Source organism: Panthera leo, chromosome D1, assembly GCF_018350215.1.
Source record: "Panthera leo isolate Ple1 chromosome D1, P.leo_Ple1_pat1.1, whole genome shotgun sequence".
Lineage (NCBI taxonomy): Eukaryota > Metazoa > Chordata > Mammalia > Carnivora > Felidae > Panthera > Panthera leo.
The window spans coordinates 101422724-101494812 of NC_056688.1; the positions used below are offsets into that span (position 1 = coordinate 101422724).

Here is a 72089-nt window from a genome sequence, read left to right on the forward strand (position 1 = left end):
ATCAACCCTCTGTCCGGCTCCCTCCAGGAGCCCCACATCCACAACCTTGATCCCATCGGGCTCCTACATCTCCCTACGTCCCTTCAGACCTTTCGGTGGTGATGAGGTGGCACCGTTGTTAGGCTCTAGGTGCCTCACTAATCTTTCCTTATTGACGTCTCTTCATTTGAATTATATGGGTTGGTTCTCAAGATTCTGATCAACAATTCTCTGACTGCATTGCAATCAGGCTCATTTTGTGGTTGTTGTTTTTGAAAACTAAATGCTTTGGGAATTTGTTAGGAAGCAAGATCACGTCTATTTAAGTGAGAGTGGGTACATTCTAAGACCTTTGGAAAAATCAAACACTTCGGCGAGGACTTAAAGAACAGACACGATTACCATTCCTAGAAATAGGGAAATGATCTGTGAGGTGCATGGATCTTTACTATCTGCTTAAGATATGAACTCTTTACATTTTATCCATGTAATCAAAATTATATATCTTAAGTGAGATCTGTGTAGATATGAGGAAGAAGAAACATCTCTTGACAACTGCCAGGTGGGCCCTGATCTGGTACTAAAAGTTAAGCTGTACTATCATATCAATAATATTATTGATAATAACATTGCTAATAAATTAATATCAATAATACCAACAATATCATAGAACACCAACATGAGAAAAGTTTACTTGGTAACAGTAATGATGCAAGACAAAAACAGGGTCACTCATTAATAGTGTCAGAGATCTAGTCAAAATCAAGAACACTGTCTAGACCACAAAAATGGTCCAACATTCTTCTCCTCTGGCTACTGTAAGGGACTGTTGCTTCATTACCGATTAAAGCTTTATCCCTATTCCAATTTGTCCGTGTTCTATATAGGAACCATTAACGTACTAAATCATAAAAACGTGTCACTCCATGACGGTACCCAATCCAGAGTGCCACCATGCTTTCTTGAACCCTACTCTAAATAACCTCATAAGATGCAATCCCACAACAAGCTTGATTCCCGTGGTGTACAACGTCCATTGTTAAAACACACAAAAGTAACACAACTTTGACCAGAGATTGTTCCTGGTGATCTTTGCCTGGAGCACACTGACAGATGAAATGGAGCGAATTCTGGGATTTATTTATTTGGAAATAAAGATTTATTTATTTGGAAATAAAGATGTATTTATTTCCAAATAACTTTGGGGGCTAATGTATGAGGTAAGTAAGAAGTATGGATAACATATACCTGACCATTGGGCACCTGGGTGGCTCAGTCAGTTAAGTGGCTGACTTTGACTCAGGTAATGATCTCATGGTTGGTGAGTTCAAGCCCCATATTGGCCTCGCAAAGCCCACTTCAGATCCTCTGTCCCCTCTCTCTCTGCCCACCCCCACTCTCTCTCTCTCAAAAATAAACATTTCATATATATATATATATATATATATATATATATATATATATATACCTTATCATGAATGGAGACACTGAAGCTGGACAATTGTTATTGGGGTAAGGATTATTGTATCAAATCTTCTAATTTCTAATTCTGTTTATGTTTGAAAATTTCCATAATAAAATAGTTATTAATAATAATTAGTCCATTTACTGAAAGGAGAAAAATGTTTTAAAAATTGTAAGTAGTCATATTAGTTGGGAGGGTTAAAATATCAGTACACATCTATTAAAAATATCATCATAGGGGTGCCTGGGTGGCTCAGTTGGTTAAGCTTCCAACTCTTGATTTCAGCTCAGGTCATGATCTGAAGTTCATGGGCTTGAGCCCCTTATGGGGCTCTGCACTGAGAGCATCTAACCAGCTTGAGATTCTCTCCATCCCTCTGTCTATCCCTCCCCCACTCACACTCTCTCTGTCTCTTTGAAGTATCATCACGGAGGCCAACAAATCTGTATAATGGAAATACAGCAGACATAGATTTTTTTAAAGAAAGAAATAAAAAAAATGTTTCACAAATAATGTGATCAGAAAAACCCAAGGAAATCAGTAAATCAGAATGATAAAATTTCACCAGAAATAGCACCTTTATATACTAGAAATGTGAAAAACACAATGGGAAAAGATCTGTGAACAATATTGTGAGATATATTGTATATGTGTGTATTAGACTAATACATACATTAAAAATATTCAAATAAAAAATCACTAAGGAAATACAATTTTTGCCTTAGAAATAATAATCATCTCCGATGTTGTTTCTTTTCTCTTAGATCATTTTTTCTAATAGTTCCATTATTTACTAAAAATTATTAAAATTATTTATTTTTTTATATTATTTTATTTTCCAAGTAGCTTAGAGTCCAATGAGAGAGACAGACATGGAAAATGTATATTATAATGTAGCATGAAAAATACAATAGTGACATAAAGAAGAAACAGAGTATCCTGCAAAATGATCATTCAACATTCTTCCCCCTTTGGGGAGAATCAGGTAAAGAGAAAATTGTGAATTGCCTGAAAATTTTACCGAGATGTTAGCTGTGACCTTGTACTAAGAAGGTGAGAAGGTATTAGCCATTACAGAGAGGAAAAGCTGTGGGAAAGTATTTCAGTGATGCAGGATATGCAGAGACAAGATGTGCAGCCACAGTCAAAGAAGGAGAGGCATTTTATAGTGGACAGTGAGAGAGAAAAAGCAGGAGAAATTAGAAAAGACAGCCAGGGCCATGAACACAGAACATTGTAGATCATACTAAACAGTTTTGCCTAAACCTCATAATAGAAACGATAGAAATGTCTTCTATACAAGATTGATATATCAGATGCATTTCAAAAGCTCCCTCAAAAAAAAAAAAAAAAAAACATAATGGCTTAACACTATGGAATTACATGTAATGAATTTGAAAGAGACTGGTATGTAGAAACATTAAAGCTTGTGGAATTTGAAATAAATAAAAAAGAAAACTACATGTTGCAGCTGATGTGTACGCCTTGAAAAATGAGAGAATTTAGGAGTGTGATTGATAGTTTACTATTCCCTGGGAGTGATGCAAAATCCATTGTTTGAGTGAGATTCTTGTTTGGCGGAGAATAAGAATTTCTTTTTGATCACTATGTATGTGGACCTTTTTAGTACCTTGCCAGGCACATAATAAGCACCAACAAATTCTCATCACTGTTATTATTATGATCATTATCATGCTACTCATAACCATTGCAACATCACCAACTTGCAGTTTGCAAAGCAATTTAATAGCCATTATGAGTTAACGCCCCAAAGTAGCCCTGTGCGACAAGTTAGTATTTTCATTTCTTAATTTAGGCTCAGAATTTATTTCCTTCCCAAGAGCACACAGGTAGGTAGTAGAAGGGCCTGTGTGCAAACCTAGATCTGGCTTCACATCCCCTTTTCTTCCCCCTACGCTACTCCATCTCCCGGAGGAGGGTGGTTTAAGGCAGAGGAAATGGCCATCCCTGAGGAATCAGACGATTAATTTCACACACTCACACTAAACTGTAGATTCATTCATCCTAAGCTGAAACTTTAAGTTTGCTGAGGTGGGTTTCAGTTAAAACGTCCCCATGAAAAAGCTGAAAACCTAGTCATTTTAATAAGGCCCCTTGAAACTGATTAGCAAGTAGTCTGCTTGAAGCAATGCCCGTAGGGAATTGTTTGCAACGAAGAGTTTTATAACAAGACACAGAGAGACAGTTTCATCATCAACGCTGAAGCAAACTCTGACTTGGTTTTTTTTCTTAATGACCACCAATTATTGAATTAAAATCACCAGATGAACAATGGTGGTGACAGAAGCTGACATTTTTCTTGACTTCTCAGATATGCAGAACCTTTGTAGCCTGAGTAAAAATGGAAATGCTAACTAATCGCTTTCATATTCTGTAGTAGGGAGGGCAATAGGCCCTCTGGAACTTCTCGATCCTGTCAAGATACTGCATAGTCACCAGGAACACATAACTTGGAAACATAATCAGTAATGGAAATCGTTCAAGTTCTGTGTCAAACTATTACTTTTTTCACAATTCCCATTTTGACACGTGCTGTGACCAGACAGTCTCTGCTAGAATGCACTGAAGGAAAATAATGGCTATTAAATCCTTCAGTGAACAAAGAAAGCCAAGAGTCCGCGAGGCAAAAGCCTACTCAAAAGAAGAGAAGATAGAAATATGAAATAGAAAACATGCATACTAGAGGTGAAGTGTGGGATATGAGACACGTGCACACTTGGGATGCAAGTGACCGTCTCTGAGCTGCAATAATTAGGTGAAGCCTTGGTTTCTGCAAACCTTCTGAATGTGCATTATAGGCTGAGCTATGAGAAGATACTCAGGGCTATGTCTGATCATTTTCTAGAAACAGAACAGGACCCAAAAACCTCATCACAATGCAAACATTATATTGAAAGGTATCAAACTGTCACTCCATGAAAAACAAATAAACGTGCTTGGAGGAATAAATCAAATTTGAGCTTTAAAAGTATCAGGCAAGGGGCACCTGACCTGGGTGTTTCAGTTGGTTAAGTATCTGACTCTTGAATTTGGCTCAGGTCATGATCCCAGGGTCATGGGATTGAGCCCGAGGGCGCTGAGGGTGGAGGCTGCTTAAGACCCTCTCTCTCTCTCTCTCTCTCTGCTCCTCTCTCCCCTCTTGCACGCACGCATGCTCTCTCTCTCTAAAAAATAAAAAAAAAAAAATAATAAAAAATACAAGTATCAGGGGAATAACAGCATAAGTGTGTGTATTTAAATAAAAACTGAAAAAAAAAATGAAAGACATGTGGAAGATTATTTATTAAGTGCCAAACTGGGTAAAGAAAAAAAAAAGCCTTATGTAAATTGAGTTAGTGATTAAAAATACAAGGAAAAAAGAACAAAACAGAAGTCTTGTTTTAGCTGTTTTTTCTTTTCTGTAGTTCCTGACAAAAATGGGGACCTAATAAAGTATTATTGAACAATATAAATAAATCTCTTGGAAAATTTTTGGCAACTTGACTCCAGAAGTGGCAAGCTTATAATTTTAAAATGGTGTTTCCTCTTTTATTATGTTTATTTAATCATTAGATTAAATAATGGATCTTATTGGTAAGTAATTGGATTTTACTCTGGTAAGATATAAATTTCTAATATTTAAATATTATTAAATATTTAAAATATTAATGACTAATTTACATTTTACCAATGATTAAATAAATAAATATAGAGTAAAACCTCGATTTGTGAGCACAATTTGTTCCAGAAACACGCTTATAATCCAAAGCACTTGTATATCAAAGAGAATTTCGAGAACCATTGGCTCAGTTGTGATCATGTGACGTTCGGCATCACGTACTACTTGTATCACATGACATCGCTTATTTATCAAATTAAAATTTATTAGAAACGTTTGCTTGTCCTGCAGAATACTTGCAGGTGCAATTCAAGGTTTTAATCCATATTTATTTAATCATAAAAGAGAAAACACCATTTTTAAGCAGTGAATCAGGCAAAGTGATATATATATATATATATAACATATATATATATGTTAGTGCAGAAACAATACAGCAGTGTTGGGAATCAAATTTATTGAGTCTCTAGTTAGTATCAGGAACTACAGATAAAGAGACCCGAATCTGCCCACACAATAAATAACAAAGAGATGACAAACTAACCAAGTAAAAATATTGTACATGATATTGAGAAAAATAAAGTAAATTGAGGAAAGGCAGCAGTAGTCGTGTCAATGTTTATAAAGCACATATGCGAATCCAAACACGATTCTAGGTCTTTTCACACTTTTATTCATTTAACTCTAAAGCAGCAGTTGAGGCAACTACTATTACCATTACATTTATTTATTTGTTTGGGGAGAGAGAGAATCCCAAGCAGGCTCCACACTGTCAGTTCAGAGCCCTACACGGGGCTCGAACTCAGGAACCATAAGACCATGATCCGAGCCAAAATTAAGAGTCAGACGCTTAACCGACTGAATTACCCAGGCATCCCACTATTTTTGTTTCGAAGATGATGAAAACAAGACCCAGGATGTTGTTACATGACCAAGTACTATAAAGGCAGATTGAAGAGTTTAAGACCCAGATAATCTGGTTCCAGTGTTCTCACACTTTACCACTGTGAAGGAGTGGAGGAGTAAGGCATCTAAAAGCACTGGAATACTGGAATAAAAACAAATTCCGAAGGCTGGTGTGACCTAGGGTATTCCAAGCCAGTGTGGACAGAAAGATGGGAAGGGGATACAGGGATTAACATAGCTGAGGTTCAGAAAGCCAGCAACGGCCAGATCATTCCTAGTCTTGCACACCCTTGTAAGAATTTTGGATTTTACTCCAGGTGAAATGGGCAACCATTGCGGGATTATGTGCCAGGGAGTGAAAGCGCGTGGGATACTATTTAGAATAATTACCGTGTTGAAACACCACTGTAGAGGGAAAGGGTGACGGATGAGATGATGGAAGGGCAGAGTAACACAGTGGTTGGTAAAAAGATGCTGGATACAGTGAATGTAACAGCAACCAGAATGCCTATCAGATTGGAGTAGGATAGGAGCAAGAGGAGTCAAGGGTCACTCCCAAGGATTTTTGCCTGGAGCAGCTAGAGAGAGAGAGAGAGAGAGAGAGAGAGAGAGTTGAAATAAGAGCTATAGAGGAGAAGTCTTGTGGTGGAACTCAGTTTTGGACAATAAACCCGAGATGCTTGTACACATCCAAGTAAAGATGTCAAGTAGGCTGCTGAATGTTTGAATCTAGAAATCAGAGGAGTGTACTGGACACTCTTAGATGGAATAAGGCTGAGTGAAATTGGCAAGTAAAGGAAAATGTATAGATACAAACAGACAAAATGGCAAAGAACTGAAATTGTGACTTGCCAACACAGAGAGGTGAAGGTGACAAGGAGGAACCAACCAGCCAGAGAAAGAACATCCAGGAGGAATATCAGAGGATATGGGAAACCAAGTGAAGAAAGCTAATTCAGGAATCATTAATTTGGCAAATATTGTTGATAAAAGTTGTTAACTACATAATATACTCTTGTTAAGGGGATTTTGGAAAGAATAACGGGGTGAAAGTCTACTGGAATGATTTGGAGAGAAGCAGGAGGATATAAATTGCAGGCAACGTGTAAACACAAACAGCTTTCTAAGGAACACTGCCAGAAAAAAGAAAAAAAAAAACAGCAATAAGCAAAAAGTTTTAAACTAGACATATCCTGTTATTCAGCATTTCTATTTTTTATCATTCTACCCTAAAATACTGGATCATTCTAAACAAATTTTGAATAAAAGAATTATTATTTTACTAATTAAAAGTCATAAACTGTATAAATAGGAAGTGTTATATATATAGCAGAAAACATGCTTTGGGAAGAAATTTGAATAGTATGTAAAATCCTGATGCACTGCTGGTAAAAAAGGGTAATTATATGTAGTAAATTGTCATGCACTCTACGACTCCAATTTAGTAAAATACATAAAAATATAAAAAAAGAGTAAAGCAAAAGTCTCCCTAAACTTGAAGAACATTTACCTCTGGTAGATGATATATATTTATATGTGACATTTTCTTGTATTAAAAAACATTTTTAATGTTTATTTATTTTTGAGAGAGAGAGAGAGAGAGAGAGAGAGAGAGAGAGAGAGAGAGCATGAGTGGGGGAGGGGCAGAGAGAGAGGGAGACAGAATCTGAAGCAGGCTCCAGGCTCTGAGCTGTCAGTGCAGAACCCGATGCGGGGCTTGAACCCACGAACCATGAGATCATGACCTGAGCCAAAGTCAGCCCCTTAACCAACTGAGCCACCCAGACACCCTGACATATGTTTATTTTTGTATTTATATGTATATCTTCCTACATATAAAATTTCACAATCAACATATATATGCATGTACTTTATATTATGCAAAAGATTTTCTTTTTTCTTTTTTTTTCAAAGAAAGTATATATGAAATATTTTTGACAGGTTTCTAAAACTCTAAGGTCTTTACTATAATCAGAAGCTGGTTGATTTTATTTCATTGTTTTAGTAAATAAAATGATATTTTCAAATTGTAAATTAATAAGAAAGACATGGATTATTCAATTAAATAACATCAGGGCAATTAGCTATTTGGACAACCTATTAGCTCAGGTTCTTGCCTCGGGTCATCAACTAATTAATGCTACATGACCTTAAAAAATTAAATGTCAACTCCCCAAAATATAAATAAAGAGGGTTTGTTATTATTTCAATGCCTATGCTCAGCAAAGAAAAAATAAACAGAATTGTTTGCTTAAACACTTAAAACATCTCGGTGTAAAACACGTTCAGTTAGATAAGACAAAGGATTAAATCAGAATCCCTCTAAGGTCACAGGGACAGGAAGGGACAATTATAAATAAATGATGAAAACATTTCGGAAATGGTGGTGAGCTTTCAACTGCTTGCCATTTGGTTTTGATTTTCTTTGTTTTGTTTATACAAATTAGATTGGACATAGGTAACCAAAGACTAGTGATTTCATGGTGAGATCATTCTAGTTTGAATATGAATTAATGCTAACTTTGTTTTTATGGACTAATCTTTTTCTAATTAGAACTTTCTAATCGTAGTTGTCCCCTGGAGGGTCAGTGACCTCAGGGCAGTCATGTCTGGGGAAAACTGGGAATTAACTCTCTAGGGAATAAAGACTGTTGTCTAAAGGCCTATATCACACATTCACATACCCTTCCTATCTGAGCATCATTGAAAGGAGGCTTCTGCGAAAACCTTCAGGGGAAGATTTTTTTCTACAACTAGGTAGGTTAAATAGGTACAGTTGGTCATTTGCACAGACTTCCTTTCCCAAGTCATCCAGTTTTCCCCACTAAAAAGAAAGTGGATGACCCTATCTAATTCTGCTCCAACTGGATGAAGCTGGCATTTATACACAAGGATGAGTGAAATAACCCTTCTAACACTCCCAAAATAAATTTATTTATTTATCCCCCTCAATAGCTCCCTGAGACTCAGGCTTCCTTTAAAAGAAAACATGTTTTATCTGCTGATAAAATTTCAGAAGCCAGTGCCTGTAGAAGACAAGCATTTGTGGGTGAGAGTTGCCTTTCTCTTAGGAGAAAAAAAAATGTGTATCAAAAAAACATTCATAAGTGAAGGTAATACATAAAAACGGGAGTGGACCTTTTCAAAATTTGAAATTGATGGAAGTGTGGGTTTTGAAGGTCCCCCCCTTTTTTTTTAATGGATGTACAAGGAAAGAAAATCAGCCTGATTCCAGTATGTGTGTGCAAAGAAAAGTAACCCAATACCAAAACTTACACCTCTCAAACATCAAAGGCATCCCATGTCTCGAAGTGGGGAATGCTGACCATATCTGTCCACATCTGTACTTTCTCTTTTCCTTTTTTTAAAATTTGTTTGTTTGTTTGTTTGTTTGTTTATGGAGGGGGAGGGGATGTGCAAGGAGAAAGGGAGAGAGAGAATCCCAAGCAGGCCCCACAATGCGGGCTCAATCTCATGAGCCATGAGATCATGTCCTGAGCCAAAAATCAAGAGTCGGACGCTAATCGACTGAGCCACCCAGGTGCCCTTTCCACTTTCCCTTTTGTTCCACATCTAGAACAGGGAACTCTAGCACTAACAGCTGTGGTAAGACGCCAGCTCAAAAAGGCAAGCCAGTTCAAAAATTCTATCCAAAAACACCTCTCACAAGGTGAGTTTTGCTTCTATGGAGGAGGAAGTAAATGGATGAGACAGAAAACTGTTTTCATATCAGATTTTATGTATGCAGGCATGTATGTGTTGTGTGTGTTTGTAGGCATACGTATATATGTGTTTATCTACATCTGTACACATTACATATATGTCTGTATGAATGCATATATGTATTTGTGTGTATATATATGCGTGTGTGCATACATATACATTTAATTTGAAGGATGTATTAGGTATCATTTACAGTATTAAGCTGAATTAATAAATGAAGAAGATAAAATTTGAAAGGCTATTTTTCTGACCACTCATACAAAACTGTTAAAAAAAAAAAGCTTCTCTTGGGTTAATGTGTTTGGGGAGGAAAGGAGATTATTCTATTTCCCACACTTTTGTGTGTTTTAGCTTCAGAATGTACCGTTCATTGAGGTGAAATATGAGAAGAAATAAACACATCCCATTTCAAATCTCCTTTCTAGCTATCATAATTTTATGAGAACAAAAATTGAAGGCCCATTAGAATTAAAGAATTAATCTTATTTCTTTGTATGTGACTCTTCTATGGTTATCATAACCTATGTGGTGTGGTTATTGGGAGTTATATGCCTCTTTCCACCTCTGAGACTGTGAATGCTAACTTTAATTTTAGGAGGAAAGTGAAAGATAAAAAATTCTCACCATATTAAATACATACCTACATACATACATACATATAATTTTTTTCTTTGTTATTTTTACTACATAGCCGTCAATTGATTTTTTTTATTGGCCCTCATTCTTTGGCCTCATAAAATTATGATAGCTAGAAAGGAGAGTTTGAAATGGGATGTGTTTACTTGTTCTCATATTCTACCTCAATGAACTATAATTTCTGAAGCTAAAACATAAGAGTTGGCATCTGGTGACAATTCCTTGATTCTGTCAATCAATGATTCTGTCAATCAATGAATTCTGTCATTGATGACAGAATTCATTCTTTTGGGCTTTTCTGTCCATAGAGAGATTGAAATCACTCTCTTTTTTCTCATTTCAGTAGTATATACTCTAACTTTGGTAGGGAACCTTGGGATGATTTCATTAATACGATTGGATTCTCGACTTCACACACCCATGTACTTTTTTCTCAGCAATCTGGCCTTTGTAGACCTCTGTTACTCTTCATCAATAGCCCCCAAGTTCCTGCAGACCCTCCTGACCAAGCACAAGTCTATATCTTTCTATGCATGTGCAACACAGTTGGGCTTTTTCCTGAACTTCTTGATTTCAGAGATGCTCCTTCTTGCAGTGATGGCTTATGACCGCTATGTGGCCATCTGCAATCCTCTTCTCTACATGGTGAGCATGTCCCCAAAAGTGTGTATGCAACTAGTAACAGGCCCCTACTTATACAGCTTTTCTGTTGCTTTGCTCCACACAGCCGTTACTTTCCAACTGATTTATTGTGGCCCAAATATCATCAATCACTTTTATTGTGATGATGTCCCTTTGATGGCCCTTGCCTGCTCAGACACCAGTCTCAAAGAAATCTTGATTTTCATCTTTGCGGGTTTCAACATGATCAGCTCTTTGACCACTGTTCTTATTTCTTACTTATACATCGTGGCTGCCATCTTGAAAATCCAATCTACAGAAGGAAGGTTCAGAGCTTTCTCAACCTGTGCGTCTCATCTGACTGCTGTGACTATATTCTATGGGACTCTGATCTTCATGTATCTGCAGCCAAAATCAAACCATTCCCTTGACACAGACAAAATGGCCTCTGTGTTCTACACAATTGTAATTCCTATGCTGAACCCAATGATCTATAGCTTGAGGAACAAAGAGGTGAAAAATGCCTTGAGGAAATTAATTGACAAATGTTATATCCTGCTTCTAACAAACTTTAAAAAATGACTCGGGGCAGTGTCTGACTTGGGTTACTGCCACATGTAGATAGATATATTGTTTTTATAATATTTTCAGTCTTTTGATGGAGTAAGTTCATTTTTATCATCCTTTATGGGAGTGAAATTATTTTGTACATGAATTCCGTTTTTAATACAGTCTTTACTAAGTTGAAATATTTAAAGGAGTAGAATTTAGACTTCTAATAAATTCCAACTGTTTAGGTGTAGGACACTGAGAGCCCTTCCTGTTCCACTGATAGTAAGAATCAACAGTTTCTTTCAAAAGTGTTTCTGCTTTGTATGCTGGTGGAGGACCGAGAAAGGGGCAAGGAAGGGGGTGAAGTAAATTTTTTGTCCATCCCCATGTCATTTTGTGCAAAAGCCTGTCCCCAACTGTATCTGGTCTGCTAACCATCACTCCTCACTCTGCCTCTGACTACCACTAGTTTTCTACTGGCCATTCCCTGGTATGACACAATTATCATGCCCTTTGTAAAGATGCCATTTTTTGCTATGTAAATCTGTGGATCAAGAGTACCTTTTAGAAAGCTATACTCCCCTTGGCAACCCTATCAAAGCAAAAATGTAGACCTATCCCGAAATTCCCTAAGCAAAGCTGTACTTTCCAAAGTTTCTCTGAAGTTGTGGGGATATGGGGACTTTACAAAGTGCTGGGGGACAGGCAGGGGTAGCTTAAAACAACATGATAATTATGGTTGTTGTCACATTTCAAGAATATAGCTCTATGTTGGGTTAATTATGTATAAAGCAAAATAATCCAAAACCACTTAAACTGTCAACTGTAATGTCATAGATTTGTTTCCTTTTTTTTTCACTCAAAAATTCAAATGTATAATGTCTACTGTCTGCTTCATATTGTGAGCTAAAACAAACACATTCCCTGCCTGATGGGGCTGAACAGTCTGGTAGAGGAGACAAATGTCAATCAAATAACTACAAAAACAAATGTTTACTTTTGATACGAGTTCGGCTCAGAGGGAGTCAAAGGATCAGAAAAAAAAGGTGATTAAGTCCATTAATGTGCAACCAAGGCAAAATTCCAGCAGCATGAGCAACTAGCCATAAGTGCCTTGAGAGGTCTGTTGAGTGTGGGAGCATTGTATTCATGTTCTCCTTGGAAAATAAGGGCACATGTAGGATAAGAAGGTCCCAGTAGGGAAAACAAGTATTCTAAGCCTGTTAAAAAGAAATAAAGGACAAATGATCCGTCCTGATTGTTTTTGGCAAGCCCACCAGACTCCAGTACAAAAATCCCTTCCACTTTGCTAGTCTGCCAGTATGTTATGACATGTTTAGGTCTGGTTCAGACATATAGTTTAGGCTTTCGTTCTGGCATGCTCGATACCCAGGATTTGGTGGGATGAATTTATCTTCTACAATGTATCACTCTCGTCCGATACAATCCCTGTAACTACTCTGAATGGTGGGGGGGGGGGGGGGGGGAGAGAGTGGAGTGAATGAATGTGACCACGGTCTTTGCACTAGTAGACCTACCCCATAAGCACAGTACATGGGAGTGATCACATGACTGAGGATAAGCCAATCAGATGTCTTTCAAGGGACTTTGACATAATTCTGTAATTCCAGTGAGAGTCAACTGATCACTTAATCTTAGGTTAAGTGAATTCTGGAGCTGGGGTTGCCAGTGTGACTTCCCCATGCACCGAGAAACAGAAAACTGGTCTGTAGAGAAAGAAAAATAAGAAATCCAAACGAGAAATCTTTGTTCTTATCTTTCAAGCCCCAAGTACTTGTTTTTTGTGAAACCTGGTTACATTCTCTGCTCTTGAGTTTCATAAAATACCATGGTGATTTTACTTAAAAACAAAACACTCTTCCTTGTTATTTATTTTTATTAAGATACTTTGGGTGGTTTCTGTGGCTTTAAACTGAAACAATTTTTTTTATAAGTGTTAATTCCTAACCTTGGGAGTTTCCTTGGTGAAATCTGAAACTGGCCCCATTACACAAGGGCAAAAAGAGACCAAAGAAAGAGGCAGAGCACCTCAGATTGGTAAGTGTCAGTTTTATACAAGGAAACTTACATGCGAGGCTTGTCTTGGGTGGCCATAAGACAAGTAAATGTCCACGGTCACCTGCCAGAATCTTAAAAGTTTATGTGGAGGCTTTAATGGGTTTCAGTCATGTATATGTTGAGATGGTCTTCAACAACAACTTGCTCTTTCCAGTCTGTACCCTTGAAAATGATTCCTACTGTGGGAGAACATTCCAAGGACAGGAGAAGGAGTGAGAAGCCTCCCAATTGCCCAGGTCCAGCTCAATGATCAACTGGCAGTCGTGTCCTCTCAATGACCTCCCCCATTTATTCTAAATAAATCAGTCTGTTGAATTATAAGACTGTGCCCTTCTGACCTATGTACTGCAGCATGTGTTAGAATGGATCTAATGGCCCAGGCAATATATTTTGTTCATTCAATAATGAAGTTAGAAACAATTAACGGTGAATAAAGTGAACAAACAACAAACAAAATGAAGTTCATTATCAAATGAACAAAATGAAGCCAAGGTAACATATGAGTGCTTACCTTCCATGAGCTGATTCCCCTTTTTATTCTCTGTCATCCCTATTTTCATTTCAAGAGCCTTGCGATTCAAACCAAGGCATGACCAAAAATCAAAATCTGTCAGCCTTCAAGCTACAGAATCTTAGTAAAACAATAGTTACTTCCTGGAATATTATGGGCTTCAAACCTGTTTTACCATTTGTAACTAAGTGACATTGGATAATATCTCTGACCTCTATCAAACGGGCTTCTCAGAACCTTAAGATGAAAAGTTGCTTTAACATTTTTAAGTTCTGACTTCATGGTGCTTATGAAACTCAGAAACTCAGAGCTGGTTTTGTCCTAAGGCAGATGTCCTAAGGCATTGTTCATTGAACAATGTGGGAAGCATACTGGATACCTGAGTTCTTTCCAGTGCTGTTCGAATATTATATGACTAAAATTAAAGAATGGTATAACTACAGATTTACTGAATTTTGTCTTATTTGAACAACTTAAAAAAAAAGAAATCGGTGATAACAAGATTAACTTAAGTTATCCCAAGTTATCTTAGTACAGATTTCATAGTTAAGTTTAGACTTGAGATTTATGTGAAAACATCAATACTGTCGTATTAAGGTACATGTTTTTAAAATTATTTTTATATTTGCCTCATACAACCCAACACCATTATTAAAACGGCCATAATGTGTTCTAAGTGACTGTAAATGGTACAGATTCTGGAGAGAAAGCAATACATTAGAATTATGACTTTCAAACTCTTAAACTTTTGGAGGGAGGATGCGACAGCCGAGAAATTAATCTTGGGAATTATGACTCTCAATTGTCAAGAGCAAGAACTCAACGCAGGGAGATATCTTTGTTGTTGGTTTCATTTTGGTTGTTATAATATTAAATAGCTAAAATCTTGTACAGTGAACTGGAGAGTGGGAGAGAACTCGTAACAATGAAAGAGTCTTTTCTTTTTTTTTTTTTTTTTTCCACAAGCAGTAAGAGCTCAACCTGAGACTGGCAATGTGAGGAGAATTTAAAGGTGAGTGAATCATTGCAAAGAAGCTGCCCCATCCTCTGGGTAACATACCAGATTCGGGTGAGGTTGCTACAAAAACACACAGCTACTGAGGCTAAGTTCAGTGAGTTTGCAGCGCTCCCAAAGCAGAAACGATGATAGCTTACCTTCCCAGGGTAGAGCCTGGGAGACTAAAAAAAGCCTCATAGAAAAACCAGAGTTCCAACACGGCAGCAACAAAACATAGAGTTTTTTCAGTCTGTCTTAACAAAGTACCACAACCTAAGTGGCTTAAAACAATAAAAATTTATTTCTTACCGTTCTGGAGTCTAATGTCTGAAATCAAGGTATCGGCAGGGCCTTGCTCCCAGGAAGTTCTGAGGGAGGATCTGTTCTTGCCTCTTGCTTCTTCTAGTAGCCCCAGTGTTTCTTGACTTGTGGCCGCATCACTCCGATCTCTGCCTCTCTTCATATGGCCATTTTCTGTCTATGCCTGTGTCCGTATTTCCTTCTTACAAGGATACCAGTCATACCGGATTAAGGGTCCACCCTACTCCAAGGCGACCGTATCTTAACTAATTATATATGCAGTGACCCTATCTGCAAATGTTATTCTGAGGTACCTAGGATTAGGACAGCAACATATATTTTGGGGGAACACAATTCAATCCACAGTAAGTAACCGTATGTGTTGGCTAAAATGACTGATGGAAGATCACTCAGTCTATACCTACAAACACAGGGCAGATGAAACAGCTGAGAATTCCTGGGCCCAAGAAAGAAACTTGTATATGAAAATGCCAGGGGAGAAAAGTGGCCGAGAAGCTGGAACAAAATGGATTTATAACCAACTAAAGTGACCATTGGAGGCTGTGACAAGTCCAAGGACTCATCAAGCAGCGAGGGAAAGAGGATACAACCTAATATCTAAGACAGTGGGGTTAAGTTTTTGCTTTTTTCTGGTTAGGATAGAGGACCAGATGCACTTCACCCAATACCAGAATATGCAAGAATCTTAGGAGACTCAATTATCTTCAAAGGAAAAATTTCCCTAGGAAGTAGTAATAGGCAGAGATGAGACACTAAAGATCATGTTTCTGGAAAGTATTATTGGAACACTTGGAGAGAGGCTTAGGATACTAAGTCGTATAACTAGTGACCCCTCAAAATAACAAGAGGATTTTAGTCTTTTCTCTGGCAATTGTGTGAATCAGAGGTTTGAGTAAGGCAATTATTCCCTGAATATAGGGCTTCTATGTCTGGCTGTAGGGCAACCGTTTCAGTGGCAACGTTTTTGAGTGCGAAGGGGGAGGAAAAAATTCAGGTCTGGTGGCTTTGACCTTGAAAAGATGACCCTTAGGTTTTGCACATAAATTTCTACTGACGGCTCATTGGTAAAATTGATAACACGGTTGCATACCTGGCTAATAAGGAAAGATGGAAACTGTGGTCAAGAGTTTTCTAGATGCCAAGAGTTTTATTCCTACAACACAGAATAAAACAGTAGGGATATGTCCGTCATAAAGATCACAGAAAATATGGTCTTAGAATATTGTCAACATCTGTGAAAGTTGTTCCTTGAGCAGCCCTCATTTTTGTACTTGACACAAATTCCTTTTAGAAGCAAAACTGGGTGGTCTAAAATATAAAGCCAAAAACAAAGAAACAAAAACCCTTTAATGACATGGTTTCTGGTGCCAACCAATGGAACTCTTTCCTCCTGTTCAGAATCTAATGTTACCAAAGAGAACTCCACGACCCCTGTCATCTGCCTTTCCTCCAATCCATTCTGAAGGACAGTGGCCCATGGTTGATTAGTAAGTTAGCCCAAGTAATAATACTCTCTTCTGTGCTTGAATTAGTCCATGTTGGTGGTATTACCACAGCTATATGTTATTTCTCATTCTGTGAGTCTACCTGTGCACGCTCAATTGTGCACACCTTTTAATTGGATTAGCATTTACACAAGAATAATCTCACTCACCAGGAATCATTTATATTTCCCATTTTCCTCTACGCTGGTAAGTCAGCAAAGTTGTCAAAGGTAGACAGAATCTATTCTACCTGCAGCCAGAATGGAATATAGACTAAGTAGGTTATAGGTACATCAATCAAGATAAATTGAATAGTGAGTTTTTGAGGATGTTTAACCAGGTCCAATGGGGTACCATTTTAAATGCTATTGATCAAGTTTGAATGCACGCTTCGTGCAATAGCATTTGGTTAAACAGTGCTTTGGCATGACTGATCCATCTAGGCACTGAAACCTTGACTTAAGCTGCTAAATACAGAGCCAAAGAATGTAATATTAGTGGCAAGAAACTAGGATCCAGCAATAATTCCAAATCATAGCAACCAAAGATTTAATAAGACAAAGTCTGGAGGCCAAAAGTCAGATTGTATATGTCAGAATATTCACACTGTCTCTTTTTTCCATTGTAATTAGGACACAAAACTCCTTTGTTGTAAGTATTCACCCTTTTCACATCAGGATATTTATATCAGATCCCAAACTAAGGAGTAGAGTTAGAGTAATTGAAACAGCTTATGGAAGCAGGAACATTGTTAGCTATCAAACAACCCATACCTGAGGACAGACCTTATGATTGTACTGAGACACGGGTTGAAGATTGTGAACGCAATTCCATTTGCAAAAGTCCATGTATGGGGCTCCTGGGTGGCTCAGTCGGTTAAGCGGCTGACTTTGGCTCAGGTCATGATCTCACGGTCTGTGAGTTCGAGCCCCACGTTGGGCTCTGCGCTGACCGCTCAGAGCCTGGAGCCTGTTTCAGATTCTGTGTCTCCCTCTCTCTGACCCTCCCCTGTTCATGCTCTGTCTCTCTCTGTCTCAAAAAAAAAAAAAAAAAAAAAAAAAAAAAAAAAAAAGTCCATGTATCCATAAACATTATAGAACACTTTTTTTTTTTTTTTTTTGGTAAATCAGGGACCACTAACATCCTGAAGGTCATGAAAAAGACATGAATTCTTACTCTTTTTCTTATGAAATTATAAATTTCATATGAAACGTAGGTAGAGAAGCATGTGTATGGAGAAAAAACCCTAGGAAATCATGTTTGACTCTAATAAGGGCACATACAAATTAACTTATAATTAATTAACTTATCAACTTATTTACGAGTTCCTCCAATGACTACACTTATCCCAATTTTATATACACTGTGAATGAATTACACCAATATGTCAGTTTGTCAGATGGTTGTAAACACAAAATAAAGCAGGTTTAGCAGTTAGAGTCCATTCATGGAGTAAAACATCACCGTGTTAGATTGGACCTTTTCTTGTATATAAGCGTCACCTTTAGATAATCCTTGTTGCATTGGGACTTTTATGCCTGGACATTTATAACAGGTAGCAACATACCACAACAAATATTTTTTGGCAGTTTCACTGCCCCACATTTGCCTTGGCAATTGCTTTGTTGACTGCCTCTCTCACATCCTTGTTCCTCAGGCTATAGATCATGGGATTCAGCATGGGGATCACTGTGGTATAGAACACGGCCACCATTTTCCCCTGCTCCACGGACTCTTCAGTGGGCCGCCTGAGGTACATGAATATGAGAGTCCCATAAAACAGGGTCACAGCTGTCAAGTGGGACCCACATGTGGAGAACGCCTTCTTCCTGCCCTCAGCAGAGCGCATCCGTAGCACGGTGACTACAATGAGGGCGTAGGACGTGAAGACCACAGAGAGAGAATATGTGAAGTTAATTCCAGCAATAACAATCATCGTGTATTCTTTGATGTGGACCCCCCCACAGGCAATCTTGATGAGAGGAGGGTCTGCACAATAGAAGTGGTTGATTTCAAAGTTTCCACAGAAGTACAATCCATGTGTCCAGAGGGTACATATTAGGCTAACAGAGAATCCATAGACATAAGGCGCAGAGATAAGTCGAACACAGACAATCCTGGACATTCTACTGCCATAAAGCAAAGGCTTGCAGATGGCCATGTAGCGATCAAAGGCCATCACTGCCAAGATATAGACCTCCACGTGGACAAGGGCGATGAAAAAGTAGCACTGCACCAAACACCCCACATAGGAAATAGTTTTTGTCTCTGATAATAAATTTTCCAGCATTTTGGGGGTGACATTGGAAGACAACCACACATCGACAAAAGACAAATGGCTCAAGAAAAAGTACATAGGGCTCTGAAGCTGAGGACTGATGCTGATCAGAATGATCATACCAACGTTCCCTAAAAGAGTGATCATGTAAACTACTAGGAATATCGCAAAAAAGAGAACTTGAAATTCCTGACGACTGGTCAAGCCCAGAAGAACAAATTCTGTCACATCCGTGAAATTTGGCATTGCCTTAACACAGAGCCAGTCTGTAGTGCCTATGGAGAGGAAAAAAAAATGAATGGATCTGTTTTTTTCTTGAAACTTTTGAGTCATATATATCTTTATTCTAATTCAAATCATTTAAAAATCAATGCAAATATCGTGTCATGTGCAAGATAAGAATATGAAGGCATCATCAGTTCCTGTAGTAGGTCTTATAGGTAATGGCCATCAATATTTGTTAGTTCTTTATCAGTAAAATAGACCACTACCTACATTGGTATCATATATTATTAAAAATGGACATTTATATTTTGCTCGAGCAGTATAATAATGTTAAAATCACAAGGCACACATATGATTCAAGTCAGACGGAAGGTTGTCAGGGAATGGCTGAAGCCTATTCAACTTACGAACTTACACATTGGTGTTACAATCTAGTTACTGACATATTTGCCCTACCTTATGTCAGCATATGATTTATGCCTGCAACACATGAAATTCCTGGTTATATTTTATTTTGTTTGGCTAAACACTGTGCTTGTCTGAGTGCAGCACCCCCTATTAAAATTCTGTCAACAGATAAATATCATGAAGTGAAGTTTAGGTGACATGTTATTTCGGATTCCACTGGTTTTCAGAACAAAGCAATTCTACACCTTCTTATTCATTTTTCACAGTTAATGTTATCACAAGGGAAAGTTTCCCCAAATATTTTTCCCATTTACTACACTTGCCCAGCTTACTTCTCTCAACAAGTAAAAACTTGCCATAAGTTCTCAAGGATGTATCTGTAGGCTTAGCACCATCTTGGGAGTTTAAGCTCCCCATAGTAATAATGGTTTGAAGGGCATATTACTAGTTTACCAATGGACCTTTGCTTATAATTGCTTATCCTAATTTATTCGCAAACATCAAAGCCAATTATATGGCTGATATATTTGTCATATCTAGAAGAATTCTAAATTCTGGAAATCTGAGGGTGAACGAGACGTACAAGATTCTGGCTTGCCTCGTACTTTATTCTCATTGAAAAGGAGTAAGCAATACACAAAGATACCAGCAAGAAACTCCAGGGAGTGGACATGCTGTGACAAAAGTGCCACATGCTAGGGAGATAAGAAATAAGAGGAGGCAGGGCACAGACATACAGAGTGAGCAGAGATTTCTCTGAGGAGGTGACTTCTGAGTTGGTGAAGAACAGTGTAGAAATATGAAATGAAGGGCATGAAGTGCAAAAGCTCAGAAGGAGAAGTATGTGCTTGGCATGTTGAAAAAGGGTGTTGCTAGAGACATCCTTTTATATATTGAAAAAATGTACAAGCTCTGTGATCACATTATGGCCCCTGCTATTAGTAACAGGATAAATTTAACTGTGTTACTCTCTAAGAACTATTTCTTGCTCTTAAAATGTTTAATACTGGAATTAAAGATGCTATGGATTGGGCACATAACATAATAAGCATCGAAGGGTTTCTAATTATTAATTTTATGTTTTATTTAATTTAATTTCCTTTGACAGAGAGAGCGTCCATGAGAGGGAGGGATGGGCAGAAGGAGAGAGAGAGAGAGAGAGAGAGAATTTTAAGCAGACTCCACACTCAGTGCAGAGTGGTGCTCGATCTCATGACGCTGAGATCATGACCTGAGCAAAAATCAAGACGCAGACACTTAACCAACTGAGCCACCCAAGCACCTTGATAAGCACCAAAGTTTTAATTCTAAGTCTCCCCTTACTATGTATTCCATGATTGTAACTCATCTTTTGCACCTTTTGAGTGTGAAAATACTGAGTCAGATGACAGCTGCAGACTGGTTGGGGACTAGAGTTAAGGGCAGGGATTTCCCTATGTAAAAACTCCTGACCCTACTTGATGAACCTATGATTCTCTAATTAACAGAGTCAACTTGTGTTAATGGTCCTACTATCTTTCTTGAAGTATAAAACACAGGGGTGCCTAGATGGCTCAGTCAGTTAAGTGTCCATCTCTTGATTTGGGCTCAGTTCATGACCTCACAGTTGGTGGGTTCAAGCCCCACATCGGGCTGGACTCTGTGCTGACAGCATGGAGCCTGCTTGGGATTCTCTCTGTCCCTCTCTCTCTCTCTCTACTTCTCCCCTGCTCTCTCTCTCTCTGTCTCAAAAATAAATACAAAGTAAACATTAAAAGTAAATAAAGTATAAAACATGTAAAAAAGCATCAAGGTATCTAAGATATATAAATTAATACTACTTCTCCAATTTTTAGTCCCTGCCTGTGTGTGCATTTCTTCTCCTCTGTACAAAATCATCAGCTCTGTGGTTGTAATTGCCCAGCTTGCATGTTACATATAACTAATACTCAGGAATGTTCACCCTTACCATTTTTTTTTTACGGTGCCGTGATCTCCAAGTCAGCTTTATAGAATACATTACAGTATTCTAATATTATAAAAACTCTTCAAGACAGATTCTTCTAGAGACAACAGTCTCAGCTTTATAACATCAGTAAGAATAGCAGACTTGTTACCGAGTGCTTACCGAACCTTTTGCATGCAAAGGTCCTATGAGACAGGTTCTATCAGCAACATCACTTTGCAATGAGGAAACCAAAGCACCGAGACTGAGTACATCTCCCTGGTCAGACAACCACTAAACTGACCAGATTAGGATGCAAACCAATGAATTTAACTACAGTGTTGTCCCCTCAATGACCTTATATTGCTGCCTCTTTGATGACCTATTCTATTATCTTATTTCTTTACATTTAAAAGTTAGCTTGATTATCCTTCAAGACATAACCAAGTTATCCTTTTAACGGCCCATCCTCGATAAACTAGAAGAACTTTGTATGACCCTGGAGCGGGCTGAACCACAAAGATAGCAGACCATGGACTGCTTCTTTCTCCTCCTCAAAGTTTGAGCGATCCCACAGATCTGGGATGAGATGATCAAATGACTTCTGGGAAAAAGCCAGTTGATTGCACAAGTGCATCATCTGTCAGAACAATTGAGAAGATAAAATGTGTAGTTTACCAAAAAAAAAAAATGTATTAACCTTTTAGGAATTTCCCATGAAGAAAGACAATAGAGGTATAGTTACGAGTCGAATCATTCCCACTGACATGATATTCTCACCTCCATTCAAATATTTTTTAAAACAACAGTGTGAAGGAGGCACCTGCGTGGCAACTAAGCATCCGACTCTTGATTTCAGCTCAGGACATGATCTCATGGTTCCTGAGATCGAGCTCTGTGTTCAGCTCTCTGCTATTGTAGAGACTGCTTGAGAGTCTCTCTCTTTCTCTGTCTGCCTTCCCCCCACCAAAATATCAATCAATCAATCAATCAATCAATAAATAAATGCACAAGCAAGCAAGTGAACAAACTTTAAAAATTAAAAATAAATACAACAACAATGGGAAAATTAATGGTACTTGTAGAGAAGAGTGAATGGGTAAAAAATGAGAATAAGATGTTATAAATCCCCATTGTAATGAGCTCCCTATGATGTTTTGAATGGATAGAGATAAGAATATTTCCCCATAATATAATTTCATAAAATAAAGTACCGTGATAACAAATAAGTCTGCAAAGAAAGTCTCAGTGGTATGTTCAAGACAGAGACAAAAATGAGATTTGACTGCATTAATCTGTGTTGCAAAAATACACAATCTGCAGACCTACCTTCAGCAGAGAACATCAAAGGACAGTTTCCCAGTGTTTATAATAGAATTTTGAACACTGAGAGCATTGAGAGCATTTCCCCAAGGAGCTGCCCAGGTAATCATAAAAGGAATAATGATTAAAAGTCTGGAAGTATCTCAGGAGGGAGAAGTTAAGGACCGTTAATGAGAAGGGTAGTCTTTGTAGTAAAATTAAGAAATCAAAATTCTTGATAACATGATGTAACTTTTCCACCATCACATGGGTTCTGCCTTCTTTCACTCAAATTTGGCAGTTATGCATCTCAGGAAAATATTCTTCTTTTTTCTTTAATCTTTTAATGATTTATTCTTGAGACAGGGAGAGAGACAGAGCATGAGAGGGAGAAGGCGGAGAGAGGGAGACACAGAATCTTTAGCAGGCTCCAGGCTCTGAGCTGTCAGCACAGAGCCCAACGTGGGGCTCAAACCCATGAACCGTGAGATCATGACCTAAGCTAAAGTTGGACACTTACCTAACTGAGCCACCCACACACCCCTCGGAAAATATTCTTGGTTTGCATCATGACAAAGAGAGATAAATACACTTTATGTTAGAGCTGCTTAAATATAATGAGGCTGACAGATACAGAAATAAATGTAATACTAAGATTTATTTTTAAAGTATTTTACAAAGATATCTTGAATTCTCAGCAAATGGCAAAATTGCTTTAAGTTCTGTTAACGAAACTAGAATCATAGATATTATGGGCCCAACAAGACCTTTGAGGTTAATGACTATCACCTAAAATTAACGGGCGAATCATAAAAATGATTTATCCAAGGTGACTAACAAACTGCTTTGAAATTTGCAAACTCAAGCAGGAGCATCATTTGACCTTTGACCTCGATGTCCTCACTCTTTGTATAACACTAAACTAACTCTCCAAAAAAGTAAACAGGGAAATCTTTTCATTTTTGAAAAAAAACACAAAAAAACATAAAACGGGTAACAAAGATCCAGACGCACCTGCTCACAGACTACAAAGTATCAAAGTACTTTAAAACCACACTTTGAAATTTATTAGTAATCAACAAGTAATTTGGCACATCAAGAGCTCTCTAAATGTGGAAAATAAATGGTTGTACTGACAAAGTTCCTTTTAACTAACCCCAAAAGTAACATTGTGCTAAATCTTACAGTCTTTAGGGTGTTTTAAGTTTTGCAACCATAGACACAGTGATACAGTATTATAATTTAATCCAAATTAGTAATTTGTATAAGTGGGAGTATTTTTTTTTCCTAATGTTTATTTATTTTTGAGAAGAGAGAGAGACAGAGCATGAGTGGGGGAGGGAATGTTTATTCTCATACACATCAATCTCATTTTATATTTATATCTTTGAAGGTAAATTTATAATTACTTACATGTATAATTTAAGTGTGTATTAAATTGTTATAGTTATGTATTTTCTACATCAAAACAGCAGTTTGTTTGTTTGTTTATTCATTTACCAAGAGACTTTAAGAAAGTCCAAGGTTTGGGTTTTTTGGGGGGGTTTGTTTGTTATCTGTTTTTAATGTTTATCTATTTTGAGAGAGCGGGAGAGAAAGAGAGCATGAGCCAAGGAGGGACAGAGAGGGAGAGAGATAATCTCAACCAGGCTCAGAACCCAACTCGAGGCTCTATCCCATGAACCATGAAATCATGACCTGAGCCAAAATCAAGGGTCAGACGCTCAACTGACTAAGCCACCCAGGTGCCCCAACAAAGTCCAAGTGTTAACGTCATTGTCTCATGCTTGTGTTTTGTGAAATGAAATATGAGAAATACCAAATTATGTTAACACTGTCATGGTGGGACATGTTACCATTAGCAACAAATAGACTACCTAAATACTTTATGTATTTCAGATACAAAAATTATTTCAAACTACTTAGCTACCTTATCTTAGTCACAGATGTACCAAGTATTCCCCAGGAATATCAATTTAATTTTTTAAGTGAACTCTAGAGAGCTGTGCTTTCAAAAATACACATCCATTCACCGATTCTACCCAGTCTTTAGTCAGATTGAAGACACTGTCAGGGGCATGTGAGAAGTACAGTCTGGTCACTGACCACCTTGGCATTGAAATACGGCAGTTATTGGAACCTGTAAAAGAGAGACACTTACCATGTTGTATCTCTCTTAAACACCAAAAAAAAAAAATCTAAAAGGGATTAAATACAATAGGATAGCTATTTTCAATGGGGTAGTCTCGGAAAAGACCCACCCTTCATCTTGAAAAAAGCATTTGTTCTCACACGGTCTCACCACTGTAAGCCAGACCACCATTTTGATGTCATCATACTAGAAAACTAAGTGAAATATACTATTTTTTTGGCCCCAATTTACTCTCTAAGTAGGCAAACTGATAAGTATATCCCAAACTCATCCCTTGCATTTTTTTAAGTAAGAAAAACAAAATCTTTTCATTGTAGCTAAGTATTTGAACAATTGCAATTAGTGTACCAGTGGACTTTGGCTCAAATAACCTTTTCAATGAATTAATCTATTGAATTTGAATTAATCCTCACTACTTACATCAACAGGGATAGATCTATCTCCTTTTTTTTCTGAATTCAAGACTTTCTCTTTAATTTTTAATTTTTTTTTTACTTTTTAAAAGTTTATTTATTTAAGAGAGTGCATGTGCACCTGTGAGTGAGTGGGGGAGGGGAAGAGAGAGTGAGAGTGAGAGAGATAGAGAGAGAGAGAGAATCCCAAGCAAGCCCCACACTCAGCACAGTGCCCCACATGTGTCTGGGTCCCCATGACCCTGGGATCAAGACCTGAGCCAAAATCAAGAGTTGGACGCTTAACCAACTGAGCCACAAGGCACTTCCTCTTTTTTTTTTTTTTTTTAATTTTTAATGAACAAAATCGTTAGCTTTTGTGAAAAGTCTTTAAGCGATGCGCTGAACAGCAACCTGTTGACGAATGCTTATGAAAACACAGGAGATACCATTAACTGAATTTTATTTTATTTTGTTAAGCATGTTCTGCTGGCCACTTTGCTCATGGCTTCTTTCACATCCTTGTTCCTCAAACTGTAGATCATGGGATTCAGCATGGGGATCACTGTGGTATAAAACACAGCCACCATTTTCCCCTGCTCCACGGACTCTTCTGTGGGACGCCGGAGATACATGAATATGAGAGTCCCATAAAATATGACGACAGCGGTCAAGTGGGACCCACAGGTGGAAAAGGCCTTCCGCCTCCCTTCGGCTGAGTGCATCCGTAGAATGGCAATGAGAATGAACAGATAAGAAATGGTGACGACAGTCAGAGAATATGTGAAGTTAATGCCTGCAAGTATGATCATTGTATATTCTTTTACGAAGGTCCCAGCACACGCCATTTTGATGAGAGGTGGGTCTGCACAGTAGAAGTGGTTGATCTCAATTCTCCCACAAAAGTACAAGCCATATGTCCAGAGGGTTGCTGCCAGACTAGTCAGAAAACCATATATGTAAGGGAAAGAAATCAGTCGAAGACAGACAGCTCTAGACATTTTGCTGCCATAGAGCAGAGGGTTCCCAATTGCCATATACCTATCAAAGGCCATCACAGCAAGAATAAAAATTTCTACATGGACAAGGGCAATGAAAAAGAAACATTGCACCAAACAACCAGCATAGGAAATAGTTTTTGTCTCTGATAACAGATTTTCCAGCATTTTAGGGGTGACATTGGAGGAAAACCACACATCAACAAATGACAAATGACTGAGAAAAAAGTACATGGGGCTGTTAAGCTGTGGACTGATCTTAATTAACATAATCATGCCAATGTTGCCCACCACGGTGACAATATAGACCGCAAGAAAAATGACGAAGAAGAGAACTTGCCATTCCTGATGACTGGTTAATCCCAAAAGAATAAACTCTGTCACATCGGTGAAATTGAGCATTTTCTGAATTCTAATCAATATTGTTATAAATCTCAGCGATAACTAGAAGGAAATAAATTTAAAAATCAGGTATGGTTTGTTTAGTAATTTGTTATCTTTATGCAATATCTATGACTACACTTTGCCATTCTTTACAGCAAATTTTTCTTCTGGGCACTTGGTATGTAACAGGATTTGAAAGTTACTGAGGTGAATAAATAAACAGGACCTGACAGTTATACCAAAATATTGTGATTGAAACGTACTAGTACTAAATATTGTGCTTAGCCAAATTTCTAAGACTACTTCTTAAACATCTCTTATTTCCAATACTGCTGTATTTTGTAGTTTCGTAGTTTAACATATTTATGAAGGGCTATAGTTCTCCTTTTAACCCAACTCCAAAATAGTTTTTTACCTTATCACTTTTTCACCATAAGCATAAAACATGTTCTCCATGATTAGGTATGGAAGCCACTTAATCAAATAATTCGCCAGCCCTAAGTGTCAGATAAAAAAATTATTTTTAAGCTAACCTCATACTTGCACTCATTTATGTTCTTGAGGGGCAAACTTACGCACATGCATACATTTATACATATTCCCTGGGTGTGGACTCTTTTCCATATCTAATATGTAATTACAATCTACTAAATATTATTGACTATAATGTTCTGGAGATAAAAAATATGTAAAACAAAGATGTTAACATCACAATTTACAATGGTATTTATGCAAATAAGCTTTCTAAAACTATGATATATTTTTACAGAGTTAAAGTAGAGTCAGAAATTGGGGATTGTTTCACTCTACTTTGGAAATCCAGTGGAGCTCTGGAAAAGCATCTTGGATATTTTGAAACTTATTTTCAATTTATTCATTTTCAATTTTTTTTTTTGAGAGAGAGAGCAAGAGATCAAGCAAGGGAAGGGCAGAGGGAAACAGAGAGGGAATCTTAAGCAGGTTCCTCAATGAGCGCAGAACCCAAGAAGGGGCTGGTTCTCATGAGAGTGAGATCATGACCTTAGCTGAAATCAAGAGTTGGTTGCTTAACTGATGGAGCCACCCATGCTCTCCTCAATTTATTTATTTTCAAATTTTTATTTTACAAATGAATAGGTTGTTTCATATAAACCTTTTCCCAGAACAATATCACCCAAATTATTTTCCTGAGAAAACACTACCATGATGTTAATAGGTATTATGGAGAAAAATCTACAAGTGCTCATTTAACAAATAATAATGAGAAATCTTTATATCCTATCCAATCTCTTAGCGATACACAATCTCCCTACTAAAGGTAGACTGTGAGAAGTCCTGTGGGAAAGAATTCTGTTATACTTACCATAGCCAGCATTTACTTAGCTTGAAGATGATAAAGATAAAGAGAGAGAGATTCCACCAGCATCAATGAACATTCATGTTCTGTAGGACACAAAGTACACTTCTATTTAATAAGAATCCTAAGATAGCTTTTCAACAGGACACTGAATTTGTTGGAGATGGTATTGTATCATGCCCTCTGAAGGCTAAATGTCATTTTTAGGGCAAATGATGTTTCCAAGACCTTTGTTTTAATTCCAGCAATACACTTTGTTCCACTACAGTTTGACGGACCCTAGCCATTGTTATCACCAGAAAAGATAAGGGCAGGCAAGAAGATACATTTCTGGCCATGATGGAATAAACAGACTCTTATCCACAAAGGTAGCTTCCACCCACCCCTCTTGGAAAGAAAAATTTTGTTGGGAGAAAAGAGAAAGCTACCAGCCAAAGTCGATGAGATTGGGACTATATAACTCCAGAGTCTCAGGTGAACTAATGAAAACTTGAGGTGTTTACTAATGGCTTAAAGATTTTAAGGAATAGTAACAGTTAAAGTTGTCTAAAATTGGATGAACTGTTTTGAAATACATCTGTCACAGATTTAATAATTTTATCTCTAAAATTCTTTGTTTTATTATATATAGAGTGTCACCCTTTCTATATAACTTCTGTGTCTTCTCCCCATCTACCCCCCAGCCCCAAGGCTTCATGCTCCCTTTATGGGGCTCATTCTCCCCTAGAATAGGTTTCCAGTGGCCAATTTGACATGATCATTTAGATTTAAGCATGCGTAGATACACAGAGATAAACTACAGCTTTGAGAATGAATGTGATTGCATTGAATTAGACTTGAGCATCAGACTACTATGCATAATGCAGTTTCCTTTAACTTACATTAAAGAATAACCAGCTACACTTGCTGTGTTATTGGTCAGCTCACTAGTCACAGCATGTGTGCTAATACATTGGTCAAAATTATTTATCTACCAATTTATCATTCTTGTCACAAAAGTTAAATTACCATGTTAAAGGAATATATTTGCGATGTAATAAGTAAAAGATGACATCATATCAGGGTAGAAAGTAGCAATATGAAAATATATTTTGTTTGGGGTTTTTTATCACAATTTTTTTCCAATTTGCACAGTAACGGTGCATAGCACTTAATGCGACTTCCATAAAGCTAAACGACACAAATAAAATGATAAATCATCTGCATTACGACTAGCAATTAAGTGAATATGATGGATGGTGTTGCTTTTCTCTGGACAGGGCGATATAAATGTGTTGCAAACTGTTACTATCTATTACCTACGATGGCTGAGTTCTTCCTGCCATTACTTTTCCTCTTTTGAATTTCCGTGCAGTTGTTCCCACATAAACATAAACTTCATTTTAAACTAATCTTAAACATTGAAATCCACTAACATTATAAACTGTTTTTTTTTTTTTTTTTTTTAGCCTTGTCTTCCAGCCTTAAAAAAAAAAGCTGTTTTCCTTTTGGGGAGAAAAGGTTATTATCAGGCAGGAAGAAAACATAACAAAATATTTCCCCCCATTTATTGGATGCACTTTTCATTGCGTTGCTATGTTCTCAGGTTTGGAGATACTCTTTGAAGGTCTGGGAGGGGGAGAAAATGTGTGTTGGGAGATACTCTTTGAAGGTCTGGGTGGGGGAGAAAATGTGTGTTGAGTATTTATCTCAAATGTGCTGCAGCATTATTGTGAGCTCCTGTCATCACGTGCAGTCCACGGAAACAGAAGCAAAAGAGTCCCTCAACAAGAAGAAATTGGCTTTTGAAAGTTTTACAGGCTCACATCCTAGAGAAATTATTGAAAATATATTTTAGACACCATTGTAGATGACAGGGAAAGTACAAAGATGAAGAGAGCTTCTGGAACTGAAAAGAGTTAACAAACACTTCAACAGATGTACTGGTGTCCGAATCAACAGAATATGCCTGTGGCTACCTTTACACCCTTATGTGTTTTCCAAAGGTTAGTAATGGAGGAATTCTTCCTCGGAAAGTCAGAGCCGAGGGCCTGGTGTTAAGGATGAAACGGCACAACAAAATGCTTTAAAAGATGGTGGTGACCGTACTTCTCAAAAGCTGAGTACGTGAAAACCTGACAGGTGGTTAGCCAGGTAATAGATAGCAGTGGTGAAGTCATGGGAAAGTAGAGTAACAGTTAGGCTCGATTTTAAAAAGAATGAGGTCTGAAAAAAAGTAGGGGGGCTTAGGGACCTCATTAGCACTTCGAGGATTGTCCTCACCATCTAAAGGCAAAAACGCATGCACAGACTTCCCATATTGTGTCACTCTGTATTTCAAATTAAATTACCAATAAATATGCATTTTTTCCCCAAACACCAGGTATGAGGAAACACTAAGTATTCCAGTTAAAGAATTCTGTTTCTGGTGTCAAACTTTGGTTGAATTCTGGTGCCATGACTTATTAACTTGGACTGGTTTCATACTTGTTTTGTTTGGTCTTTAATTTCTCTATGCCTTAATATGATGTAACAGTAATAATGATAATACTCGTTTCGTTGTTTTATTATGAGTATGAAAAGAGATATTACATATTAACACATAATAAATATACAAGACGCAATTATTATTAAATGCACTCTGAGAAATTATAGCTTCCATTAATAGTTTGTAGTAATCAAATAATCAACTCTCTATGGGAAATTCTCTCTCTCTCTCTTTCTGTCACTTTCCTTCCTCCCACCCTCCCATTTCTCTGTCTCTTCCACATGCACAGATAAACATCAACACACACACATAACGTGCATGGGATAATTCATGGTGATTACAAGCAGTAAAGGAGATAAAATATGAGATGAAAATTTAACCTGACGATTCCAGATACATTTTTATACCAACCTGAAAACAAAGAGAAATATTCCCGGTAAGAATACAGAAGTGAAAAGCGAATGCTGCATGAGAGATGATGAACAATGTACACCAGGCAAAAGATAAACTGGAACCCCACAAGAGAAACCTCCCTTAAATGTTTGCCTTAGGGGGAAAAAAAAAGAACCAATTAAGTTTTGTCTACAAACAACCCTGGGGGAAGTACGTCTCTAGAGGAAGAGTCCACTGTTAAGGTTTGTTGTTTTAAGAGATTTGCACAATTGTATTTTTCCCCAAACTCAAGTTATTTTGAATGTGTCCTGGGATCAGATTAAGAAAAATTTGCTTTGGGTTTGCATCACGCTAAACTTAGTGATGGTGTCACTCAATCTGCACAAGGCAGTCTTGCGTTCTGCACTCCATACTCTGTGCCATTTGGCTTTTCCAGTGAAAGAAGAAGCAAGTATCATTATTCTCTACGACTAAACCTGTAGTACATCAAAGCAGGAAAAATGTATGTGTGTCAAATCCTTTCTTTTATAAATAAGGAAAGTGAGAGATTTAATAATAGCAACAATACGGCGTATATTGAAGTTAGCACATGCCAATTTAACTTAATTCTCCTAATTACCTCTTGAGGTCATTATTATTATTTCCATTTTGTAGACAAGAAACTCAGAGCTTAGGGAGTTCCAACGACTTGGTTAAAGTCACACTTAAAATACGTCAGGGACTATATTCTTGATTCCAGACTTTGATTCCAGAATTTGTACTGCTATTCATCTCATCCTATAGCCCCAAAGTAACTATTAATTGGACAGATCAAAAGTCCCAACTTCTGATTCCAAATAACTTTCATTTCCACGACACGATTGGTGTATACCATATATTCTGTATAATATATTCTATCACAGTCTTAATGAACTTGAAGGAACAAAAATATGTTCTTTGTATAGCAAAAAAATGTGGATAATTTCAGCGGTATATGCATTTGATCACACGAATTGAGTCCTCTGGCAATTTATGCCCTCAAACTTGTTCCCTCTTCTGGCCTGACCACTGTACTCATATGGCCTCACATCAGTTCATGCAACAAGAGTCTATTTCTGCTTACTGAGACCACTGAAGGAAATTGATAGTGTCCTCAAAAGTCTATTCTTCTCCCATTGCAAATAAGATTTTCAGTAGAGCAATTGCCTTTTTCACAGCCCTACCCAGGACCTATAATACTAATGGGCACACGGTAGATGTTCAAGAAATCTTTGTTGACTAAAGAAAATGGCTAACTGATTATATTTTCAATAGGTGAACTATACAGGCAAGAGAGGCACAAATCTATTACTTAGATGTGTCTCAGAATAAGTTTGAGAATCTCCAGGTTTACCATGAAGCCACACTTTGGAAGTGAGGAGTGTTGATTAAGCATATGTAAGTTACAGCTCTGTGTGGATCTTGAGAGAATAATTGCTACCTTGAGAGCATAATTGTGTTACTTAGAACTAAGTGTTTACCAGCAACAAAGGTCTTAGTCCTTGCATCATAAACAGGAACTTACCACGGACCCAGAATTTCTTTTAATGACAAGTTAATTATTTTTCATTCCCTCAAATACTGTGCTGGATTTAATTTTTAAGGCCAGCCGCTACAAGACACTAAATAGCCTCATGTAATTCCTCTGGATTTTATGTTGAAAGGTGGTTCTCAGTGCAAGGAGTCATAAGAACGACTCATTTAGCACAGAGAAATCCAGATAAGACAACGTTCGCAGAGCAAGAAGGTGAATTTTTATTATTCTAGTTAGAGTTCTCTCCAGACCACAAAGTTTGTTTAATCCAATTATCTACCTATAGGGGCCACGAAAAAATTACTTTCCCTTTAAACACTTCCTTGGGGGTCCCAGTATAAAATTATAATTTCCTCCTCCGTATTTTCACAGCACTCAGTTGGTATTGTTTATGCAGTAATTATCATTTTGTATCTTGTATAGTCTTAAGTGCATGTTTCATAATGCTTGATGATGAAGAGCTTGAAACAAGACACTATCTTACTCATCATTGCACCCTTAATAATTGTGCAATACCAAGTATTTTGCTAGGTGCACATGCCATGCGCAGTGAAATACTCACAGGTTCAGGGATTGGGATGCAGACATCTTTGGGAGCCATGTTTCTGCCAACCACAGAGTATTGGCTTTTTTTCCTCTTCCACCTTCCAAACTTCTCATGAGATCCTCTTTTTGTCAATCTAATTTGGATTCAAAGGAGGAAGGGATTCTGCAATCCATAGTTATCTGCCTTAATCAAGGTGACACATGCAGTCTAAGGCAAATTCTTTTTTTCCCTCATGATAGGAAGTTATTACAGAACAATAAAGCTTCATGGGACTTTGTCATTGAGGCACGTGGAATGTTTCCTTTTAAAGTGTGAAAGAAAGAACAAGTGAATAAACGAAAGAAAATGATGAAGAATAAGAACACACTACTATCTTCAACCTAATGATGTTTTTCTTCACAAGCCCAAGCGTCAAAATAGCAAAAATGAAGGAGTTAACAGAATGAAGATTTACCCAAAGCTACATTTAAACGTGATGTGTGTAGGACAAATAAGTTGGTTACAGCCTCACTTCAATGCATGTTCAAGAGGGCATCATGAAACAAACTGAAGACAATCACTGGGGGCTCTTTAGCTGTGAGAAAATTGTATGGATGTTTCCTCAATATTTGACCCCAAAATAAATAGAGACATTGTTGGATAATAACCAAAGCGTAACAAAACGTGGGATATGCTTGCGCTTCTCCCTGAAAACTCATTGCCCCAAATGATGACAACTGCCATGTAAATTAATTGATTGAAGTGTTTCAATTGTGTACAGTGGGAGATAACAGAATAAAACTTTTTGTCTACTGTTGATGTACCTAAAATTCAGCAAGATTAAAAGTCACAGGGCAAGCGAACTCAAATACAAAGAAAGTAGAGACGATAGTGCCTTGGACTGCAAGTAACTTGTTCTGTGAGTGTTCTGCAAGATAAGCAAACATTTCTAATAAATCTTAACTTTATAGAAGACTGATGTCTTGCAATATGAGTAGTACATGACATCAAATGTCACATAATCACAACTCAGTCAATGGTGCTTCTCTCTCTCTCTCTCTCTCTCTCTCTCTCTCTTTATGAGGGATTGTGGGTGATCATCTCCCATACTCAGATGCTTAGTCTCAGGCCATGGTGTTTGGCAGAAATCAGTGACTTTTCAGAACGTTTGAAAGTTACCACAACTGACACTAGTGTATTTTCTGTCCCTTCAAAGCACCTATGGGCAGTCCTTTGCTTTTCCATACAAGAGTCAAGTTAGGAATGCTTTGCTTCATTCTAGGTCAGGCTGCCTGCAGATATAGACCCTTTCCTCTGCTGTCTTATTGCCAGTTACATTAAATACAGTATATGACAAAAGTTTATTAATACTGTACTGTGTCAACATCCGTGCAAGCATATACAATGGCTTCCATGCCGAAAAAGATTCCATTGAGCCAATAGATAGCAGTAATTCCATTAGTGATAGTGAAAGTCAGTCTACACAATAACCCTACTCTCCCTTGGCTCCCTCACACCAGCCATGAAGATTTTCAAAGGTAAGTATAAGCTGATTTGTTTATTTTTCTTTATATTTTCTATTTTCCTCATTATTTTGTATTTTATTACAGTATTGTAATCATTTTTTATATGAATACTTTGGGTTGTAGAGCAAATCATCTGAATTTCCATTATTTCTTATGGGTAAATTCACTTTGGATTGAAAACATGTTTCTGAAATGAACTATGTTCCCAAACCAAGGTTTATGAAGCAATGTAGAATTAACATGAAGCAAAGTAGAATTAAAGTGTATTTAATTATAAATCATTAAACAAGAGGGAAAATATCCCTTAACTGGTGAAAGGTATCATTATCATCCATAGTGAAGATGTAATAATATATGTAACAGATGAATTATATAGTATAAATAATTTAGAAAGATAATACTGGAAATTAAAATTAAATTTGCATCTTTAAAATATTTTAAGCTTTTACCAAAGCAAACAAAAATAAGAATGAATATATAGAAGGTATGAATAATAATTATATACATTTTTAATGCAGAAATCTAGACTAATCAAGAGGCATATAAAAAACAACTTTTGAATATTTGTGAAAATTCCTAGTGGAAAAGCACAATAATAATATAATAACATCTAAAACATATGAAAGAGTACAAGGTTTTTAAAAAAAATAACAAAGAATACATCTTTGATTTTTTTTACATATTTTTATTTATTTTTGAGACAGAGAAAGACAGAGTATGAGCAGGGGAGGGGCAGAGAGAGAGGGAGACACAGAATCTGAAGCAGGCTCCAGGCTCTGAGCTGTCAGCACAGAGCCTGACGTGGGTCTCGAACTCACAGACTGTGAGATCATGACCTGAGCTGAAGTCAGACGCTTAACCGACTGAGCCACCCAGGCGCCCCAAAGAATACATCTTTAAAATAACATTAATTTATTAAAACAATTTATAAACTAAAATATATACTTATATAATTCTTAGCTTTAAGGAGAAATCAAAGCCAGAATTAAATTTAAAGCATAACATAATAGGAATGATGCATTTCAAAATATATGATATGGTCCAAATCTGAAAAACTTAAATAGTTATCATCACTTAATAAGAAAAACATGTAAATTGATCAGTTAAGCATTTGATTCCAAATGTTCGAAAAATTGAATAGTAAATATAAAGATAGTTAACCATGAGATTCATAAACATAAAGGCAAACATTGATAAAGGAAACAGGATCGATTTTTTAAAAACTCAGCTAATTCTTGAGAATCTGGGGTTGGTCTTTTGCACATAGGGACAAATTACTAGCTAGTATCAGCAAAACAAAGAGAAAGTATGAAACATATAATATTAGGAATATAACGTTGGCAAACAGGTGTTCCAGATCATAGCTGAGGGTTCTGTTTCATGCTGTCATTCAGGATCTCCAGCTGACAGGTCCTCTGCCCTCAACAAAGTCACTTTGAGCATCTATCCTCAGCTACCAGATGTTGGAGGAATGATGGGGAAGCCATCCATACTTCTAAAACACCTCGGTCTGGAGCTTTCATGTATAAATTATAGTTGCACTTGAATGGTGACAGCCAGTCACCAGAGTTTGCGGTGGCCTCGCACTTCCAAGCAACAACCCCGGCAAGAGATCTATACGGAACATATTTCCAGAATCTGAGGGCCTCTCACCACCTTTACTGCTCTGCCATCATCCTAGCAATCAGCTCTCTTGACCGAATTATGGAACGTCCCCCTGCCCGAGTGCCTCCACGCTCCCGAGTTCAAAAACTGAAGGGGGCCTTTTAAAACACAAGTCACTTTATATTGCACCTTAGCTTGGAGCCCTCCCACGTCTTCCAATTTTTCTCAAAGTAAAAACCTTTCAACAGTTCACCCATCTTAAATAATTGGCCACTAAGGCCCTATTATGCTCTGATTTCATAGTCCATTAATTTTCTCATTGTCCTGGGCTCCAGTGCAATGGTTTCCAATCTGTCTCTGAAACATTCTTTTTTCCTTTTTTTTTTAAGTTTTATTTTATTTAGACAGAGAAAGAGAGAGAGGGCATGCACACATGGGGGAGGGGCAGAGATGGAGAGAGAGAGAGAGAGAGAGAGAGAGAGAACCCCAAGTAGGCTCTGCACTGTCAGCACAGAGCCCGATACAGGGCTCAAACCCATGAACTGTGAGATGATGACCTGAGCTGAAATCAAGAGTCAGACGCTTAACCAACTGAGCCACCCAGACACCCCTGAAACATTCCTTGAATGCTTGCATTATAAGCCCTTTACACTAGCTATTCCCATACCTAGGGCACTGCCCCCCGTAACTGCGTGGCTAATGTCTAGACCACTTTCATAAGGTTTTTGCTTACTATCACCTTCTCAATTAAATTTACCCTCATTCTCATGCCTCTCAAGCCAGAGACACTCCTGTGCTCCTTTATACTACAATAATTTTTTTCTGAGTTTGTCATACAATAACTAATATATTATATGATTCACTTGTGTATTATGATAATTGTTTATGTATGTCTCACACCACCGGAATACAAGCCTCATGAAAACAAGGATTTCTTTTCCTGTTTGGTTCGTTGATAACAAATAACAAAAACAGTGCCTAATACATAATAGACACTCAGCTAATACTTCTTACATGAATGGGCGAACTGATCAACTAAACAGCAATTTAGAATGCTAAGAAATAGACTAAAAGAAATATAAACAAGTTTATTTATAATATTATTGGCATTTTACAATTTGTGGAGAGAGGTTTTCTTTTAATATTTATTTAGAGAGAGAGAACACAGAGAATGGGCAGACAGAGAGGGAGACAGAAAATCCCAAGCAGGTTCTGCACTGTCAGCGCAGAAGCCAATGTGGGGTTTGAACTCACGAACTGTGAGATCACGACCTGAGCCGACAGTAGGACACTTAACCAACTGAGCCATGCAGGCACCCAAGAATCAGTCTGCTGTTGGAGATAACACCTATAACGTCCTAACTCCATTTCTTAGTTTTAACCATGAATAAACTACATAGAGCTAAATTTCTGGGACTCCTGAGGAGCTCAGTAAGTTAAGCATCTGACTCTTGATTTTGGCTCGGGTCACGATGACACGGTTCATGAGATCGAGACCTACGTTGCGACCTGTACTGACAGCATGGAGACTGCTTGGGATTCTCTCTCTGTCTCTTTCTCTCTGTCTCTCTCTCAAACAAATAAATAAACTTAAAAAAAAAAAAAACTACCTAGAGCTAAATTTCCAATTTGTCTTTTTTTGTGTGGAAATTTGGGACAGTGGACCACCAAGGCAAATGGAGAACACAAAAGAATATTATTTGAGATCAATTATAGTGAAACATCTGCTGGGGATCCATATAATGGAATTCTACCAGCATGACTCAAAGACACTGGTAATATGATAAAAAGAGCAAGACAGAGTTCAGTGAGAGTCCTATAGATTTTCTGTCATGGAAAATGTATTTTCTGTGCCAGTTTCCTCTAAAACTACCTATTTCAACACATCGGTATCTAAAAAGTATGCAATTTAATGAGGAGAACACATAAATTAATAGATATTGGAAATGAATATGCAACACAGTTCCTCTCCTACCTATGAAAATTAGAGCTTCTTAACGACCCCACAGGTCAAATTCTGGCCAGTGCTATGGGATTTATATTTTACCCAAGTTACTGACATCAGCATTTATCTCAGAAGAATCCCCAAATGTTTCAAGAAGAATCAATTAGAAGTGTAATCCCAGTGGAGAACATCCTCAGAGGGAGAAAAACTAACGGGTAGTACTATACTCTCTCAAAATAAGTCTTTTTTGATCCGCATTTGATATTTCCCTGATTCAAACCAGTTATCTGCAATGAATACCAGGGCAATACTTTAGGCAATGCTAAAGGCCAAATCTAAAATGCTCCGGGAACAAAACTTCTCATGAGCCGGAATTCAAGTATTCATTTTCAGAATTTCAAGATCTCTAAAATATTTTCTACATTCTTCTTTAAAAAACTCGCACAAAATAAACACTAAGTGCAAAACTCAGGCTGTTTAATTTTCAGAATATGAATATGAAAACCGTGTCTTTCCCCTACAGAAGTTTGCACACCGATGGGATGCTGAAGATCTGGAAATAAATAATACTAGGTCTAAGTGACAAATTTCCAGAAGAAAAACGCCTGGAACATGAGATGCAGAAGACATTGACAAAAACAGTACCTGATATACGCAATAATCAATAAATATATGTCAAACATCCAAATGACTAAATAACATATTTAATTTATTGTTTCTATCATGTGTCTCGTGTTCAGAAAAGTTTCCTAGCAGTGAGTCTAAAATCGAACTCGGAGCACTCTTGCCTCAAATGTAATTGAGGAAAAGGCACCTGACAGATAATATTTGATAGTCCATGAGATGGGCGTCCTTAATCATATTTTGCAGTAGAATAAGCTGATCCCTTAAGCATACCCACCTGAAAAATAAATACTAAAACTGGGATCTACGCTCGGGTCTCAATAACTTCCAAATAAACCTTTTCCCACTACGATATTCTGTCACAACGTGAGAGACATTTTTTCAGGCAAGAAGTTGAAGACAATATTTTCTTGGGATAGTTGGTGATGAGAAAGCAGCACAGAATTGTCGTTCCCCTTACCTTAAGGAGCGCCTGAACTTCTGCCCTGAGTCAATAATCAGGGCTTTCTTGGTGAGCTCAAGGGATAAGGAGCGTGAAGAGAGTATATTCTTTCCCAGGTTTGGAACTTTTCTGGTCTCAGCAAATGCCTGTTGTGATTTTCACCCAACATGCTCCTCGCCTGAGCAGCTGTGAAGGCTTTTCTGTCTATAAGCTGTTCCACAAATGTGTAATTATGGATGGATCGCAAGGAAGAGGCATTGTTACCAAGATTGCTCAGAATTAGTTCCCTTAAGTCCTTTCACTGTGATGTAACATTCACTTTTATCTGTCTCTAGTGAATGACAATGCACATGTAATGTGCCATCATTCCTACCTGGTGCCAATAAATTTACAATCTTAGTTTCTTCTCGGAAAGAATTCCTCTCAATGGGCTTGTAGCAGGGCATTTATGATAAAAACTTGAATACGACTTTACTAAACCAAAGTAACCATCTATTATTAAAGGGTAGGATGGGAGGAGAAGAAAGTATCACAGACCACAATCTATAATTAACCAGGGAGACAGGGAAAGGCAGAAAGATCTTACTCTTTCAAAAAACATGACTTGGGCCTCATGTCTTTATCAGACACTTTGCTAAGGTCTAAAGGTACAAAGATGAAAAGACATGGTCTCTTCCTTTAAGAACGTCCTAGAATAGGGGTGCCTGGGTGGCTCAGTCGGTGAAGCCGCCGACTTCGGCTCAGGTCAGGATCTCATAGTTCGTGGGTTCGAGCCCCGCGTCGGGCTCTGTGCTGACGGCTCGGAGCCTGGAGCCTGCTTCGGACTCTGTGTCTCCCTCTCTCTCTGTTCCTCCCCTGCTCATGCTCTGTCTCTCTCACTCCTTCAAAAAATAAAATAAAATAAAATAAAATAAAATAAAATAAAATAAAATAAAATAAAATAAAAACATTAATAAGAACTTTCTAGAATAGTGGGAAAAATAGGTGTACACTATGCATATGATCAAGGTACCATGCCGTAATGGTGCTGATAGAATTGTAAACTCATGGCTGAACTATAATGTCGTACCTACACAGCCTGAATGTATTAGGGAAGAATGGCCAGAAGAGGTAATTCTTCAGCTAAGTCTTAAATTATAAGGGTAGAGGAAATGTGGAGGAAATCCGGGGCTGGAAGAAGAAAAGTCGATTACGTGTTCCATAAGATGATCTTTGCTAACTCAAAACAACAATAACTGAAAACCTAACCCAACAAAAACTTGATGAATCAACTACTACTTCTCATTCTGTCTAACCTGCGAGATTATTGCCACATATCACATGGCAACAACCCAAACGTGGACACAAAAGCAAAGTGTTTCAGTCTGTTTGCCTCTCAACTCTGGGAGTCCACAGTGCCATCCAGTAAATAGGGGGGCCACTTTTCCGGGATCAACGTTTCCTATTGTTTCTCCCATTTATTAAGCTTCAGCCACATGGCTTTTCCTTCTGTGGTTTTAACATGCCAGGCTTTATTCTGAAACTCTCTACTTGCTAGTGACTCTCCCGGGTGTAGTTCCCAAAGATTTGTCTGGGTTTGCCTTCTTCTGACCAATGAGGTTCGATTCAAAGTGTCACCTTCTCCAAGAGTCCTTTCCCCTCCGCTGAAATTGACACATCAGCACCACCCTCACTTGCGATGATCCCGAGCCATTGTCTTTCCGATTGCCTCACTTTACCTTCTCCATAACACTAATACTTGAAATATTTGATTATCAGTTTGTGTGGATACTTTGCCATCAAAATAGCCCACCTGGAAAACATAATAAAGGACCTTTTCTGCCTTGTGTATTGTTGCATCTCTCAATTGTAGCATATGGTCCAGTAATCAACACAGAATCCAACAGAGGTTTAAAATGAATGCAACATTTTAAACCAAGAGTAGCAACCACAGTCTCCAGATAACAGTTCTGCAACATGTGTGGAGAGAAACCAGTACAGAAGCCAATAAGGGGAGACAGAAAGCTTCCAGGGAGAAAATGTGTCAAGTATAGGTCAGCTATCCATTTGTCCCTGTAAGAGGTGCTTTATAGTTCTGTGGAAGTTTGGGGAAAAATAAATACACACACACACACACACACACACACACACACACACACACACACATACACACACAAGCAGGTAGCAAGTATAGTGACTCTGAAAATCAACTAATTGTGCAAGAAGAGAATGATATTCATAGCATTACTCATAGTGTTGGTAATTAGTGTTCGTAATGTTCACAGTATTACTCATCTTATGATTCAGGTATTACTAATAACATATTTGTAGTATTTTATATTTTTTAATGTTTATTTGTTTTTGAGAGAGAGACAGAGCACGAGCATGGGAAGGGCAGAGAGGGAGACACAGAATCCGAAGCAGGTGCCAGGCTCTGAGCTGTCAGCACAGAGTCCCATATGGGGCTCAGACTCACAAACCCTGAGATCATGATCTGAGCCAAAGTCGGACACTTAACCGACTGAGCCACCCAGACACTCCGTATTTGTAGTATTTTAACAATAAAATATCAATTTAAGAAAAATTCAGATGTGACCCTGTTATAAATATGAGGAGAAAGAACTGATAGGGATGCAGGGTTTGGTGGAAGAATTTTAATACTTTATCTTTAGTAAAAAGATGCCAGTGAATTGTATGTTCAAAAATCAATAAAAATAGCCATATAAACATAATTTAAAATAAGTTACCATATAAAATAACAAGATGATGTTGTCTCTGGGGAGATGGGGTGAGGAAGAAGTAACACGGGAATTCCATATAACCCTATAATATTATTTGACTTTTTAAAAAGCATATATGCTTTATATCAGTAATTTTAAACAATAATTACAATAAGTAATTTCAACTACAAACATGCGTATATGTAAAAACAGAAAATCCTAGCAAAATAAAATCTCGAAGGTGATTTTTTTTAGAGTTGTGGTATTTAACTTCTGTTACATGCATTCAGAAGTTTGAATGTTGTGTAATTAATATCGTATCTGTAAGAAGAGGCTACTTGTTGACATGGTAACAAGCAATTCAACATAATATAGTAGCTTATAACAAAGGGAACTCCACACCCATTCTATATTTCTGTTGTGAGTTGGTGGAGGGCACTTTCCGTGTTTCCTCGCTCAAGAACCCATGTTTAAAACTTACATTGTAAATATTGCTGGTCCCCCTGGCAAACAAAACAAAACAAAACAAAACAAGAACGCTGAAAGATTCTCTCACAATTGAATGCTCAACTGAGAAGGGACACATATGAATTCTAATAAATTCTGATAAAACTCATGGTCCAGAAATAGTCACACCCTTCTACCTAAATGCAAAACCGAGAAATGTAATGCTACCATGTGTACAATAAAGCAAAGAAATTGAAAGAACTAGTAAGAAAAATGAATGGCAAGTGCAAACACACAAACTTTTGTAATGGAAATTGTACTATTTGTGCTTGGATTTTTAAAAAAATTATTAAAACCTTTGAAAATGTAATGTTCCCCCTTTGCTGTACCCTATTTCTCATTGCATCATCAATTCCATCCTGTAACTTCGGGAAAAAAAGATTGAGAAAAAATTGGGACCCAAAAGAATAGTGATAGCTTTTAGGAAAATCTTCTTTTTCTTATCAACTCTTTGGTTAATGCTTCTTTCACCTCTTTATTCCTAAGGCTATAAATCATGGGGTTCAACATGGGAATTACCGTTGTATAAAATACAGCAACCATTTTTCCCTGTTCCACAGATTCCTTTGAAGGGGGTCTAAGATACATGAAGAAAAGAGTTGCGTAGAATATGGTGACAGCTATCAGATGGGAGCCACAGGTGGAAAAAGCTTTGTGCCTGCCTTCTGTGGCACGAATCCTCAGGATAGCGGGAAAAATATAAAGGTAGGAAATCAGGATGATGAGGAGAGAAAAGGAGAGGTTACATCCAGCCACAACAAACATGGACAGCTCTTTGTTGGAAGTGTCAGAACAAGCCAGCTTAATCAGTGGTGGGTCAGCACAGTAGAAGTGGTTAATTTCATTGGGGCCACAGAAGGCTAGGTTGTAAGTCCACATGGTTTCCATGAGGCCAGTGATCGCTCCATACACATAAGGCCCGGTGATGAGGGATGTGCACACACTCTTGGACATCTTGCTGCCATAAAGCAGAGGGTTGCAGATGGCCATGTACCGATCAAAGGCCATCACAGCCAGGATGTAGATCTCCACGTGGACCAAGGCAATAAAAAAGTAACACTGCACCAGACATGCAGGGTAAGAAATAGTTTTCTTCTCCGACAAGAAAATCTCCAGCATCTTTGGAGTCACATTGGAAGAGAAACACAGATCCACAAAGGATAAGTGGCTCAGAAAAAAGTACATGGGTTTGTGCAGCTGGGCATTGACCTGGATGAGTACAATCATGCCAAGATTCCCTGCGACTGTGGCCGTGTAAATGGCCAGAAACAGCAGGAAGAGGACAATCTGTAATTCCAGGTGACTGGTCAGTCCAAGAAGAATGAACTCATTCACTGAGGTGAGATTTCTTCTCATAATTTCCTTCAACGGGACATGAGAACTTTGGATCAGTACAGAATGTTTTTTAAAGGTAAAAAAAAAAAATAATATTTTCTTAGAATGACATTTTGGATTTTTTTACCTGCTTTTTCTCTCCCTTTCTATGACTTTTGGCCCCAGGAGACACTAGAAATAGTGGTTTAATTGAAACAGTATCCAATTAAACGTTAGCAAACACACTTAAACCTCGGGGTCCCAGTCACTAGCGGGCTTTAAGTCTTTTTCTTTGGTAAATATCCCTCTTATTTCTCTTTGTCCATTTACCTTTTTGGTTTCTGTCAAGACATTTCTTACCCATCTGCATTTCTACTTTATCTGTTTTCAATATTTTACTTCACTTCACATCAATTTTTTTCATCCCAGATTTTGCTAACCAATGCCAATAAACAAGCATCTACCACTTATCTAAATGAATATACCCAATAATATAATTAGTGGTTGAGAACTTCGTAGGAGCAGTTCTTTTCCTGATACCAATTATTTTTCCTGACGATGCCGTCTCAACTCCTTAGGTTCTTTGTAAAAGAGAACTAAGGACTAAATTTAAATATGCATCTTCATTCATTCTTTGTAAGGTAGAAGAAATCGACACTTCCCATTTTAGAGTGACTAGATTCTAGTTGGAGGGAAAGATGGAAGAAAAGAGAAACCTTTGAAAAGCTGAGTGATGATAAAATGTTTTACCACGTGTGGTTACTGACAGCGCGCAGGCAAGCTTTCAAAAAGTCTTTTAGCATTTTTACAGGCAATCCGATAGGTTTGCAGAGGCTAATTTTTCAGTCCATCAGATCTGAACTGGACCAGAGAATGACTTGGTCCGGTATGTTCCTCTACGTTTGAGAAAACAGACGGGAGAGCAAAACGAGACCCCCCCAGCCACAGACGGATTTGACAAAGCCTGGACGGCAGCAGTACCTGCCCCACACCCATGTCAGTTACTCCTAGGAGCCATAGTTGATCTTTATGCAACCGTGCGAAGACAAAACAAGCAAAACAACCGCAAAACTTCCCTTCTCGTTGTTTATTCTCAGACTACATTTTCTATGGTCAAAGAGCAGATCGTAGGCAAGAGAATGTGATGAAAGAGAAGTGTGCAATTGTTCGCCATCCCTTTCCACCATAGGCTAGCCCTTCCCTCCCTCCTTTCTGCCTCCCTCTGGCAGCTCCTGTGGACACAGTGCACAGCTACCTTGGATCCTATGGATGAGCTGGCGGAAAAGTGAGTAAGTCACAATGGCTAAATCGTTGACGGAGCTGAACCGACATACCAGCTCAGAACTTTATATGAAACAGAAGTAAACTTCTAACTTAACTATTGTTTGGTTTCGCCCTTGCGGGAAGGGAAATCATTATCCAACTAATCTAAATTTCCAGGATGACTGTAAGTCTCTGTAGAACTCATCCTGATCTTCAGATTTGCCTTTACCATGGCTTCTTTCCTATAGGTTTTCAAGATACAGGCAATCTAGAATCAATACTCTTGGTGGGCCAAACAGTTAAAATCTGCGACAAACACATGGGGCACCTGGGTGGCTCAGTCAGTTAAGCGGCCGACTTCGGCCCAGGTCATGATCTCACAGTGTGTGGGTTTGAGCCCCACTCAGGCTCTGTGCTGGCAGCTCAGAGCCTGGAGCCTGCTTCTGATTCTGTGTCTCCCTCTCTCTCTGTCCCTCCCCCACTCATGCTCGCTCGTTCTCTCTCTCTCTCAAAATTAAATAAACACTAATTTTTTTTTAATCTGTGACAAACACAAACCCCTCAGGAGATGGAATCTCAATCATTGCTAGTTTGATCCTAATTCATTAAAAAAATTCTCCCTTCCACCTTAAAAAAAAAAAATCTAGTGATTAAGCTATAACTAGAAGAGAAATATAGATCCCCAGACAAAGATATATGTAATCTTGGATTTTATTTCCCATTCAGTCAACAAGGTTCCTCTTGAAAAGAAGAAAGTTTTATCTATGTCAGATAAAACTCTGCAGTGATAATTATTAGTTAGAATTTAATTGATTCCTCGGAGATTATGCCCAAAGACAAAGTTATGACTTAAAAATTGTGATGACAGTGTTTAAATAATCGCAGCGTAATCCTCTTGAGACCTTTTCAACATGCCGTAAACCTTTTTCCATCCATTCTATGTTCACACACACACACACACACACACACACTGCAACTCTCTGTAATGCAGGGGAAAGATAATACAAAAATGGTTTAAAAATAAAATTTAACCATTAGTCATATTTATTCTTGAAATTCTCCTCCTCTACCCTAACCACAGAGGATTTTTCCAGGAGCTATTTTATAGCACTTAATCCCCAGCTTCATAACATATCTCTGTTTTTTTTGTTTGTTTGTTTGTGTTTTGTTTTTGTTTTTGTTTTCTTACCCACTAGTATTTCTCAGCTTTATCTCTTCTTTCCTGGAATGACCTCAAGAACTCCATATTATCCTGAGCAGTTCACCTTTTGCTGGCTCTTATCCTCTAGCTCAGCTCTAGACCAACTGTTGCCTAGTGAACAAACTAAGATGTTTTGAAAAACTAAAAAGCTTTCTGTATAATAGGAACCATCATCTGTCCAAAAATGGTTATTTAGTAGATGGATGGGGTGTCTCAAGATCTTTTTCTTATCTCCTACTAGAGAGCACTGAAGCATCATGTTGCACCCTTCTATGTGCTCATGCCCTTTTCTTTCCTTCTGCCTTCCTTAAAAATAACCTAAGGTATATTTATGCTTTGCAAACCTTTAAAAATTATTTTGCGCTAAAATGTTTCCAGTATCCTTAATACTTATGTTCATCTCACAGGTTTTGCAACTGGCAGATTCGATATGAAAAAGCACAACTGTGCTGGCCCATTAGCTCGGTGATTACAGCTATCTTGACCTTCATAAGCCTCAGTTTTCTCACTTTAAAATGTTGCTGCAGGATTTTTCTCTGACGAGTTTAAAACTTAGAGTGTATGTAAATATCTGACCATGTGTGAGGCATATAAGACTATCACAAGCATCTACCTTCCCTTTGTTTAATATTTAGAAGAATGAAAAATACCCAGATTATGAGCATTGGTGTTGGTCATATGACTGGCTCTGATTTTTGTCTAGGTAGCCATGTACCCATTTCCAACCACACATCAATTCCTACCAAATAAGAAATTGGATTCCACGTATATGTAGTAACACCTTGGCTCATTCCTAACACACAAAATAGACAGCCCTACCTATAAGGAAGTAGGAAAACCAATGCGCCTTCAAAAATCAGTGAAGGAAACTGTTGCTTGTGTTTATAAGGGTGATTATTTTTCCCTATGGTATTAAATCAAGATGAAGCAATCAATTCCGTCAATTAAAAATTTCCTGAAGACACAGCTCAAGGACTGTTAACATGGGAATTAGGGATGGCTTAAACTTCTCTCTTGTGTCTTCTTCATCTCTGTCAGTAATGGTCTTACTGACTGCTTGCCATGCCTTGCTGGGCCCATCCCCCTCACTGCCTCCATCACTCAGCAGAAAGAGCTGCATTCTAAAGAATTTCTTTCTTTAAAAAAAAAAAACATTTATTTATTATTGAGAGACATAGACAGACAGAGCATGAGCATGGGAGGGGCTGAGAGAGGGGAAGCCACAGAATCTGAGGCAAGCTCTAGGCTCTAAGCTGTCAGCACAGAGCCCGACGCAGGACTCGAACTCACAAACCGCGAGATCATGACCTGAGCCGAAGTCGGACGCTTTACCAACTGAGCCACCCACGCACCCCCTTAAAGAATTTCTATTTCACTAGTCCACCAATGTGACACAAGCAAATTCTACCATATAGTATTATTGCAGTGATCATACATTGACTTGATAAAAAGGGATAGTATTTTACGAGTGACTGGGTGGTTAAGTCGGTTAAGTGTCCGACTTCAGCTCAGGTCATGGTCTCACGGTTCATGGGTTCAAGCCCCACGTTTGCCTTTTTGCTGACAGCTCAGAGCTTGGAGCTCCTTCGGAGTCTATGTGTCCCTCTCTCTCTGTCCCACCCCTGCTTGTGCTCTCTCAAAAATAAATAAACGTTAAAAAAAAATAAAAACTTTTTTTTAAAAAGGGGAGTATTTTAGTCCTTTATTTTACTTGTTTTCTATTGTTTTGTGTTTAGAAAAGGCCAAGAAGAAATGAAAGCAATTGGAGACCCCTATATTATCCACATGATTGACAGTGTTTCTAACTCCTTATTTTTCTAAGCCATGGTGTACTTTGTACAGCTGTTGAATTTCTTAGTGGTTAAGGGTTTTTAATATATTTGATTAATAAAGTACCTAACCTTCATTAAATTTGACATACTGAACTCCTTTTTTCATATAAGATTTTGTCAAAAACTCACTTAAAAATCTCAGGTTAATATTATTTTAAAATTTTTTTTTCATGTTTATTTATTTTTGAGAGAGAGACAGAGTGCAAGCAGGGGAGGGGCAGAGAGAGGGAGAGACACAGAATCTGAAGCAGGCTCCAAGCTGTCAGCATAGAGCCCCACATGGGGCTCGAACTCACAAACCTTGAGATCATGACTTGAGCCCAAAGTCAGATGCTCAACCAACTGAGCCACCCAGGTGCCCCTCGAGTTAATATTATTAAACCCATTTTACAGTTGAAGGAACTGAGCCTTAGAAAAGACAATCACTTTTCTAAAAATCAGTTAAATGAACATGTGGCCACAAACATACAAAGATATCTCTGTCAGTTAAGCAAGAGACAACTTGTCCTCAACATAGTCTTGCTTCTGTGAAACCGGCTGTCATTAAGGTCATTAAATAGAGCAAGTCTTCTAGGAAAAAAAAAATCATTTTATTATAATAGATCTCCCAACTCAAGATCATCAGAACAAGCAAAGATTTTAAATGTATTACAATCCCCAATTCAATGGATACTTTTACATGCGTTCTGAGTTCTTAAGCTCATTCATCAGAGCATCACATTATTTCTTAAGTGTTCCTTAACATTCATGAAAATTAATTCAACAATGAAATTGCCACTGGACACATACTTGTAGGCTGTGAGGCAGATAAGACTTATAAAGAGAGGAATCAGTCTTCAAAGCCAAAGATTTGGAGTAAGTCACTTACCTAGCTACCATTCTTGACTCTTGGTTGGACATTATTGGGACACTTACTCTACAAAATTTTTATTCTGTATGTATGTATGTATTTAAAAATTTTTAATGTTTATTTATTTTGAGAGAGAGAGAGAGAGAGAGAAAGAGACAGGGGACAAGGACACAGAGTGAGAGCAGGGGAGGGGCAGAGAGAGAGGGAGACACAGAATCTGAAGCAGGCGCCAGGCTCTGAGCTGTCAGCATAAAGCCTGATGTAGGACTTGAACCCACAAACTGTGAGATCATGACCTGAGCTGAAGTCGGACGCTTAACCGACTGAGCCACCCAGGCGCCCCAATTATGTTATTCATATAAGGAACCACTTTCTCTCAAGAAAGGCAAACCAAAAAAAAAAAAGCATGTTTTTTCTTAATTTTTTAAAGAAAACATGGCTTTTACATTACATAATAACATAATCAATATAAGTCTTTCAAATTATTCATCTGGTGATTTTTCAAGCTATGAATAACAGATTTATGTAGTAATTTCATCATATTTTCAAATATATTCTTTCTCTTGCTCTTTCTTATTTGGTGGTTCAAAAGAAGAGTCATAACATATAAGAGAGACACTGTTTTAATTTTGCTACTCATTTTTTCGAGGAGGTGTCATTACCCAGCTACATTTGTAGGATTAGATTCAAAAACAGAGAGGTTTATGTGGTTGACAATGACTGGAAAGATTGAAAATTTGTTGGTAAAAGTGAAAACTTGACACTCCCATATACTCCTAAGCATGTTCTGGAGTCTCCATATGGTTTATGGTAAAATCTAATTTTTACTGTTACAATAGCTACAGAGTGGCAGGATGTGATGATAATGTTCCATGTGGCCAGCTCTTGAGAAAACAAGTCTGATGCGACACAACTCTGTATGAAATCTAATATACAGGCAATGGCCGCCATGTAACAGTAGAACACTTTGGACCCAATATCGTAACTACATGAAAAGCAAATGGTCGGGTCATATGGGTGGGATTGTCACAGACAGCATCAGGGACAAAACATTGAGTTAACACCAAGGTGATCATGTGACCAAGGTGACACTGTTCAAAATAAATTGATCAACGACAAGACTTTTTCAATAAAAAAAATTAACCAAAATGTGTGGCATTGGCAGATCGGTGAAAAATGGTATGAGCAGGTGATCCACAGAGTTAGGCTCAAGTTTTCCACAAGAAAGAGATACAAATAACTGTAGACAAGACAAAGAACAGTTGGCAAAGAACAGTTGGCAACACTGGACAACTGGTCAACCTCAGGAAGCTAAATTTATTCCTTTTCGTCTGATTTACCCTGAACATTTCAAAAGAAATTCTGTTTAAGAAAATAAAAATAGACCAATTATGCATGAATAAATTATACACAATTAAGATTCCATCAGTGCGTCTCATATGTGTTCCAATTCCCATCACCTTATACAACTAATGTTATAGTTTCCAATTTGTAAACAGTCGCTAATATCTATCTATCTATCTATCATCTGTTTATTACCTATTTGGCTCTTAAGGGAGCATAGACTATGTACCAGGCTAAGCATTAGAAAAATAACTGCTTTCAAATTTTATATCTGACTTTGTGGCATTTACAAGATTATGGAGAACACAGACATTAATTAATTAACCAAAACTATAAGGGTAGTATATATAAAGAATGATAAATGTAATAACAGAAAAATACAGAAAGCTATGAGAGGAAACAAAGTCTCGAATAGGTAAAGTAACTTTATAGTTAATAATAAAAATCAGGGGCTCCTGAGTGGCTCAGTCGGTTAAGCGTCTGACTTCAGCTCAGGCCATGACCTCGCGGTCGGTGAGTTTCAGCCCCGCGTCGGCTCTGGGCTGATGGCTCAGAGCCTGGAGCCTGCTTCGGATTTTGTGTCTCCCTCTCTCTCTGCCCCTCCCCCGTTCATGCTCTGTCTCTCTCTGTCTCAAAAATAAATAAACGTTAAAAAAAATTAAAAAAAATAATAATAAAAATCAGTTCACTTTTATTGAGTGAATATTATGTATGATGCATTGTACTAAGTACTTTATAGGTATTTTTAAAATGTTTTTATCTGAGTATAGTTGACACACAATGTTACCTTAGTTTCAAGTGTACAACAAATATATTAATCCATTTTTTACGGAGGTTCTTTATGAGAAAATACTATATGTATTTATCTTACAGATGAGAAAATGAGGCAGAGAGGCTAAGTAACTCGCTCACTAAGTCTGATTCCAAAGTTTATGTTCTTAACTATTAATTTAGCTGATAAACGATGGAAACAGGGTCTGTCTACAAAGCTCACTTTATTGAACAGATTGAATTTGTCTATACCTTATAAAATAGGATATCTTTTCATAGTAGATTATATTATTCAGTGTGCATTCAGCTGTCAATTACCTGATCAACAATATTTTGGGGATACAGAAAATGATAGTTTTGCTTCTTACATGACTTTCCCCTTCAAAAACTTGTAGTGAGAAAAGACAGCATCCAACTGGAGTTCTGCTCAGGTCATGATCCCAGGGTCATGAGATTGAGCCCTGAATAGTTCCCCATGCTGGGTGTGGAGCATGCTTAAGATTCTTTCTCTCCCTCTGCCTTCCTCCCAACTCCTGTCTAAGCAACCTCTCTCTCTCTCTCTCTCTCTCTCTCTCTCTCTCTTCTCAAAAAAAAAAAGTATTGAGAAAAAAGCAGGGGTGGGAGTGTTCCAGGCTGGCTCAGTTTACCGGTAGAGCATGCAACTCTTGATCTCAGGGTTGTAATTTCAAGCCCACATTGGGTGTAGAGATTACTTATTTTTTTTAAAAAATGTATGTCATAGAAGGAAAAGGAAATGATAAATGTGGAAGCCAGACACATTTGGGCTTCTCAGCTATGTGATTTTCGGTAAGCAATTAATCTGTGGGTCTCTATTCATCTTTAAAATGGGGATAACAGCGCCTGGGTGGCTCAGTCGGTTAAAAGTCCGACTTTGACTCAGGTAATGATCTCAAGGTTCCGCATCGGGCTCTGTGCTGAAAGCTCGGAGCCTGTTTTGGATTGTGTCTCCCTCTCTCTCTACCCCTCCCCGACTCACACTCCATCTCTCTTTCTCTCCCTCTGTCTCTCTCTCTCTCAAAACTAAATAAACACTTAGAAATTTAAAAATAAATAACATGGGAATAGCAATTCTGTAATCATAATATTAGTGGGCAGATTAAGTGAGACAACATACATTAAAACAGTACTTGAACTTTGGTGAGCATTGTTATTTCCTTCTCTCCCTCGTGTGTGTGTATGTGTGAGTGTGAAAATCTAAACTTTCTTCAGATGTCAGGAAATATATGATATGTGAAGAAAAATGTTAGACTTAAAGCAATATCTTTCCCGGGACCATTTGTTTATTTTTTTTAAGTACACATGGATCAGACTTCCTTTAACACAGTACCAGTTGGATTCGTGATCTCTTAGATAGGTAGGAAGCAAAGTGTAAAATACCCTGTAATTATTGTTCCTCAAGGAAGTGTGGTAAATATTCTCTATTTTCACATAGGTTCCTCCATCACTGTGTTGCTTAAATCTGTTCAATAAATTAAAAGAAAGTTCAGAATTAACTTGCAAAGATGTAGAGTGAGAATTTAGGAGCCATTGCATCTTCATTTAGTGCCAACCTAGGCTATAAAAATAGAGACAAGGACCCTGAAATCGGAAAATTGGAATAAAGGAGGTGGTTTTAAATAATTGCATATGTGTGTCTGCTTAAACAACAATAGCGCTCTAGGTATCTGTTTAAGTAGAATCCAACACACTATTAACTAGATGTTAAAATTTACAAAAGTAGCGATTTGTTTAGATGTGTGTTTTACCAGCATCCACAATTTGAATTTCAAGATAAAGATACTTAAAGAACATCTAGTAATAGAAAATTTGAAACAATTAAATGGGATAATACAGAATTAGTAAATATGAAAATGTTACTTTGTAGAAAATATTGAGGAGAAATAAGCTCTCAGGTAGAAAAGCAGCTTTGAAATACGACTGAGAAAAACATGTCCATTGAGGGAGTGACTGATTACGGTTCCGTGGCTTTTCCTTTTTCATTGAAAGTAACATGTACATATGTGATCACGAATATTTTCTAATGCCTATTTTGTTCAGATCCTGCCTGCTCTGACATAACATTGTACTAGGAGCTATAAGTATGCTGGAGCAGGTGCACAAAGAATGAACAAGTCCCCATCTTCTGCAATTACATAAGACCAACTTCGATTTACTCACAGTACATTCTTTTTTTTCTCTGCTGCATTAGCACTCCCCGTTTTCTTATACTATGTGCACTTAACAAATTGCATTGATTTTTCTCTTTACAGAATTCTACAAAACCATGCAATCCTAGAGCTCCTTGGGGGTTCTTGCTTCGTATTGGAGCGGTACTTGGCTTATTATACGTACTCAGTAAACATTCCTCAGCTCTGCTTATGCTTTGTAGCTGCAAAGTCACCTGAAAGCTTAACCTCTTTAAAAATCAGCTTGTCTTTTGCATTCTTTAGCATTAAAATATTGACAAACAGGTTGGCAGATTTAATAATAAAGTTAGGTATATAATAACTAACTGTGGTAAAATACAATTGTGGATAAAATTTGAGCTATGATACAAATGAAAAATATCTGTCCCATCCTGAAAAAATCGATTAATAGGCAAAAATGAAGGAAGGTACGAAAACCCCAGATCCCAGCAGGCTGGGATATCACTGATAAACTCTACCGAAGTTACAATTTCTTTTGAGGCAAGCTATGTATTTCTGTAAAAGATATTCATTGCCTACTTCAGGAGTTAATATCTAGAAGTTAATTGGAAGATTTTGTATACTGTTATGGCAGAAGGAGGAAAGTGTCTTACTGAGAGTGGGGAGGAATAAATGGACATCAGGCATGGTCCTGGAGCTGTTATCATGACTTTTCTGTCCGAGAGGTGACAGCAAGTCTCAATCAGCAGTTCTGATCACATTCCTTTAGATAATGGAATTAAACCCCTGCATAGCAATTAGTATAGTATTAAAAACGACTAAAAGTTAGCTCATGATAGTCAACTATGTGTGTATGTACATATATAGCCATACATTGGTTTGCAGATATAGAGAAATTTTCCAAAAACGTAAGAAACCAGTAATAGTGATAACTTTGAAAAGAGACAATGGAAGATCATGGTGGGGGGGAAAAGGGAGGAAAATCTTTTATTTTGTACTCTTCTGTAGAAATTGAATGTTTCACTGTAAGAAGGAATAATTTTTACAGTGTGAAAGGAACATATGATGCTACAAATGTAAAAGTGTAAACGTATATAAGAGAAATTATCCACCCTACCTACATATCTAACCTCCAACCCTTTACACACTCAATGCACACTCACACATCTCCTATACAACTGTAAATCTCCTGTACCTCTGTCTTTCATGCTTTGTCATTAGATTGCAGATTTTCTTTGTAGATTAAAAGTTGACTTTACTGTAAATGCAGTTAAAGTTGGATCCAGTTCTCATAAGTACATCTTTTCTATAATTTTTTTTTTTTGAGACAGAGAGAGACAGAATGAACGGGGGAGGGTCAGAGAGAGAGGGAGACACAGAATCTGAAACAGGCTCCAGGCTCTGAGTGGTCAGCACAGAGCCCGACGCAGGGCTCAAACTCACAGACCGTGAGATCATGACCTGAGCCGAAGTCGGACGCTTAACCGACTGAGCCACCCAGGCGTCCCTCTATAATTTATAAAGAAGGATACATTATAACTTTATTTCAAAAGTACATTTCTTCTCGTCAATTTCCAAAAAGCTTGCTTCACATTCTTGTTCCTCAGGCTATAAATGATGGGGTTCAACATAGGGCTTACAAAAGTGTAGAAAACAGCAATAATTTTAGACTGCTCCACTGACTTGTCCGTGGGAGGTCTAACATACATGCAGAAGAGTGTCCCATAAAATACAGTCACTGCCACCAGATGGGAACCACACGTGGAAAAAGCTTTGTGCCTGCCTTCAGCAGAATGCATCCTCAGGATGGCAGTGAGAATGAAGATGTAAGAGATGACAATTATGAGGAGGGAGTTGGAGAGGTTAAATCCTGCTACCACAAACATGGACGTCTCTTTAATGAAAGTGTCAGAGCAGGACAGCTGGATGAGGGGGGGGTCAGCGCAGTAGAAGTGATTAATAATATTGGAGTCACAGAAGGTCAAGCGGTACGTCCACATGGTTTCCATCAGGCCACTAAGGAAGCCGTAGACATAGGGACCAGCAATCAGGCGAATACAGACCCCTCTGGACATCTTGCTGCTGTAAAGCAAAGGGTTACAGATGGCCATGTACCTGTCATAAGCCATTACAGCTAGCATGTATAACTCAGTAATCACCATGGCAATGAAAAAATAACACTGGGTTAAACAAGCAGCATAGGAAATGGTTTTCTTCTCTGATAAGAAGTTCGCCAACATCTTGGGAGTCACAGTCGTGGAATAACACAAATCCAAGCCGGACAAACTGGCAAGAAAGAAGTACATGGGGGTGTGGAGGCGTGAATCTATCCTGATCAATACCAACATCCCAAGGTTCCCCCCCACGGTGATCAGGTAGATCACCAGGAACAGCACAAAGAGGATGGGCTGAAGCTCTGGACGATCTGTTAATCCCAGGAGAACAAATTCGGTCACTAAGGTGGAATTCCCTCTGACCATTTTCTTAGCTGCCAGCATTGTTCACGTAGATGAATTAAAATAAAGTAAGAAGTGAATGAGAAGTCCATCATATATTTCTTCTCTCTCTTTCTCCCCTTCTCCTCCGTCTCACACTCTCAATCACTCTCACGCAGGACTATGATCAGCATCTGAGATTGCAGGAGCTGAGACTTTCAAGAAGGTGGTGGCCCCTAGAAGCTAGGTGTGTAATGTGCAGATGGTCCCCAAGAGAATGGCTCATGCGACACCAGCTTGCTTCAGAATGGGGGCCTTATGACCCAAAGTCTGCCGAAAAATGGACTGAACCACCAACAGTCACTTACCGTTCTCTATAAAATCATAGGCTTCACCATGGAGCCTGGGAATGGTTCCAGATGCAACGGTGACATGTGTTTGGAAACACTTCTGCAAGTCAACAGCGCATGCACATGTAGAAGTTCAACTTTTGAGAATTACACTCCCTATGGGTTATAGGTGAAAACCCCAAATTACAGTGATTTAAAGGAAAGAGATCCTGTTTCACTGTGATATCAATAAAGTACAGGAAATTATGGTGTTCATATGTGAATAGGCCAAAGATAATGACCCCAAATGTGAAAATAACAAAGCCCTGCATCAATCACTAATGAAGGAATTTTCATTCAGAAGCATTTGTATGACTAGAGAAAGGGAGACCTAGGTTGGGGGAAAAAAAGAAGTGGTCAAAAAGTGGATTGTGCTTGTGGATAAAATTATCAATTCAGATAATATCAATTATAATGAAAGAATAAAATGAGAAACTTTTTCCGGGAGTCGGGAGAATATATTTTCATCATGGATTCTCAATGTTGTCGTGTTATTGTACGTGATAGACTGAATAAGATAAGGGATCAGAACTCAAATACCTCTCAGAGCCAGTTAGATAATAAGGATGAGTGAAGTGGGCTAAGTATAAGGATGAACAGAAATGAAGTAGAGAGTGACTCCCAGGTTAAAAAGCCAGCAGCCACTCAGGCCAGTGGAATTTTTACTACACAATAACGTAAGCCCTATGTTCCAAGATCTTAAGAGTTTCCAAATGTAAACGGGTATGAGGATTCATTATTTAATGTGAAACCTACCATACACAGTGTTGGCGAATAATTTCATTGTTAAGCCTGTCTTTAACCAGAGCATAGAAAAAGAAGTCTGTATGCCTAATTCACTGAAAAGGCAATGTCACCAGCTATATTTGCTGTACGTAAGCTGTTCCCGGGTATTGAACCAAGTACCCTCAAAAGTCAGCTACTTCGACTCAGTGATGTTTCCAGAATGTTGTATGATTTAGTCATTATAATAAGATAATCTTTGAGTACAAACAGCATTGGACACTGCATGTCTGTGAGTCACTTTCCTAGGGAAACAAAGGTGACTGGTAATAGTGTTTGTCTTGAGAGAGCTGGTTGGTATCTTCATAGTAAAAGGGGCATAGGAAGAGAAAATTAAGATTATATGTGATAAGTTCAATAATAAAGATTTGAACAGTTACTAATTAATTGTGTCCAGAGAGGCAGGATAGCCTCAAAGAATGGTACCCTTTAACTGGGACTTACAGGATAACTAAGAATTTTCTAGAAAGATGAGGGTAGGGAGGACTTTCAGACAGTGTAAACAGTACACACAGAGACAGGAGGCTTTCGAGAGAAATCAAAGATAATCCACGTAGATGCAGGGATAAATTTTCTATGGATTAATTCTACAACTTTGGTCTTTGAGAGCAAACTACAATAATTTGAGAATCAGGATATGTGTAAATAGCAAAAATGTTTTTTCCTCACTTGCCAGAAAAGGTGAGTCTATTTGGAGAATAGTCACCTTAACGATACATGTAAACCTCCCATTTCAATGGCATTAAGACATTCATCTCATCTTTAGATTTGGACAACTATGCCCTAAATACTAGCACCTGGTTGCTCATCATATTACATTTGACAACTAATAAAAGCAATAAAAATATAAAAGAGAAATAGGAATTTATTTTGCCTGTTTCCTACCATCTCCTTTAAATAGGTTCAGCAAGCATGCTCTAAGATTTAAGAAGAGACTACATTTTGATTATAGTTCTTCTTTCCATGCACACAGCCACATCAGTTTTACAAAGCAATGATGCTGTTCTGTTTTATTTTACCTCTAGAAGAACCTGCAACTAATACAGAGCGAGTACAATTAGGAAAGGGGGGGGGGAATGGGGCACACATAAACCTTCAACATGCTGTCATCAGAGTTCTTAGATTAGTACTTTCAAAACTGTATGCACCAGATCTACCGGATATCAGGCAACAAAATAAGTCTATGGTAAAACTAAATTTGAAAACTGCTGAGTTTTTTTTAAATGTTTATTTATTTTTGAGATAGAGAGAGAGAGAGAGAGAGAGAATACAAGGTGGGGAGGAGCAGAGAGGGAGGGAGAAACAGAATCCGAAGCAGGCTCCAGGCTCTGAGCTGTCAGCACAGAGTCTGATGCAGGGCTCGAACTCATGAACCGCGAGATCATAACTTGAGCTAAAGTCGGATGCTTAACCGACTGAGCCACCCAGGCACCCCAAAGAATGCTGTGTTTTGAAAAAGAGAAGGGAAAATGGGTTTCTCTGTTGCAGGAAGTCTCAGAGCCTTCTATATGCCCGCATGTATTGTGAAGCTATATAAGGTGGGCAAGAATATGCAGCTTTTCCTAAGCTCAGTCGTTCAAAGAGCCGGAGGCATCTCTACTCTCCTTAGACTTAGAAACCCTAATTCCACACGAGCACCAGAGATTGCTAGAACCCTTGCATCTCAATAGCAAAACCAAACACAGGAACGTAAGATCTATCCTGCGCTACTTGGAAAATCACCTTCTTTCAGTAGGGCCACTGGTATTATACTAAAGCACTTTTGAATTTATCATTGATACATGCTCTCAAAAAAAATTGTTTGGGAGAAATATAGAGCTTGGAAGAGGACCCCTGTGAATGGGAAGGAATGGAAGCAAGCAGAAAATAGCAAAGAACTCCTAGGGAAATAGCGATATGACATCAGACCTCTGTTTACCAATCAGAGGTGGACACAAGTCTTTTCTGCTCCCAAGCACATGATCTGTACAGCTGGACCCTAAACACTAGCCCCTGTTTGCACATATCATATCAAGCAAATAATTATGGTTGCTTATTAAGTGTCTATTTGAGTTAAGGTATGTGCTAAATTACCATGTATGTGGATATAACATAGGTTCCACATATTGTAAATATTCTCATATAATTTGCACATACTTTAACTTATCTGTGTTGAAATTATTACATATTCTTTTTAAAATCATGCTTCCCTAGTTGCTTCTCCTCTGTCTTTTTACAGACCTATCTTGCAATCCATGACCCTGTTTCTAAAACCAATGTAATTGAGGGGCATGTGGGTGGCTCAGGCAGTTAAGCATCTGACTTCAGCTCAGGTCATGATCTCGCTATTTGTGAGTTCAAGCCCTGTGTCAGGCTCTGTGCTGACAGCTCAAAGCCTGAAGCCTGCTTCGGATTCTTTGTCTCCATCTCTCTCTGCCCCTCACCTGCCTACACTCTGTCTCTCTTTCTCTCAAAGATAAATAAACATAAAAATGTTTAAAAATAAAATAAAACAAAACCATCTAATTTGAGTTTCTTGCCCGATTCAAATTTTAAAGGCCAAAAGTGTTTGGAAATATGATTCCCAATATCTTTAAAAAAAAAAGATATTTGAGATCTGAAATGGGCATATGACAAATATTGTTGGTAAATGTTAAATATTTTTGGTAGCTCTCTATGATAATTCCAAACCAAACCTGCTGCATTAGAAGTAAAGCCTTTTATTCCACTGGAAATAAGTAGCTGAATAATTTTGGAATACTTAATATATTATTTTTATTTCTATAAGCAAAAGCTTGTAGAGTTTTCTTGCGCTTCTGGGCTCATGTTTAATGGCTGTGGGAACTGCTCTTGAAAGCTCCCTATTTAAATTACTGTACCCAGCACTCCTTGTAGTTGGAAAGATTGCTCACTTATTTGATATTTATTTAAGGAATAGCAAAATTTATCCTCCGTTATTCTTATTTTCTAGCTTCTATATCAATATAGAATGCCAAGTAATTCGTACTGAATTATTGGAGAGATTGCTGAACTAGTTTTATAATAGCCATGCACATTTTTCTCTCCATATGAGAAATGCCACACAGAAAGATAATTAAATTTCAGTGAGGTGGGGAACCGGATATCTTCCTAAAGATTTCCCTCTGGCTTTGGTGTCCAATTTGAAATTTCTGGGTAATAATAAGTCAGTGAAAGTAGCAATGAGTTGTGTTTTTTTATCTATGTCCCTTATTTCAAGAAACATAAGAAAAGTAAAATTCTCAACATAAGGTTTCACTGGTTCAATAATGTCAAATTGCTTTTCTCCGGATTGGAATGATCATAGATAGACCACATAACAGAGACTACATAGATTTTTCATGCAAATGAACTTGACTCACAAGGATATTGATATGCATATACATTTGTTTCCTATTATGTAACAACGCAAGAAAACAAAACATTACTTTGTAATTTAGTAGGGATTATTGAGCAAAAAATAGGTGTCACATATGGGAAACCGGTACACGTGGTAAATATTTGGAGAAAATTTGGAGTTCCAAGATTTTACTTTCCCACTGAAAATCAGTCATTCAAAGCGTGTAGCTCACTTCCAAAAGTGTCATTGATATCTCACACCCTGGTGGCTGAAGTGTTCATTTGGGGAATAGTTTGCCCTCTTCAGGGTCCAGTTTAAAGGCACATGTTCAAGGTAACAGGATAACACTGACCTGCTTTCATTTTTGCTAACTATTCCATGTGTTAGGTTGCCATTTCATACTCCTGTAAGATGGATTGAGTGGGAGACTCGGAGATATTGAAGCGAAGGATAGGGACACACAAAATAGGAGGAAGGGTTATTGAAGTTTAGAGTCGGTAATCCGATAAGCATGCAAGCTCAACTGTTCATAAAGACGTAGATAAGCCTGCAAGAATAGCTAGAAAAAGAATGGTACTTTAAGGTAGGAAATGGCAAAACAAGTAAATAATAGGTCATGTAGTTGGTGGAGCCATGCATCTCGTGTGAATATTAATTTCCCAGAAGGAGCACCTTCCTTGTCTACTCTGCCAAATAAACTCCAGTGTCTTCCCCGTCTTAGTTTTCCATTACATCGTCTCACAAATTTAAGAGCAGGGTGCATTACCTGGTTACAATGAATGAACCTGTTATAGATCTTGTTACACATTATGGCTTTGTACCAGCCAATGGTATCATAAAACCCCTTTTGAATCTTCGTTTAGAAAGCGATCTTTGGGGCACCTGGGTGGCTCAGTCTGTGAAGTGTCCAACTTCAGCTCAGGTCATGATCTCACAGCTAGTGAGTTTGAGCCCCGCATTGAGCTGTGTGCTGACAGCTCAGAGCCTGGATCCTATTCTGTGTCTCCCTGTCAGCCCCTCCTCTGTTCACACTCTGTCTCTCGATCTCTCTCAAAAATAAATGAAAATTTTTAAATAAATAAATAAATAAATAAACATATAAACACTAATTTTTTTAATTTTTTTTAATTTAGGAAGCAATCATTTAACCTTGATATAGCGACTTTCTTTCTGTGAACTTGAGTCCTCATCTATTCAATATCATACTTTGGCTACATAAGTTCTAAAATGCCCATCATTTATAACATTCTGATTCAGGATTTATGTAGTTACAAATCCTATACCCATTATTAGCCATGTGTCTCAGTTTAATTAAATTTACCCCAAACATTTCTCTCCCAAATAATTGAAAAAGAGATTTATTGAGTTCTATAAGAGTTTTATTTTTGCCAGAATGAATATAATAATTCTTTCTTGAATTTTTTCTCTTTTCAATTATTTGATTTTTTTGGAGGGGGAACTGTTCTTCCAACAGATACTATTCTTTTTTTTAAATGTGTATTTATTTTTGAGGAAGAGAGAGAGAGAGAGAGAGCATGGAGGGGCAGAGAGAAAGGGAGACAGAGGATCCCAAGCAGGCTCAGCACCATCAGCACAGAACCAGACATGGGCTCAAATCCACCAACCATGAGATCATGACCTGAGCCGAAACCAAGAGTCAGGTGCTCAACCAACTGGGCCACCTAGATGACCCAACAGATATTATTATTTTAAAAATTATGAGAATATCAGGTGCTCCCTCTCATATGGTTATTCAATATGTGTTAAACTATTGAATGGATGAAGAGAATGTTATTTTCAAAGTAAATTGATTAGTGTAAACGCATTAATTCCCACGAGAGTTTGATATTTTCTAGTGACCAATCTAAATAAAAATACATACAAACTCATTGTAGCTGGCCAAGAAATTAAGCTAACATTGAAAGCTCCTTTCGTGGCCACCTAACTCTTATGGTGAAGATCCAAAAATAAAACAGGAAGAGAAACTTCAAGTGTAGAAGTCAGAATTGTCACTCTTACCTGATCCCAGGAAAGATTCTTTCGGAGACACGAGTGGTCCAAATGATGAGGTGCCGGGAGTGATTTATACCCAAATTGTAATTTGAAGCTCCTATTCCTAAGATATTTTTCAATATATACTGAAAAAACAATGACAATATTACTGAAAGAGAAAACTCCCAGGAAATAGTAACTTAGGCAGACTTATACTAATTAGAGTCTTGGGATTTCCCCCTTGTGACTGAATCAGTTTGTAATAATTTTGAGCTGATTCCTTTCAGTGGTTAGGAGTTTATTCTCATGGAATTTTTGCATTATGGACGACAATTTATTCTCATCAGATAAACAGAACAATGAATAACATCATAAAATAATGATTCAATTCATGGTCTTTGATGTTTTTATGATTTTTCCTGTTCTAAATTGTGTTTTATCCATACAATTGCTATTGAATGAATGTTTGCTGAAAGGACTTTCATATCCAGAATTAAGTGATTAAATTATAACACCCAGTGAGTAAAATCATGTGGGCAGGATAGCATAATGAGTTGTGTAGAGTTCATTCAAGATGTTAAGTTCATTTCTTAACTGGGTTATTTGTTTTTTGGGTGTTAAATTTGATGATGTTTTTATAGATTCTGGATAATAATCCTGTAGCGGCCAGTTACATATAAAGAGTCGGGACACAGAGGCTTTTCTTTCCAGGAAGCAGCTTTTTTATTCGTGCTGGCATGAGCTTAGTGGGCTAAGACCCAAAAGGCTGAGCTCCGAGCACAGCGAGGGGTTGCCTTTTGTACAATTTTTGCTCCTTTGTCTCCCGTATATGGTATCATACGGTCTGAATGGGCAGTCTATGTTACAGAGTCATGAAGAATGCCATGTACCTATACATAGCCAGGTTGCCTTCCCTTGTCTTGAGATTTTCACCACATTCCTTAAGGAGGCGTTGTACCACAACCCTTTATCAAATATGTCTTTTGCAAATATCTCCTCCCATTTTGCAGGCTGCTTTTTAGTTTTGTCAATTGTTTCCTTCACTGCGCAGAAGCTTTTTATGTTGATGAAGTCCCAATAGTTCATGTTTGCTTTTGTTTCCATTGCATTCTGTGATGCATCTAGAAAGAAGTTGCTCTGACCAGTGTCAAAGAGGTTGCTGCCTGTATTCCCTAGGATTTTGATGGTTTCCTGGCTCCCATTTAGGTCTTTCATCCATTTCGAATTTATTTTTGTGTATGGTGTAAGAAAGTGGTCCAGTTTCATTCTTCTGCATGTCACCGTCCAGTTTTCCCAACACCCTTTGTTGAAGAGACTGTCTTTTTTCCACTGGCTATTCTTTCCTGCTTTGTCAAAGATGAGTTGACCATGTAGTTATGAGTCTATTTCGGGGTTCTCTTTTCTGTTCCATTGATCTATGTGTCTGTTTTTCTGCCAGTACCATATTGTCTTGATGACTACAACTTTACAATATAGCTTGAAATCCAGGATCATGATGCCTCCAGTTTTGATTTTTTTTTTTTCAGGACTGTCTTGGCAGTTTCAGGTCCTTTGTGGTTCCATACTAATTTTAGAATTGTTTGATCTATGTGTACAATGAATACTGTTTCCTTAAGATTCGTCTTCCCTTCCAGACTATTAATTCCAAGAGAATAAGAAACTAAAATTTTAATTCAGTATATACACAACACTCCGCACAGTGACTAGAACATGCTAGTCATAAATACATATTGAGTGACTTTATTGAAAAAAAATAGAGTAGGATTTCACCCACAAATATCTTTTAGTTGACATGGTGTTTTCAAATTGACACACTTTGCACTACTTGCAAGATCATGAAATTCTTCTAAAGATCAATATAATTTGAATTCACATGGCTTGCATTCTAGTATGGAAGCAAATGATAAGACCTGAGTAGCAGCTTCATCCATTAAAGGGCAAATGCTCTATGGTTTTAGAAGACGTCTAAACTTATTATCTTCTAACCCATCATCCTAACTTCACAACCTGATTTCATTTGTTGGCCTTATGATTGAATATAGTGTGAAAGGCACACAAATGTCAGTTACAAAGTAGAATAGGAACGTAATACAGAAAATGTTCACTTCTACCTCCAAAAAAGTCTAGCAAGATAACCTATATGTGATGACTTTATATCCATGGTGACTAGATCAAGGGAGGAAGAAATAAAAAAGAGGTCTTTCAAGGTAAAAGTCATGATTTTTAATTGTAATCACATCTGTCCTGTGTGAGTTTGTAACAGGTTGGTAGAAGAATTTTCTTTTGCCCTGGACATTACACTTTCATTAAGCCTGATACTGAAGACAGTCCGACACTTAATGAAACAACCCAAGTTCTGATAACACATAGATGTATAAATAGTGGTACATTTTTAAAACGTAAAGCTACTCAGTAACAGAAAATATATCAAATTATGGATCTATACATCAACTGGATGATTTTCCAAAATATTTTGGCAACTCAGAGAATGTACACACAAAAGACTATATATGGTTTGATTCCATTTATATGAATATAGCAAGAAAAAGGCATATCTGTGATTAGCAAAGGCGGGGTATTCAGGGAAGTAATTGTCATAAAAGGGATAAAAAGGAAATTTGGGAAGTGATGAAATCCCGTATATGTCAATCAATAGTGGTGACAGTCCTATGGATACACATTTGTCAAAACACCCAAATTGTACTTAAAATGGACACATTTGTACCCATTACCTCTTATAGTTCACTGTCTCCACAGGGATCAGTTGTTTGTGAAAAAAAATACATGCATCTATTAATAGAATAAAAGGTTAAAATTATATGGTCATCTCAATAGATGCAGAAAAACATTTGACAAAATTCAATGCCCTATCATGAAAACTCTCAACAAATTGGGTATAAAAAGAGCATACATCAATATAATAAAGGCTATATATGACAAGCCCACAGCTAACATCATACTCAATGGTGGAAAGGTGAAACCTTTCCTTTATGGTTAAAAACAAGACATAGGTGTCCACAATCACCACTCCCAGTGAACAAAATACTGGAAGTCCAAGCTAGAACAATTAGGCAAAAAAAAAAGTATCCAATATCTGAAAGAAATAAGTAAAATTATATTTGCAGACGATAGATCTTCTACATAGGAAAACCTAAAGACACTACCAAATAACTGTTAGAGCTAATAAATAAATTCAGTAAGTTTATGCAGAATGCAAAATCAACAAGTAAAAAATAAGTTGCATTTTCACATACTAATAATGTACTATTTGGGAAAGAAATAAAGAAAAAAATCCAATAGCACCAAGATCAATAAAATACTTAGGAATGATTTTAACCAAAGCATGAAAAGATCTGTCCACTGGGGTGCCTGAGTAGATCAGTAGATTGAGCTCTTGGTTTCAGCTCTTGTCATGATCTCACAGCTCCTGAGTTCGAGTCCCACATCAGGCTCCTTGCTGACTGTGCAGAGCTGCTTAGAATTGTCTCTCTCCCTCTCCACTTACCCCACTTGTATGCTCAGTTCTTCCTCCCTTTCTCTCTCTCTCTCAAAGTAAATAAATGAAGTAAAAAGAAATCTGTGCAAATCTAAAAACAAAAAGTCTTTGATGAAAGAAATTGAAGAAGACATAAACAAAAAGATACCCACCCAGTGTTTATGGATTGAAAGAGAGTTAGAATTGTTAAAATGTGCATACTACCCAAAGCCATCTGTAGATTTAATGCAATTCCAATAAAAAATCCAATGACATTTTTCACTGTAACAAGGTAAATAATCCTAAAATTCATATGGAACAACAACAACAACAAAAAGACCTTAAATAGCCAAAGCAATCATGAGAAAGGACAAAGCCAGAGGCATCACACTTCCTGATTTTAAATTATTTTACAAAGTTATAATAGTACAAACAAGATGGTATTGGTACCAAAAACAGACATATAGACCAAAGAAACAGAATTGAGAGCCAAGAAATAAACCCGTGCGTATACGGTCAACTAATATTGACAAGGGAGTTAAAAAATACTCCATGTGGAAAGGAGAGTTTCTTCGGTGAGTGGTGCTGGGAAGAGGATGACCACATGCAGAACAATTAAATTGGAGCTCTATTTTATACCACACATAAAAAATTAACTTGCAATAAATTAATAACTTAAGCATAAAACCTGCCATAGGAAAAATGTTCCTTGGTATTCGTCTTGGCAATGGCTTTTTGTATGTGAAATCAAAAGTACAAGCAAGAAAAGAAAAATTAGACTGCATCAAACTTAAAGCTTCTGCACAGCAAAAAAAAAACAAAACAAAAAACTATCAACAAAATGAAAAGACAACCTATGGGTTGGGAGAGAATATTTGCAAACAATATATCAGAGAAGACACTAATATCCAAAATATATAAAAAAAAATACAGCTTAATACAAAAACAAATAAGCCTGTTTAGAAGTGGGCGAATGGCCTGAATAGAAATTTTTCCAAAGAAGACATACAAATGGCCAATAGGTAATGAAAAGCTGCTTATCGCAAAACATCATGGAAATGCAAAGGAAAACCACAGCGCGATACAACTTCACAGCTATTAGGTGGCTATTATCAAAAAGACAAGAGATAGTAAGTGCTGGAGAGGATGTGGAGAAAAAGGAACCCATGTGCGTTGCTGATGGGAACATAAATCTATATAGACAATATGGAAACAGTATGGAGCTTCTTCAAAAAATCAAAAATAAAACTATCATATGACCCAGTTAGCCCCCTTCTGGGGATATGTACAGCCGGTGGAAATGAAATCATAATCTTGAAGAGATCGGTGCACCTTCACGTTCATTGCAGCAAAACTCACAAGATTCAAGACACGGAAACAATGTTAGTGTCCATTTGCAGATGAACGGTTAAGACGATGTGGTATTTACATACAACGGAATATTACTCCATCATTTAAAAAGTGGAAATTGCCATTTGTAACATTGGATGAGGGCACTATACTAAGTGAAATAAGTGAGATAGACTAAGACCATATGATCTAAATTCTTTTTGAATGTGTTTGTTTATTTTGAGAGAGAGAGAGAGAGAGAGCAGGAGCCAGGGGCAGAGGGAGAGAAAGAGAAAATATCAAGCAGGATCTGCACTCAACATGGAGCCTGACACAGGGTTCAATCCCATGACCGAGGGATCATGACTTGAGCTGAAATTAAAAGTTGAATGGTCAACTAACTGAACCACCCGGGTGCCCAGTATGATTTAACTTTTATGTGGAATCTAAGAAAGTCAGATTCACATAAACAGAGGGTACAGGGCTGGTTGTCAGGTGGGGGGGATGTGGGAAATGGGGAAATGTTGGTCAAAGGCTACAAGCCTTCAGTTATAAGATGAATAACCTCAAGGGAATCTAACGTACAACACGGTGACTGTAGTTAACAATACTGTACTGTATACTTGAAAATGCTAAGAGAGTAGATCTTAAATGTTTCACTGTGACCACCACAGGAAAAAAAATGTGTTTATACGACATGAAAGATGTGTTAACAGTCTTGTGATAATCATTTCATAACATATACATGTATCAAATCATTACAATGTACACCGTAAGCATACACAATGTTATATGTCAATTATCTCTCATTTTATAAATAAAATTTATAAATTTATCTCATTTTATAAATAAAACACTAAACTTTGTAAATTTCCAAGATTAAAATCATAAGGCATATGTTCTCTGACAACAGAACGAAATGACAAATATGTAACAATGAAATATCTTTTAAACTCTCAAATAGACAATAATTAAGCACTATCTTCTATAATAGCTCAAAGGTTAAAGAAGAGGTGCTGGAAAAAAAAGAAAATATTGCAAAATGAATGTAAAAATTACCAAAAATTAGCAGTTTTTGGCTAAAGTGGTGTTTAGGTAAAGGGTATAAATGTTTATATGAGAAAAAAGCAACACTCAAATCAATAATCCAAATTTTCACTTATAAACTAGAAATGAAGAAAAAGGACATTGCCCGGTATTTCTAAACTTTTCACATCCAAGTGATACTGAAAGCATTCTTTCTTTTCCTAGACCTGGGTGCGTAGATTCAGGCTTGCAGATCAGAGGGAAAAAGTAGGTCCCTATAGTTCAGAGGTCATAGACTGGATCCACAAACTCAGAGCTAGGGAAAAAAAAAAGATCACCCTATTCCTCTCTTCTCCATTCCCATACTGACCATTATATGAGCACATTCACAAGGAACGGGAAGACTATCATGATCCATGCTTTTTGGGTTTACTTAGTAACTCAGAGAAGAAGGACAGAAGGATGTGTTTCACAAACACTCCTAGCCCCAAAAGATAGATAATAATAAGAATAGAACAAACGTAAGGAGTGGAACTGAGAACATCTTTATCTCGTCATCATTGTAAACAATAAGAACACGGGAATGTTCCATGCCATACTAAGTGGGAGTTTTCAATTAGAACAGTGCTCCTCAAATTTAATGTGTTTACAAATCACCTATGATTTGATTAAAACGCAAGCTTGGATATAGTGCATCTAAGGTGCAGAATGTGGCGATCCTACATTTCTAACAAAGTCCAAGGTGATGCTGTTGCTGCTGGTGTATGGACCACATGTTGAGGTGCAAGACGGCAGATTTATAAGTGAAGCTCATCTTTTCCCCAGACTTAAAATTTTTAGCTGAGATATTTGAGACTTATTCATAGAGAATATAAAAATACATCATTAGAATACAAAGATATTGAGCCCAAGTTTTAGTGACGATTCATTGGAAATCAGGGTCAGTCCCATCTTAGCGACCTATTTCCTCTGAGGACATTTTTCAAGGCTTGCTTTACATCCTTGTTCCGCAGACTGTATATCAATGGATTAAGCACCGGACTTACAAAAGTGTAGAAGACAGCTATTATTTTGGATTCCTCTACAGTCTTATCTGTTGGTGGTCTTACATACATGCAGAAGAGCGTCCCATAAAAGAGGGTCACAGCCATCATGTGGGAGCCACAGGTGGAGAATGCCTTGCGCCTGCCCTCTGCCGATTTGATCCGGAGGATGGCACCAATAATGAAGGCATAGGACACCAGGATGATGCAGAGGGAGTTGGAGAGATTGAAGCCAGCTGATATGAGCATGGCATGCTCTTTGACATACGTATCAGAGCAAGAAAGCTTAATCAGCGGTGGATCAGCACAGTAGAAGTGGTTGATGACGTTGGATCTACAGAAGTTCAAACGGAAGGTCAGGATGGCCTGGAACAGCCCATCTGAGAAGCCATAGACATAAGGCAGTGTGGCCAAACAGAGGCAGATACGCCTGGACATTTTCATACTATAGCGCAGAGGGTTACATATGGCCACGTAGCGGTCATAGGCCATTGCCGCCAGCATGTAAAACTCAGTGAGGAGAAGCGCAATGAAAATGTAACATTGCGTAAAGCAGCCAACAAAGGTGATGGTCTTCTTCTCCGATAAGAAATTAGTCAACATCTGCGGGGTTGCATTTGAGGTGTAACACAAGTCCACAAAGGCCAAATTAGTGAGGAAGAAGTACATGGGTGTGTGGAGGCGAGAGTCCAGTCTGATCAACAGCATCATGCCCAGGTTGCCCGAGAGGGTGACAAGATACAAAACCAGAAACAGCACAAAGAGGAGAAGTTGGAGTTCAGGCCGGTCTGTGAGCCCCAGGAGAATGAATTCTGCTATTGCACTGGCGTTTGAGATGGACATTTTCTGAGAGTCTGGACCTGCGTTGGAAACAATGGAAGTCAAGCAGACAGAAAGGCACAAATCCTACTTCCGACTGTTGAAATGATTTTCCTCAATATCTCCATGTGTCATTCAAAACGAACGTTACCATAAACAGACTTTGTGCTTCTGCTAAGCCATTATTTCATTTGTCTTTGTACGGAATTACTATTATATTTCTCTCTGTATAACTGTAGTCGCACCTATAGCTATACCTATAGATAACTGTACATAATACCTATTCCGTTATCCATGTTTACAACCGAGCTACACGTCCCCTCTCCCCCTTCAAAATTTTTTCCTCTCAAACTGTACTTATCCGATAAGGTGCAGTATGTTTTATGCATCCAGCACACCCTACATACCTCTAACTCACTCTGTAGCACATTCTATCACCTTTCTTCTCATTCTATCTACTTTCCACTCCTCATATATTCCTTCCTCCGGGACAGGGACAAAGTCCAGCTCATTATCGAACTGTGACTTCTAATTGCACATTTACAGATTCAATTTTAGGAAAGAAAAGAAAAGAATAGCGGAAGCATGAAAAATGGATTAATTACACATGTTTTACTCATCTCTGTATCCCAGTGGAGCTTGTCATGATGTCGTGCCCTCAGGAGAATTAAGAGCTTTTTGAATTTTAGTGTACAAAGCAATTGTTGGGAAGGCTTCTTAAGAAAAGTTATAGGAAGTTTATGTGAGATACTTTCATGTGGGATATGGGGAACTTCATATGTAACAAGTAACCAGGAGATTATAATGCAGATGTTCCCAGATTCACAATTTTAAAAAGGACAATCACTTTGGTCGAATAAACTTACAGCAAATCAATGAGTGAAGAATCATCTAATCAAATGAATTCTCACTCATTATTTTGAGAACAGTCTACAGCAATATAGATATATAATGTGCTGATAAGGAAGTAAGTTTTGCATGGTTAGTATTTAAGTTGTTAATCACAACTTGTACCCATCCAGAAGTAGGACAAATTCTATGGGTTTTTTGCTCTCCTTTACATCATAACCGGTGCTTAGTTTCATCTTCCTTTTTCTCAAATGTTCTTTTTCTTGCCCTTCCTCTCATATTCAATTTTTTGAATCCTGCCCAATTCTTGTCTCATTTCAAAATGAGTCACTGAAACTTACTTTAGTATAGGTTTTAGAGAGACAACAGCAATGTCTTTTTGTGCTTTATCTCCTTTATCCAGAGAGTAGGTACTTAACATTTGTTGAATACACTAACAACACTTGCTGATAATGAGCAATGATCCTTAACCGTGGGTTACTTCATTTCTTCATTCGTAAGTGGGAGTGATGATATCTGTTCTACCTCGCTCAAGAGTCATTGTGGATATCAAACTAGATGTTCATAAAATAAGTATCATGTGATGAGGCACGGCCGATGCAAAAGTGAACAAAACCACCTTCAAAATCCCTGCCCTTCCGACCTTCACATACAGTAGACGGAGACACAGATTAGTGCAAGGAAGTAAATGGTGATTCAAATGGCATTGTTAAGGAGGGAAAAAAATGGAGTTTCGTGAAGCAGGTGTTCAGCTTTTAAGTAGTAACATCGGGGAAGCATGTCTGAAAAGATGATCTTTTTTGGCAACAAACTGAAGGAGGACGAGAACAAGCAATAATCTTACTTTACGAAGGGTGTTCCAGGAAGGACAAGGAACAGAGGCAAAGTCACCGTGTGGGATCTTTCTTTGTGGATAGTGGCAGTGTCTCTTCAGGAAGTGGCCAGCAGGAAACTGCCCTCTAAACAGTGTATTTCTTTAAATGACACACATCAGTAGGGTGGCTTAGATGATTTCACATCTGTTTGCACCCAGGAACCCTCAGAAAGGATGTAGATAGTGGTCCCCAGGACAGAGAAAGATGGAAAGTAAAAGATCAGAATGTGGGCTTTACAGATTTACAGACACTATAGAACTTGGACTTAAGGCTTTCATTTGTAGAAAAACTCATTTGTCACATGTCACTTAATGAATACCTGTGGGAACTGAAAGAGTCTTGATTCGTGAGATGGTGACTTGTGTGGGATCCAGAAATACCCACTGGAAAGTAGAGCAGAAGTTCTGATAAATGGGAAGAAAAAAAAAAGATAATGA

The 72089-nt window shown here is 37.8% G+C and overlaps 6 protein-coding genes across 7 annotated transcripts; 1 reads left to right on the forward strand and 5 right to left on the reverse strand.

Moving 5' to 3' along the window:
• Positions 1-6401: 6401 nt before the first annotated feature.
• Positions 6402-11531, forward strand: LOC122200072 (olfactory receptor 1038-like). Its single transcript, XM_042905491.1, has 2 exons — positions 6402-6432; positions 10606-11531. Exons 1-2 carry the CDS (start codon positions 6402-6404, stop codon positions 11529-11531), a joined length of 957 nt encoding a protein of 318 aa, XP_042761425.1.
• Positions 11532-18484: 6953 nt separating this feature from the next.
• Positions 18485-19417, reverse strand: LOC122200465 (olfactory receptor 5M9). Its single transcript, XM_042906087.1, has one exon. It carries the CDS (start codon positions 19415-19417, stop codon positions 18485-18487), a length of 933 nt encoding a protein of 310 aa, XP_042762021.1.
• Positions 19418-26041: 6624 nt separating this feature from the next.
• LOC122199863 (olfactory receptor 5M3) lies at positions 26042-26986 on the reverse strand. Its single transcript, XM_042905234.1, has one exon. It carries the CDS (start codon positions 26972-26974, stop codon positions 26042-26044), a length of 933 nt encoding a protein of 310 aa, XP_042761168.1. The 5' UTR covers positions 26975-26986.
• A 16012-nt stretch (positions 26987-42998) lies between these two features.
• On the reverse strand, positions 42999-43937 carry LOC122199864 (olfactory receptor 5M8). Its single transcript, XM_042905235.1, has one exon. It carries the CDS (start codon positions 43932-43934, stop codon positions 42999-43001), a length of 936 nt encoding a protein of 311 aa, XP_042761169.1. The 5' UTR covers positions 43935-43937.
• A 10128-nt stretch (positions 43938-54065) lies between these two features.
• Positions 54066-55798, reverse strand: LOC122200175 (olfactory receptor 1030). Of its 2 annotated transcripts, XM_042905655.1 has the most exons (2): positions 54884-55780; positions 54066-54086 (listed from the first exon to the last, which is right to left on the reverse strand). In XM_042905655.1, exons 1-2 carry the CDS (start codon positions 55778-55780, stop codon positions 54066-54068), a joined length of 918 nt encoding a protein of 305 aa, XP_042761589.1. The 2 variants fall into 2 exon arrangements, with proteins under 2 accessions (XP_042761589.1, XP_042761588.1); XM_042905654.1 differs by lacking the exon at positions 54066-54086 and having other exon boundaries at positions 54842-55798.
• A 13209-nt stretch (positions 55799-69007) lies between these two features.
• On the reverse strand, positions 69008-69955 carry LOC122199895 (olfactory receptor 5M11). Its single transcript, XM_042905275.1, has one exon. It carries the CDS (start codon positions 69950-69952, stop codon positions 69008-69010), a length of 945 nt encoding a protein of 314 aa, XP_042761209.1. The 5' UTR covers positions 69953-69955.
• Positions 69956-72089: the final 2134 nt, after the last annotated feature.

Coding starts and splice junctions, on each gene's coding strand:
- LOC122200465 (XM_042906087.1), bottom strand. CDS start 19,417: ATGCCAAATTTCACGGATGTGACAGAATTTGTTCTTCTGGGCTTGACC.
- LOC122200175 (XM_042905654.1), bottom strand. CDS start 55,798: ATGCTGGCAGCTAAGAAAATGGTCAGAGGGAATTCCACCTTAGTGACC.
- LOC122199864 (XM_042905235.1), bottom strand. CDS start 43,934: ATGAGAAGAAATCTCACCTCAGTGAATGAGTTCATTCTTCTTGGACTG.
- LOC122200072 (XM_042905491.1), top strand. CDS start 6,402: ATGATGGAAGGGCAGAGTAACACAGTGGTTG. Junction 6,433..10,605: donor GCAGAGTAACACAGTGGTTG/GTAAAAAGATGC, acceptor CATTGATGACAG/AATTCATTCTTTTGGGCTTT.
- LOC122199895 (XM_042905275.1), bottom strand. CDS start 69,952: ATGTCCATCTCAAACGCCAGTGCAATAGCAGAATTCATTCTCCTGGGG.
- LOC122199863 (XM_042905234.1), bottom strand. CDS start 26,974: ATGCTCAATTTCACCGATGTGACAGAGTTTATTCTTTTGGGATTAACC.